The sequence below is a fragment of the Diospyros lotus genome, chromosome 11, assembly GCF_014633365.1.
Source record: "Diospyros lotus cultivar Yz01 chromosome 11, ASM1463336v1, whole genome shotgun sequence".
Classification (NCBI taxonomy): Eukaryota; Viridiplantae; Streptophyta; class Magnoliopsida; order Ericales; family Ebenaceae; genus Diospyros; species Diospyros lotus.
In genome coordinates this window covers 8799649-8871737 of record NC_068348.1, presented here as the reverse complement: position 1 = coordinate 8871737, position 72089 = coordinate 8799649, and the positions used below count along the sequence as shown (strand labels likewise).

Sequence of the window (72089 nt, the reverse complement as noted above, 5' to 3'; positions counted from 1 at the left end):
GATTAACACCATCACCAAGAGAACATTTCTCGCTAATGGTGGCTATAACGATTACATTTCTAATTCGCATACAGTCATGTAATTTCATAAGATAAAGACTATTCACAAGTACACCTATGCCAATACATTCATTATAATAATGAATATTACACATATTTCTGCAAAAGAAAATTCAAAATTATCATTTACAATGCTTGACTTGGACACTACATTCTGAATGGCATTTGGTACACATAAATACTCCCTAAGATTCATTACATGCTTAGATGAGAATAGTATAGAAGTAATTCCTATAGCGAATGGATCAACTCTTGCTCCATTACCCATTATAAAGACAACTTCCTGCTAAGCGACCTACTGTTCTCATTATTGATCATCTCAATAATGAACATGGAAGAATTACCTTAGTTTTGACTCTAAAGCTTTAAAGATATTCATGACAACCTCTTCTTCTAATGTTCATCCCCTCTGGCAATGAAAACATTTTCCTATGACTACTCCTTTCCTAAAGTTAGTTTTGAGAATGTTCCTCCTAAACCCCAATATCTTCTAATAAGATTTAGATGGAGAAGGAATGGTTAGAACTCCTTCTTTTCCTTTACCTTCCCATTGAGTCTATACAATTGTTAACAAACTTAACAATTTGGGTAGCATGCTTTAAATAAACATAGTTTTATTTTATTGTTACGTGTTGTTTTGATGAATCGAATGGGAGATCATGGACTAGATTCAGTGTGATTGAATGGATGGTTGAATGAATGAATATTATAGGTATTTAATGAGATTAAATTCTAACCTACTCTTCCATTCGATGTGTAAGAGATAGAAGTCTCCATTTTCATTTTCATTTAGTATATTTTAATGTATTGTACATTAGTCTATGTAAAATAAAGAAGAAGCATCAAGAGTGATGCAAGTCACGTAGCTAAAACCCCACAAGACCCGTTAAGCATCCATGAAGGTCTAATGACAAGGGCAAGAACCAAGAAAATTACGGGAGCATTAAATGGGCTAATTGAACACATCTCAAATTCAGGCATTGTTCAAGATTCGAATATGCTCGAATTAAGTATTCAAGATAGTCAATGCTTTGTCAATGTTATCCAAGTCTCTAAAAGTAATCTAGGCTGATTGATTGAGAAGATTTGGGATTGACTGATTGACAAGATTGCAAGATTTGGGAATGGTTGATTGATTGAGAAGATATGCAAGGTTGCAAGATTTTGGGTTGATTGATTGACAAGATTTGCAAGATTTGGGGATGATTGATTGATTGACAAGATTTGCAAGATTTGGGAATGATTGATTGATAAGATCCAGGCAAAAAGGAATGGTTGAATATTTGACCACTTCCCTTATTTCCTACTTTGTTCAACTTTTCTATTTTAGATAATTCTTGTTTCTTTATTATTAGATTATGCTATTTCCTTCTTGTAATCAATTCCTACTATGCCTAGGATTTGATTTATTTCCTTCTAGTTTAGGATTTGTGTTTGGCTATATAAGCCAATGTAACTCGAGAGGAATTTAGTTTTTGGACAATATTATTAGTGAGAGTTTTCTCTTTGGTTCTTCAACGAACTACTTTGAACTTATCAAGATTTTATCTTGTGGCGTTCATTCTTGACTTATCACTCACAACTCTTCTCATCTATTTTGAGTGTGGCGTCAAACCTATCTTCTTATACCTTTGGTTCTTATCTCTTTATAGATAACGGGTCAAGGTCCTTTATTTTCTTTATTATGAATCTGTTTTAGAACGATCCTTGGCAAAGGAACCATTTTTGATCGTCGGGTCTCACCTTCCTTCGTGGGGTTCACATCAAAGAGTTGATGTGATGGAGTAAGGAGACATCAAGAGTTGGTAACTCGAAGGCCGAGGGAGATCAAGCATATATGATGTGTTTTTATGTGTCTCTTAATGATTCATTAATTAAATCGAGAGGCTTGGATTTAATTAATAGCAAAAGTCCATGATCATCCATTTATTTATTTATATGCATTTTGTTTTGTGATGTATGTGATACATAATGAAAACTTACTGCATGTGTAAAGTGAGACCTAAATAAAGTCTGAAAATCTTCCCCTAACTATGCAAAATAAATATTATATTAGAGCGGTAAATTTCATTTATCGTGGCCCTCCACTATCGTAGGAAGTCATCACTCAATTGGGTGTACTCTGGTTGCCCAAAGGTTGGAAGGTGCATTTCATGACAGTTGATTGATGTTCCTGTTAGAATGGGAGGTGCTATGGCACACACCAAGAGGGGGGGTGAATTGGTTATTTTAAAAACTTAATTGAACTTGAAAAGCTTTTTAACACAAATTGAGATTTTATGAAATAAAACGTGAAGTATATAAAAGTGACGGATGAAAGTTTACAAAAAATAAATATGTGAACCAAGTAAGGAAAAACGAAATGCTTGGAAAGATAAATAGATCAAAGAGCACAAGCACAAGAAATACAAGGATTTATAGTGGTTCGGCTTAACCCAAGCCTAATCCACTACCTTAGCTCCTCACTAAGGATTTTGCAAACAATCCACTAAAATCCCCTACTTAAACCAAGTAGGTCCTCTAGTCCAAAAGTAGGAATTACAACATATTGCTTATACAAGCAAGCCCTCTAGCACCTGATAGAATTGAACTGATATGACACACACCAAGAGGGGGGGTGAATTGGTATAATTAAAAAAAATATTCTTTTGAGAAGTAAAGATACTTTCAAATGGTGAAGAGTAAATATGGAATCTTATCAATGAACAATCAAAGTCAGTAGAAACAGAAATGCAAACGTAAGTAAGAAAAGTATGGAAAGCAGTGAAGACACGAATTTATAGTGGTTTAGCTTTCCAAGCTTAGTCCACTACCTTAACTATCAACTAAGGATTTTAAAACCAATCTTTACTCTCAAACCCCCTACTAAATACGAGCAGGTCCTCTAGTCCTTGACTAGGGAGCTTATAATCTCCCAACTTAATGGGCCCTCTAGCTACCGCTAGGAAAAAATACAGAGAATGAAATAGAGATTCTAAGAGTATAACTCTTAGTTACAAGCTCTCTCTTTAAATGAAAGATCGAGGCACGATCATTCAAGATATTCAATGTGTTTTCAGCAGCCTTCAATGCGTCTTCAACCACCTATTTATAGTTGATGGTGGGCAAGTTCAAAATTTGGACCGTTGTGGGTGGTTGGGCGAGCATTTAATGAGCTAAAAACTAGTCGTTATAAGTTTCTGTGAAACACATAGTCGACAGAGAAAATAGGTTAGTCGACTATTTTATCAAATAAAGCTAAGCATAGTCGACAGACAGAAAGTGATAGTCGACTATCTTTTAATACAAAAATCCCATAGTCGACAGATACAAGTGTATAGTCGACAAATGTGAAAATGTGAAGAAAAATTTGAATTTACAGAACAAAAATAGTCGACAGATGAAAAGCCATAGTCGACTATCCTTACTTGATAGTCGACAGATTAAGAAATAGTCTACAGATCAAACTAGCATAGTCGACTATCCTTAACAGCATAGTCGACTATTCTAAGGCATAGTCAACAGAATGAAACACATAGTCGACTACCCTTTTGAAAACATAGAAAACTTAAACACATCCTCATTTTGATCTTTTTGAAAGCAAGTTGAGATTATCAAAAGTATATTTTTAACATAAATATCACTCAACCAAACTCAATATTTCTTCTATAGGATTTCATATCTTGCTTCAAAATTCATGTATTACAAATTTGTTTTCTCATTCACAATTCACATATTAAAAGCTATTTTCTCATTTATATAATCCAAGCCTTGCTTCATATTATAAAATTTATTTTCTCATTTATGTAATCCATATTGTAGAGATTGATTTTCATATAGTCATTATCAAAACCATTTTATTACTAAGAGTAAAATATCAGCACCTAGCTAGAAAATACAAAACCTCCCACTCAAAATGGGCTCTCTAGCTACACAAGCTAGGAAGCATAGGAAATATAGAATGTGAGAGAATCTAAGAGATGAATCTCTTAGAATGTGTTTGATTGCACACATTTTCTATGGAAAACAATCAAACACTCTTAACTTTTCTATGGAAAAATATGTATGGTACAAGTATTTAAAGCTTATTTCCATGGAATTCATTTTCCAAGGAAGTGATGTGGTTTTTATTTTCTAGGCAATATTACCTAGAATTTAATTCTAGGTAATGCAATCAAACACACCCTTAGTTACAATGTCTCTCAAGATTAAATAAGGCTTAAATGAATGTATTAACAATAATAGAATGAAGCCTTGGAGAGAAAAGTATAACAATGAAAGCACAAAACACTGTAAATACAAACGACTATAAAATGTAAGCTCAAATCAATTCGTTCCCGTCCATTAGCCTTCTCTTGATCATCCATGACTTGTATTTATAAGCTTCCCACAAGATTGAAGAGAAATGAAGCCGTTTGTGACCGTTGGAGAATGAGAAACTAGCCGTTGGAGATTGAAAAACTAGCCGTTATAAGTTTCTGTGAAACACATAGTCGACAGAGAAAATAGGTTAGTCGACTATTTTATCAAATAAAACTAGCCATAGTCGACAGACAGAAAAGCATAGTCGACTATTGCTCAACCAAAACTTCTCATAGTCGATAGATCAAAAATTACAAAGAAAATTTTGAAATTCATGAACAAACATAGTCGACAGATGAAATAGCATAGTCGACTATCCTTACACAATAGTCGACAGAATGAAATATAGTCGACAGAGGCCATATATAGTCGACAGATTAAACAAGCATAGTCGACTATCCTTATGCATAGTCGACAGCACTAAACAACATAGTCGACTATCTTCTTGGAAAATCTGAAAACTTAATAGATAACATGTAGAAGCACACTTGATTAATACAAAACATCACCAAAATGTCCTCATTTTGTTTAATTTATATTTTACCTTCCATTTACTTTAATACATAAATGTAAATAAGAAAGTACCCCCCATTTGGATTCAATAAAAATATCTAAAAAATCAAAATCCATAAGAATAAAAAAGTAGAATTTGGGTTTTAGTAGGAACTTAGGATTTTGCAATTTTACCACCTCTAAGATATAGACTTTCTATTTCTTGAAAAATTCGTTAAAAATCATTTTATCACTAATGAATGTTAACTATTGAATTACCGGGAGTTAGTTTTCTAAAACTAAAACATTTTCATATATGTCTCCTTATAAGGTGCTCTAACCTTCCAGACTTAGAAAAATATGACTTTGAATTCTCGATACTTGAAATTCATTTGGTTTTCATTCTCACAAAATAATACTTGATATTGAAATTGATTTATGTTGAAAACCACAACCTTGATTCATAACTTAAGAATTAAATAAAATATTATTTTTCATCATCAAAACTAAGTATATAAAAGTAAAACAACAGTTCCTATCTAAAGCATATGATATTGTCGATGTACCCACACGAATATGGCCCAAAAACTACTAAAGTGTTGTTGTCATAGACATTCAAGTGGATCATTGGATGAGGCAATGGGTTAAATCTAATTGTATCACTGTCTAAGAAACCACCAAAGCATTGCAGATTAGGTGGCATAGGGGCTGAAGATTGAGCTCCACATGAGATGTGGAAAAGGGCAAGGAGTTGTCTCTTCGATCACTTACTAGGAGTCCTTCTCGGGATTTGCATTTACCACCCAAGAAGTGCGGGATTCGAAAAGTTTAGTGCAAGCACCATTTAGTTTGAAATTGAAACCGAGTGGTTAATTATGAGAAATGTTCTTAGTGTAATTAATTCAAGTATAATATTTGTGTATAATGTTATACATGTATTATAAAGAATTAATTAACTAAAGCAAAAAAAGGCAAGTAAAAATTAGCAATCTCATTTGAAATTAAAAAGGAAGAGACAAATGAAAAGGGGTAGCATGTGTCAATGATGTGCCCTAATATTAGATTTAGATAACGTCTAGCATGTGTGTAAAATAATACATATGATGTACCTTTATATATCTTTATAAAAGGGTAAGTTTTTCATCATTAATTGCTCTCCACTGTTGTTAATTAAATGAGTCCATGGATTTCTTGTTTGAGTCTTATTCTTAAGATGTTAAGATTATGTGACAAGATTCTCTGATAATGGGATTTCTTAAATATTCCTTGTCTTTAGGTTAATTAGATGGGGACTCTGATTAATCGATTATAGACTGGCACAAGGTTTACTACATTTATTAGTATGAGATACTAATAGGTATATAGGCACCCGTACAAACCTCCCAATCTAATGGGCCCTTTAGCTTACACTAAGTCAAATACAAGATAACAAGAATGAGAGTCTAAGAGTATAACTCTTAGTTACAGGATCTCTCCAACAAAATTAAGAGGCTTAAGATGGATACAACAATGTAGATACACAGCCTCAAAAAGGAAATTTTCAGAGAGAGTAAAAATTTAAAACTCAGTGAAATTTGAATGCTCACTAGTTGAAATATTCAAACTACAACAAAATAATCTTTTGGCTACGATTTTTTTTTCTACATAGAAATTTTCATAGCAAAATGTTAATAAACGAAACTATTAAATTATAGGAGTTAAAATTTTTCCCACCAAATATAGCTTTTAGCTACGAAAATTTTAACTACGCTACAAATTTCGTAGGTAAAAGTTCATATTTTGCTACGTAATTATTAAATTGTAGCCAATTTAAATGAGCTAATTTTTTTATCACCAAATATAATTTTTTAATACCAAAGTTTTATCTACAATCCTAAATTACGTAGCTAAAAAATAAAATTTTGCTATAAAATTATTAAGCTGTAGTTAAATGATAAGTTTAATTTTTTTAAATTAAAAATAATGAAAAATGAAAAATATAAAAAAATGAGCAAGGAACATTTGGTGGGAAAAATTTCATTGAAATTTTGTTTTTACTGAAAAAATATAAAAACATAAGTTTAATTTTTACTGAAAAACATCAGTTTACTGAAATTTAAATGAGATGGAGGGTTTAAAAAATTTGTTTTCACTTAAATTTAAAAATTTTAACTTTCACTCAACATTAATTTGGTGGCAAATCTTCCCTCTCCCTCTCGTGCAAACCTTCTTCCCTCTCTCTTGTGCAAACCATCCCTCCATCCCGCACAAAATTGGGTTCTCTCTCGTGCAAAACCTACTCTAGAAGGCAAAGCAACCCAGTTTCATGCTCCCAATTCTCGTCAAATCCAAATACAAAGCAACCCAGAACAACCTAGAAGGCGATTCTGTAGGTAAACCACTCTAGAGCTTCAATCCCAGAAGGCAAAGCAAAGCAAAGCAACCTTCATCCCCAGAAGGCAATTCTGTCGGTAAACCACTCTAGAGCTTCAATCCCAGTGAAGAACAGCCTTCATCCCCACCAAATCCAAAGCGTTCAATCAATCCCAGCGAATCTGTTTATTCCCAAAGACAAACCCACGACGCGATAATCTGGTAGTTCGAAGACCTCTGGTACGCCAATCTATTCAATGAGCCAAATCCAAAACCTCATTGCAGGGACGTCAATCTGTTTTGTTCCCTATAAATTGGTTTGCCTTAATTGCTTGGATTCATTGGTTATGTTTTAACTATACAAGCACACCATATGTTTGATAAAATGCCTAATAAGTGATCTGACTACTCTTATACATTTTGTATGTTTAAGAGTTTAGTTAATTTGATACTCTATGTGTGTAACATACATATTCCATCAAATAAGTGTTCGTATAACATTTTACCGGCGATTGATTTTTATATGCTATTTATTGGGAAATCTGAACACTTTATTGTTATTTGTTTGACTTAAGATGTTTGATTCTTAACTGCTACACAAAGAAAATTAACAAATTAATGAATTCTGTTGTTCCAGCTGTATATTATCGAAAGGCTAATGTACGTGGAAACTAGGATGATTTAATCAATGTAGACATGTTAAGTTAGAATTGAGGATGAGTTTTGAGAGAAATCTTGTTATCCATTTTGTCAAAGTCAAAAGAAGTGTTTTTTGGCAAAAGAAAGAGAACCTCATTTAACAACAGACCCGAATATCACACCAACTTACATTATAAAGATCACGAGAAAGTGTGCAATTGGAGGTCACAGTTGGTGAGGCCAGACAGGAGTGGTTTCGTTCGATTCATGGGTTAGCAAGGACCAGATAGAGTAACTAGAAGTGAAAGCCAGAAAAGTGAATTGAATGTCCAGCAAGTGAGAATGTTAAAGGGAAAAGATGCAGCAGCATGTACAGGTAACTGGAAGCAGGAAAAACAGTAGACAGTAAGGGAAGAAGGTGGTAATTAGACAATAAAACATCGGAGGGGCATAACTTTGCGCTGGGTGCACTGTTTTGGGCGATCTCGATGCCTATTTCACGTATTTTTTCAAGATTTATGCGTGGAAAATAGTCATAGGCGGTTTAGTCCAGCACTTTTGCAAAAAAATGCTTCTTTTTTCCTTAAGTCTCATTTTTCCTCAGATTTGGTGAAAACTGTGAAGAAAAAAATCCAGCTAACGTTCTTCCAATAATGAGCTACAACAATCAATTAAGGCCTGATCATCATAGTTGGGGATGTACCCCAGGCACACGAGCAACTAGGAGCAAATAACAAATAGTGTTCTTGGTTTACTTTTTGAATAAATAAGTTGTTACATGACATAATTCACACGTGATCAAGTTCGGTTCATCTGGTCTCTGTTTCTCATATCCATCCACAAGGTCTAAGGTTCAATTCTGATACACTTTGAGTTATTTTTCCATTTTCCTTCAAAGAATTTGATTCATATATATATATATAATTTATATTCATGCAATTGGTCTGTCCGTCTTTGTCTCATAATTCCATGTGCAAGGTCTATGGTTCAATTCTCACAGGAATTGATTTTTCCATTTTCCTTTAAATAATCTGATTCATGTATAAAAGCTTATTCATGTTCCAAACCTTTTTACTTGCTTAATGGTTCGTCTGTCTGTCTCTCGTTCACAATTGGACGTGCCATGTATACGGTTCTATTCGTGCACACACCTCTCTTGGAATTTATTTTGCTTTTCCCTTCATCACATTGTTAATAAAGCATGTATGAAAATAATTATAAAATAAAAAATAATTATATATTGATTACATAAATACTTTATGTTTGATGATGTATGAAAATTGAAATGGCATAAATAGACTAAAATAAATTGAAACAATAAATCCCATCTGTATTTATTTACACTAGTTAACATAAAAAATACCATTAGATTTATCTAGCACAACAAAATATTCTAAATAAGTGGAATACCATAATTTAAGTTTGATGATATTGTTTTATTCTTAATTTTTCTTTTATTTTTTATGTGATTTAGAAAGTGTCCAAAGTCATGGATAAAAGTTGGATGTCTACCGAAAAATGGTCTAAGGTCTATGTGCATGGAGTTCAGTCTTTCATGAAATTTGTTAGAGATAATATGGGTCAAGAATGTGAAATCTGATGTCCTTGTGAAAATTGTTTAAACTTAGACAAAAGAAACCAAAAAGAAGTACTTAGACATCTCCTAGAGCGAGGTATAGACAAAGATTATATTCGGTGGATCTATCATGGGGACTGCTCTGAGTATAAAATTCTTGACAGTGTTCATGATGATGATAGGGATATATACGAAAATGACGAAATGACATGGGGAAGATGATGGAGTGGAAGATATGCTCGTCAACTTAGAAAATTTTATGGAAAACAATCTTAGAAGTGACGTTGATGGTAATTTTATTAATAGAGGCCTTGAAAACTTTGACCAATTATTAAATGAATCTCAGCAAGAATTATATCCAAGTTACTCTAAAGCATCAAAACTCTCTTTCATCATTATGATTCTCCATGTGAAGGTATTCAATAAATGGAGCAAGGAAATCAGTAGACATGTTGTTAGCATATTTGAAAAGCATATTTCCTGACGGTGAGGTGCTTACAAATTCTGAATATGAAGCAAAAAAAGTCTTACAACACTTAGGATTGGGATATGTTTCTATTCATGCATGTAAGTATGATTGTGCACTATTTTGGAAAGAGTTTGAAAATCGACAAGAATGCCCAGTTTGTGGTACCTCTAGATGGAAGCTTAATGATGCTAAAGGAAAAAAGATAACTCATAAGATATTGCGATACTTTCCATTGAAACCAAGGCTCCAACGATTATTTTTGTCAACCAAGACAACTACAGATATGAGGTGGCATAAGAATAATTGGATTGATGATAAGAATTTGTTGAGACATGCATCTAACTCAAAAGCTTGGAAAGAATTAGATAAGGAGTATCCATGGTTTGCTAAGGATCCTCGCAATGTTAGGCTAGGCTGAGCAACTGATGGTTTCAATCCTTTTGGTAATATGAGCAACTCTTATAGCATGTGGCCAATAATCCTTATTCCATATAACTTACCTCCTTGGAAATGCATAAATGAGTCGTTTTTTATGATGTCCTTACTTATTCTTGGACCTCACGCCCCTGGAAAGGACATTGATGTCTACATGTAACCATTGATAGATGAATTAAAAGAGTTGTGGGCCAATGGTGTATTAACGTATGATGCTGCTTCTAAGAAAATTTTTCAAGTGCATGCTGTTGTGTTATGGACCATTAATGACTTCCCTGCATATGGGAATTTGTCAGGATAGAGCACCAAGGGTTACTTAGCATGCCCTGTTTATAACAAGCATACATATTCTCAGAAATTGAGAAGCAAAATATGTTATATGGGTCATTGCTTTGGGATCTTAATTCTATTAGAATTACTAGAGTAATCCTCTTAGTATGTATGCACGACCCTTTCTTTTTCCATCGAAGAGTTGAGTTCAAAAAATATTTTATTTATTTCTTCCTTTGATTTGTGTTGACTTTTGTTTTCCAGGTTCTTGTCGTGAGTAGAGGAAGAAAGTGTACGCAGCAAAGGAAGAAAACAAGAAAGAAGACACTTCGAGATAAATTTTCATAGTGTTAAATTTTTAACTATTTTCATTTTAGAATTTAATTTTGCTATCAATATTACATGTATTGGTTTTATGTACTAGCCACATTCAAAACAGTTGAAGATTGTGCTTGACATTAATTTTATTTTATGTGATTAATTAAAAGATTTTGAAATTATGCATTGTGCTTTAAATTTCATCCAAATTGTAAGGGTTGGTGTAGGTTTAGAGAAAAATATTATTTCCAAGAAACGGGATTTTATTTTTTATTTTTGGCTACGAAATTGAATTTAGTGATATCGTAGTAGTTTGTTAGTTGTATAAAGAATTAACCATGAAAATTTATCTTTTGATTACAAAAATATTGGTAGAGAAAATTAATTTGCTGCGAAAATTGGTATGTGAAAATTAATTTGCTATGAAAATTGGTATATGAAAATCAATTTGCGATGAAAATTGGTATGATTAGCTATGATTTATTGTAGTTAAAAATAAATGTTTTCTCTACAATTTGACATTCGTAGTAAAAGCTATGTTATTTGCTACGAAAATTAACATCATCAACTACGAAAATCAGCATCATCACCTACAAAAATCGGTATAATTAACTACGATATATGTCGTAGTATAAAACCAATGCTTTCTCTACGTTTATCGGACTGTAGCGAAAAGTGTATTATTCTCTACGAAACCTTAAATCGTAGCTAAATACTATTAGCTACGAGCCTTTGGCTACAATTCACGCTACGAATAAAATTTCGTAATTGATTGGTTTTTGCTACGAAAAATGGATTTTAACTACGAAAAATTTCGTAGAGAAAACCAAAATTTGTTGTAGTGTGTTTAGCAACCTTCAATTAAATCTCCCAACCCATATTTATAGTTGATGGTAGATAAATAAAAAAGTCCAACCGTTGTGATTGTTAGACGAGTATTAAATGCGCCAAAAACTAGCTGTTAGAAGTTTCTGAGAAACAAACGGTCGCCAAACAAAATAGGTTAGTCGACTATATTTTCAAACAAAACTAAGGCATAGTCGACAGACAAGGAGGCATATATTCGACAGATGTACAACCAAATCTACTAATAGTTGACAAACACTTTCATATAGTCGACATATCACATCCAAAAATACAAATGAAATTTATAATATTGTACACATACATAGTCGACAGAGCGTGCACAATAGTCAATAGAGCAAAACATAGTCGACAAAAGCTTGGGCATAGTCGACAGATCATGACCCATAGTCGACTATCCACAAACATAGTCGACAGAACATAGGCACATAATCGACTATTTACGAGCATAGTCGACAGAGCATATACACATAGTTGACTATTCATTTGGAAAATCTAAACACTTAACATTTCCTAACTTTGTTTCTTTTGAAAGCAAGTTGAGATTATCAAAAAAATATTCATTTTGAATTTAAACACACTCAACCTTACTCCTATATAGATTTTCATAACTTTACTTCAAACTCATTTATATAGATTTAGAAATTGATTTTCATATAGTCATTATCAAAACTATTTTATTTTTCAAGAGTAAAATATCACGACTATGCAAGGTATGTGTGTAGAATATTATATGAGAAATGGAAATTTTAAGGATTATTTAAATTGTTAAGGGATAAGATGGAGATTAAAAGAAAGGAAGATGGGCAAAATGGGAAATGTGGCATGGTATATAAAGAGATAAATCTCTCCTTCTTCTCTCCCATTCTCGTTCTTCTTTTTCTTCAAACCCTTTTTCTTTTCTTCTTCCATCCAATTCTTCTCTTCTCCCACTTTCTTTTATTTTCTCTTTGAAATTAAAGTTGGAGATTTAAATTCGTGAGATTAGTAATTGGAATCTTTGATGGATTCATCCAAATAAAGGCAAGTTCTTACTTGCACTTATTTTTCATCTTTGACTTGAAAGTTCTTGTTATTTTCTTCCCTCATGAGTCTCTAGGTCTTGTTGGAATGAGGATTTAGCCAAGAAAATTCTTTATATTTGCAAGATAGTTTATGGGTGCAAGCTATGTAGAAAAGCATGTAAATATTCTACCATTTCGGTTTATCCTCATTGATTTCATTTGGGTATTGAAATAGAGGTTGTTGCACCCTTTGAGATGAGGAAAAATGATGTGACTTGAGTTTGATGGAGTATTGGAAGAGTTGGGATGGTTTTAGGGTATTCTCAATCATTTCTGTGCGTTTCTAGATTTATTAGTCGACTATTTTGGTCATTAGTTGACTATTTAGTGGCTTAGTCGACCTTCGGAAGATTAGTTTTTGACCCAATCGACTAAACCTTTCAAGATTCGACTAATCCTCTCATTAGTCGACTAAAGTTTTCATTAGTCGACTAAAGGTTCTAGACAACTTTGCGCAGTCATATGGTTTTGGCCATAACTTTTTGTAGAAATATCAAAATTGAGATTCGTTTTCTTTGTTGTAAACTAGACTCGATAAGATTCGATTTGGTATATAATTTGGGGTTATTTGGACAATAATTGGACTAGTTAGAGCCTTATGAATTAGCAGCTAGAAATCTAAATCTTCAGTTCCAATCCAACAATGTTTGGTGCTTGGGACATAACTACTTGTGGTGATATCCAAATTGAAATCCATCTTTTGTGCCATAGTCTAGATTTCGTAGGCTTGGTTTTGATAAGCTAATTGAGTAATTTGGGTATGAGTTGAGTCCATAACAGCTATCAAATTCTATCTAGATACTAGAATTCTTCTACCGTGGGAGATTTGCCTTACACCAATTTTATGGAATAAATATATTTCTTTAGGGCATGATGAGAGCCATTGAGGGGCTAAGTGGTGATGCTTTTAGTTGTGATTCCCTAGGGGTCTTATTTGGCATTTCTTGACATGTCTTATTTTCCATGGGCTAGTGGGGCTTGATCTCCCTACGTTTCTTTGCGGAATGATGTTGAACCTTAGCGGGATAGGTTCAAAATGGTTTCTAATTGGGGTGGTGTTGTATTTCAATTTATTTACTATTACACATTGCATGGTGATGCATTGGGACACTAGGCTCTGGCTTTGCATACATCTGGGATCATACTTTGTATTCAGTGGAGGAGTGAACATTGGTATGACATGATTGGCTTGTGAGTGCCAACCTGTGTATTGTAGCTGAGCATAGACACATGGAGCATGTGTATGTGTGAGTTCTTATGTAGGCTTAGTATGGCCTGATGCTTGGCTTATGGGGGCCTTGACATCACTCTTATACTGCATAAGCCATTGCATTTCTTTATATATTGCATTGCATGGTTCCTTGCGTATGCTGGTTTTATCTGCGAGATGTACATTTATTCCGAAGACGGGAGGACCATCCTGAGGGAGCTTTGGCTCATGAGTTTTACTATCTCGGGTGTCAGGAGTACCGCCCCGATGAGGCTTGGCTTGTGATTGTGATGCGTAAGACTAGGGCTTCGACTCCCACAGCAGCCTGAGATCTTGGATGTAGTGGTGTTCATAGTTCCTTTATGGTAGCCTATTATGGCTACTAGAAGGTTTGTATATGAGGCCTTGGGAGCCATTGGTTGTGATCTCTTATGTGGGCCCTAAAGACCATATGTGTGCATTTATGCATTTTTTATTATGACCTGGCATTATGGTACATGGCATGGCTTAATATGCGATACATATCATATGTGGTGATGTTTATGGGTGAGTTAGCTAACAGCCTTGTTATCTTTTTTCTGATATATATACTTGTTGAGTTTTATGACTCACTCTTCACTACAAAAAAAGAGAGTTACTAACGACAAAAAGTTAACGACGGGATTAATTTTGGTGGTTAATATAGTATTATTAATGACTAAATATAAATCCCCTCACTATAAGAAAAGTTTTAACGACGGGCTAAATAAATCGTAGTTAATAAATCATTTTCCTGTCGTTATTGAATAAAATTTTTAATTTTAACCATAAAATAATAAAAAAAATTATTAAGATTTAACTAATACTTATATAAGTAATTTTAATATAATTATATTTTCTATAAATGTACAAATATAATTATTAAGCTATTATAATTGGATATTAATTATTTATTGATAATACAATATATTAAAAAATTATGAACATATTAAAAAAATACAATATATAAAACTAATTTATTATATATCAAACTAATTAACAAGTAAATGTTTTAGAAAAAATAAAAAAACCAAAAGTATTGCGGGAGTTATCCTTCCTTTTTCCCCTTGTAATCCCCAAATCATCCTCTTCCTAATCCCTAATTCCTCAAATTTGCTGAAAGACCCTCTATGATTGAGACTCCTGGTCGTCTCCTGTCCATCGCCTCAGCAGCCTCAACGCTGCCTTAACGGGCCACCTCCTCCAACTCCATTGCGGCCTCCTCGCCGCCGCCTCCAACTCCATCGCTGTTGTGCTACATAAAACTCGGTATTTTGATAATGTTTTGTATTTATTTTTTTTCATATTTGTTTCTTTGTTTGGTTCTTTTGTTGTGAGGTTTGCGATATGCCCTAATTTTAAATTGTAGATGCTATGTGTTTTTGTTTCAATGAAATTCTTATTTTTTCACAGAAGGTATCAAGACTGATGCAAAGGACAAAAAGTATTTTAAAAAAGGCTATCAGGGGATGTTCTTGCAACAAAATTTTGATGGTTGTCAATTTTTTTATCAGAATAGTAGTATGTTTTATACATTTAATATGATCTTCTTTCATTATCATGGTGTAACCAACATCTAACAGTGCAATCCTTCACGAAACATCATCCCCTTTTTTGATATATGATTTTTTTTTTTTTTGGTTAAGTTTATATATGTATATTACTCGTCTACATTTTTAATTTTATTTTTTAAATAGCTCTCCAGAAGATTTTGTTGTTGGGTGTAAGGCTCAAAATATTAGTCTAATGCCAATATTGTAACAATATTCTATTTTAGCTCTTTAATTTTATTTTGTGTTCTTAATTTTAGCCGTGTATTAGATAGATTATCATGCATAATGTAGTAGATGCGTCAATCTTAGTTTCAATTCAACCACATTACTTATTGAGCTTAACAGGTCTCGTCCCTTTAAAGCGTATACAATTGATAATCATTGAATCTTCTGATGTTTACTGCTTATATTTTTACTCACTCAAACCAAAATAATAGTCCAAGTTTTTATTTTTTTCAATTAGACGTTCCGAAATAGTGTCCAATTTATCAATTCAAAGAATATTCAATTTTATAATTTTCATTCGACCCTTAGTTAATTGTTTACACATTTAAATGTTCTAAACTCATTAAATAATCAATTTACTCTTATCCCAAAAGGTGAATCGCTCACCCCAGGCACCCCCACACCCGGCCCGACAGAATGTGAGGGGGTTAATCGTAGTGACTCAGCCGGGCACAGTGGCTAGACCAGTGCTCACTGCGCACAAGGAGCCCCCCTCATTTTTTAAATCAATTTACTCTTCTTTTTATGTATATGGGTTGTAAAGTAATTGTGTGTACTTGAGGGAATTTGGTATACCAGAAAGGGTAGTTAGCCCTAGTATTAATTATGTTTCATTAATTTGTGTGTTTTGTCTAACTAAAATATATTTTTGGATGGACAGAGTATTTATTTTTTATCTATATCTTGAACTTGCTGCACGGGGTCTTTCTTTAATTCTCAATTTATGGTGGGTATTCACAATCTACTTCTATTCCCTATTATATTCAACGTTTAGTTTTCTTTTTTCTAAAAGCACATCTTGGCATCCAAAAGCCATCAATTTCTAAGTTGCAGTCTTCTTTATGCATGTGTAGGGGAATCAACAATGCAGAAATAATACATTTGAGACAAAAAAATTTGTCATACTTGAGAGAGGAGAACTATCAGGTGTGCCTAATTAAATTTTGTTGAAAGTTCAATTGTTCTTATTCATGTTGACACCTTGACAGAGTAGGAAAGAGATAACTATTGTCTAATGGAATTGGTGGGAATGGTTTAATTTTCATTATATTCTACCTAAAAGGAGGGCATTAATCGACCTACTTAAGCCTGGAAGTTAAATTAACTAATTTCTTGTATCTTGCACTTTTCACTGAAAATACAGATTGCACTTACATTGGTTGTGCTCATCTCAAAAATTGCTCGGATTGATTATCCTAGAGAATGGTATGCTTTCACTTTCTTTGACATTGCTGTTAATTTACAAATAGAAAGGCTATGAAGTGTATATGCTTCCATACTCAGTCAATATGGTAAACTTCCACTTTTTGGTTTGCATATGATCAGAACACCTTTATAGCTTAAATTGAGATTAATTTTATTTGTTAGGGAAACTGATCTTTCCGTTGCATTTTAGGCTTGTGAGCAAACATTCTAGTGATCTATCAATCTTTCTTAATTCTGTCAACATTTCATCTTTCTCAAATTGGGGTACCATTAATGTCAGTCTCTTGTTTGTAAAGGTTGGCATGGCAACCTTTTAGTTTATATACTTTGATTGCTTGAAACAATGAAAATGATTAAGGCATTGATATGATTGGCAACAGATGGAGTGGATGAGATTGTGCATCTGTTTATAAAATATGATTTTTTGGAGCTGCTAATCTTAAAAGATGGATTTTCCTTTTCCTATACGTTTAGAAAGTGTTAAACTTGATGAACAAGTTTGATGCAGATTTTCATTTTTGGGAGTTGAATGTTCTCCTTTATTCTTAAATTTCTGTTGGCATGGGCCTTTGCCACATTTCTGTTAAGTTTAATTCTATATTTTCCCTTTTCATATATTTGTGCAGCTTCTCATAGAATTTACCATCAAGTTGTGATGTAGGCAGGTATTCTATGGTGTGGCAAATTTTCATCTTGTTATAATTATTAATAATTCCAACATTCTAACTATTAATGTCTTAGTTCAAAATTTGTACGCTTATCTTTGATGCATGTGCAATGAATATAATGAATCTCAAAATTTAGGACATAATATTCTCATGATTGTTATAGTGTTAATTTCAAAATATTTGGGCATAATATTCCTATACATATTAGCCTATGGAGTTTCTGGCACCATGCATGTGTTCGGACCTGAATTATCCAACAAGATATATATGCTAGAGATACAAGTTTATTATGTAGTTCATCTTTAATCATTATCATTTGCACTACAAGTTTTAAATTTATGTTCTTTTGGTATATATCATCTCAGTTCTTTGATTATAGTTGGCGCCTCTAGCAGATTGCTCTCAAAACCATTAGGATAGTTTATTATACAGATGCAAAGAGTTCTTTGATTATAGTTGAAGTGCAATAAGTACACATGTTAATTAGGATAGTATATTTTTTGTTAAATATTCATGAAATTATGCAATAGTTTTATTATGGACCAATTCTTGGAAAATTTGTACAGCAACATCATTTTACATAAACTTTCAACAAGATATTAATGTGAAAGTTATTGATATATATTGTTTCAAATATGACAAATTTATATAACAAAGGACTTATGAACACAGTGGGAATGTTGTAGATTTTGCTTTTTTAGAAATTATATTACAATAATTGTTATCCTTGTAAGTGTAATTTTTTTTACTTAGAAGTTTGTGAGTATTTAAGTCTTGTACATAGAGCATCAATTACAAAATTTAGAGTGTGTTTGTCAAATTTTGTTATGTTTTGGTGCATTTTAGTGGTTGTATGTTATGTAGTTTGTGATGGAGACATTACGGGCTTTGTTAATTCTATTTCTAACCTTTTATAAAGAAAACATGAACACTTCTTTGACTCAAATTTCATGTTTTATTTTTATTTTTTTTTAGGCCAATGAGACAACAGGACTCTAAAGGAAGCAACTTCTGTCTTGGACTACATGAACAGTTTTATGACTATATATATTGTTTTGTTGTACATTTTTAATAGTATATATGATTGTTAAAGTGTTATTTTTAGTTGAATATCTTTTTTGGTGTACATTTTTTAATAGTATATATAATTGTCAAAGTGTTATTTTTAGTTGAACATATTTTTTGGTGTAATTTGTTGGAAATTAACACTTATATATATATATATATACTACTTTTGGTGTGTAAATATTAACGGATAATGATTACTTTGGTGTTATTTAAATGACATATTTAATTTTATGAGTTTTATTCCAATTTGATATGGATAATGATATATAGGTTTGGTGGTTTATATCAAAACATGATGTTTTTGTCATTGATAACTAGCAATTGTTTTCATACTATTAAAAAAAAGAAAAAAAATATATTTTTTTAACGATAAGAATCATACCGTCACTAATTGTTCACATTATTAACGAGAGGAAATATTGTCGTTATTGGTTTGTGTTTTGATAACTAAAAAGTTATTTTTAACAACAGGAATCATACGGTCGCTAATTGTTTAGACTATTAACGACGGGAAATATTGTCATTATTAGATTATAATTTGGTAGTTAATAATTATTTTTAACGATGGGAATCATACGATCGTTAATACAATTAATGACGGGTTTATTATTCCCGTCATTAAAGACTTTTATCCTCGGAGGCAATAACGACGATCGACGACAGGAATTTTCCTGTCGTTACAACTTTTTAACGACTGAAAATCAACTTTCAACGACTGATTTTCCCGTCGTTAAAACCCATTTTTCTTGTAGTGCTTGCTTTACATCATTCTAGGTAAGAGTGGAAAGGCAGTCGAGGGTGGGTTCAGCCAAGCTTAGCTTTTCCTATGATAGATGTTGTGTACAAAGGCACCCTAACTAGAAGATTCTTAGGCGTTTTGTCTTGTTTTGAATTCAGGAAGAATATTGTCTTGTTATGCTAGACATGGTGTTTTTGTGGGATATGCAGGCATGTGAGCCCTAACGTTGTCATTAAAGATTGTGCACTATATGACTTCGGCTTCTATTGTGTATATAAATGAAAAGCTCTTTAGAGATGTTTTTTAAGTCTGCATTTGTATCTATTTCCGTGAGACCTTTCTCTCGAAACTTCTGTGTTTAAGGGACTTCCAGGAGCGGGTTCTTACAGTTAAACCCAACCCAAATTGAACTACAAGATTGTTTAGAGTTATATATTATACCATCACTTTGTCTTTGTAGAAAAATGATATTATTACTTCATATTCAAATATTAAATTCTTAAAAAAAAAAAAATCAATCTAGAACCTCAGCCAATTTGGTAAAAGATGGCATGTGTTGAAAATATTTGACATTCCCTTGGCAACGAGAGTTGAAGGTTTGGGCCCATATGTATGTTACAATATTGTAAGTGGTCATTCACAAAATATATCATTAACAAGTTTTCAAGGAAAAAACAAAAATACATTTCTAATAAATATTTATCTAAATAACATAACTTTCCTTAATTTCTTCTCACCTCACCAACTACGATTTCTAGATGTGATTTCTGGATCTCACTCTTCGACATTCCTCTCCTCTTTCTCTTTTGATCGGTCGTCATCCTATGTATGTAAAACCTAAATAAAAGAAAGAAACAAACAAATTATGCATTATATGTCTGATTTCAATTAAACTTATATCGTTGTAGGTGTCTACGATGTTTGTGATGGGTAGAGGTTGTCAATTGGACTATACTTGGGAATCGTAATGACCTGTTTGGCATCATCGTTGGTGTTTGCGTCGTTGAAAGTTGTTTCGTTTGTGGTTAGTAGTAGATTTCCAATTCCAACCATGGAAGTGACTTTGTTTGCATGCTCACTAGCGCTAACGTTGGGCATCGTCGAAAACGCATTTCCTACAATTTTTGTATTTTTCGAAACACCCTCCAAAACGTTTCACAAATTATAGAAACAACCCGAAAAATTTTTGGGTCATCTTTGGCATTTTCGAATTGGAAAACGATTCGAAAACACAGAAACAACGTCTTCAAGCCGTTTCCATGCATCAAATCATCCTGAAGAACTCCATTTTTTCTGATGTTGAGGCTTATGTTGATGTGCTATTATCAAAGGTGAGTTTGTAAAAATTTTTAGGATAAATTAACCATCCACCCCTGAACTTTAACTTTTGCAAAATAGGTTCTTAAGGCTGCGTTCTCTTTGCTTTTCAATTTTTAGTTTTGAGTTTTGAATTCATTTTCAGTTTTCTGTTTTGGTAATCAGTTTTTAGAAAATTGAAAACACGTTCTCTTTGTCATTTTGAAAAACTATTTTTCACAATAGAAAATTAGAAAACGCGTTCTCTTTGAAATTTTGAAAATATTTTTTTAATGATATTTTATTCAATAAATTTGATTATTAAGTAAATTATAAATATTTAATATTAATATATTATTAAAAAATATATACATTTTAAAGTTAATGAATTTTATAATATTTTTCCATTACAATAATAAAATATGAATAAATAAATATGTTTTGAGTTTTGAGTTTTGAGTTTGTTTTGGATGAAAATACTCAAAATAACTTTTTGTTGTTTTTAGTTTTCTTTACAATTTTTTTTTTGTTTTCAAAAATGCATTTTTAGAAATAGTAAAGAGAATGCGTTTTCAATATTTTAGAAAACTGAAGACTAAAAATGACTTGAAAACAGTAAAGAGAACGCAATCTAAAATTTTTCAAATTATCTATGACAATCATTTCGCTAGTAATGGAGTTAAATAAATTGACTATACACATCTTGAACTTTTTGAAAGTAGATAACTCATTGTCTTCTATGAAAAATTACATTAATTAAACTATTTTAAGTTAATTCCTAATCTCTGTTTAATTTAGCATAATTGGTGTTGGTTCTTATGGGTGGATTGTTTTAACCAATTTTAGAAAGTTAAAAGAATAATTTAGTAAAAAAATAAAAAAGTTCAGAGAATATATAATCAATTTACTTAACATTGTTAGTAGTAGTGGTAGTGTCATAACAATTCGAGATAGTTCAAGAGTCTATTTAATAAAATAGAAAGTTTAGGTGGTGTCTGGATTATAAATGCTAAATTCATAGAGCATGCAGTCAATTTACCCAATTTTTTAAATTAAAGCAAAAAAAAAAAAATCTTTGTTTTGAGAGACCAACTGAAAATAACTCACTAAATTTTTTTTACCTAAGTCATTCTTTTACATTTTTATGTAAAATATTTTTTCTTAGAAATTATTTTCCTCCCTTTTTGTTATCCAAGCACTAGAAAATATTTTTAAAGAGGACAAAAGTTTAGATCTTGTTAACATAATTATTTTTTATTTTTTAAATAAGATATTAGAGTGGATTTTAGCGACAAGTAAAGTTTAACGGGACTTCACACATTAAATCTAGTTTTTATATATTTAATGTAATAATAATAGATTTAAAGTAGAAAAGTTCATAAATTCTATATAATCATTGCATATTGAAGAAGAAAAAGAGCAATTTAGAGTAACTTTATTTATATATGGTAACTTAAATTATTCTCAATCTTCAAAATATTTAATAGTTTATAAAAATTTTAAAATGTTGAGTTTGTTCTTTGAGTGTTTTGACTATGATTATTTTATTCAAAACTTAAAGTAAAGTATGTTCTTACATTTCTTGAGAATATGTTAATATGCTGAGGATACCTTGTGAATAAACTCAAGAAACCTTGATATGATTTATCTATTATTATGTCTCTCTTTAGAGATATTCTAAGTGCATAAAGTATGTGGCAACATTATTCTATAGTGTTACTTTGTGTATGATTCCTTTTGGAGATCAAATATATTCTATTTCAATTGAATGATAGGTAAGCCATTTGACTTATTTGTGTATTTATTTTGGTAAATATGAATGAATATGGTGTTGCTCAAGTTATTGCATTTTTGTTTTATATGTTGTGATTTGATGTATGTGCTAAATAGAATATTTTTTATTTGAATCTATAAAAAGAAATCTTCTAATTGAATAATAAGTGTTGTACTCAACTTATTATCATTAAGAAAAATTCTATGAATATCTTATATTTCTACTCTAATGGAGCCTTTTAAGTATTCAAGTGAAAGTGATTGGAAAGATGGTTTTAATTTTTTTTTCCGCAATAACACTTGAGTAATCATATGTCAATATTTGAATGGACAGGTGTTTGAGCCTAAATTGAACATCTCATTTAGCCTTTCTGTTGAGTTGAATGATATATATTATCTAGGCTTTGGTTTTTAGTTGTTATCGATTAAGTCTTGAGTTTCAATCGAATGTATTATACCTAATATATGAGTAAAAGCTATCATTAATATGCCTTTATTTGTTATTGATCATGACTTGGTTCAAGCATTGGATATGTTTAGACTTAGTATCAAAATTAGAATAAGACATTAACCATGTATTTGAGCGTTTAATGTCTAACTTGAATGAAAATCCTTAAAGATAATATTGTAATCTATATTTGATTTATCTTTTAAGAGTTGAGCTAATCAATCAAATAATGAAAAATATCAATTGACTGATAAAACTTATCAATAGCTTATTCTACTATCCAATTGAATAGGGAATGTACCAATTGAATGATAAATTGGTCAAGATGCATCAAAGTCTTAGTTTTTTGATAGTTATCAACTAATACTTGTGCTCATTCAAGTATCCTTATTTCAATTGAATAGGTGTTACCATCAATTGAATACTTTGAAAGAAATAGATAACAGGTTTTTGTGTCTCAATCTTAAGTTGACTAGTTGGTATTGAGTATTCGAGTGGCGAAATGCTCAATAGACTTATTGGAAATTCTTGTTCAAATATTTCTTATGGTGCTTATTTGTCTAGTTGAATGATAGTTGTTCCATATTTGACTAGTGTCATTACATTCAAGTATATTTTTGGTCTCGATTGAATACATTTGAATTGACAAAGAATGGCTTTTTGTATTTCATGAAGTAATCAACTGAGAGATTTGTCCATTCAAGTGGACTTAAGTTCAATCAAACTCGAGCAGACCTTCATTCCCATATTAGGCTAATTCACTCAAATACTTCTTTTTATCAATTGAGTGGCGGCAAGTTGAAATTGAATTTTATAGCCGTTAACTAACCGTTACTCAAAGATGACAGTTTCGACCGTTTGATCTTTATTTGTTTATTTTAAGTGGTTTGATTACGTTCTCATATAATAGAATGATAAATATGCTTATATATATTGTGCAAAAATATTTTTTATCTTCAACATATACTTAAATGTGTATCTAATGTGAGTGTTAAGTAGTCAATATCAAGTGCTATTAAGTGTCCAGATTATCAATGCTCAAATTCAAAGACTCACAGTCATCTATGAAAGGCCATGAGCTACACAAGTTCGAGCTACTATTGTCCTAGCTACATAAAATAATGTTGAACTAAATTGAGCTATGGTCTAGCAAAGCTCAATTTATTTTCAAGCCAAATGTTGCTTGAGTGTTTTGTTTTGACGATCACATGTTTACTTCTCCTTAATCAAGGTCTGGTTGAGCCTTATATCTACCTTATTCAAACTAGCAAAGATCAAGAAGAGTGGAGTGCTTAAATTTCTATCCCTTTCACTCATTCTTGTATTAACCCTCGTGAGCTTTGATTCTTATTCCTTGAGCGAATTCCTTATTGTGAACTTCCTTTGTATTTTTTCTTCCAACAAGTAATTGTAAAGGTTTTACCTTAGCTCTTAAAAGACATGTATTGTTGTTGTTTTGTCCTTAAAAGCAAATGTTATTACTTAACGTGTTAAAAACATAAGTTTCAGTTGAGTTTTGAAAAATTGATGTTATTAATTAGCTTATTAAAAGTGGAAGTTATCGTTGCACTTGTAAAAGTGGAGATTTCATCTGTTCCTATAAAAATTGGGATTTTTACTTAACCTGTGAAAAATGAAATTTTCAGTAAAATTTGTAAAAACTATGTATGAGAGTAGTTTATCCCTTAAAAGCTAATTTCTTAACGAATGTTTTAAATCTCTAGTTATGAGATAAAGTAGTGGACTAAACTGGTTGGTCGAACCACAAAAATTGTTGCGTCCTGTGAATTGCTTCATGTGTTTTGATGATGATATTTTTCACCTACTATACAATGTTTATATATTTGAATTCAGCTTATTCGGTTCAAGCATGACAATTTAATTTTTCATTGCAAGTATAAAAGTTCGTTTTCAACATCACAATTTTCATATTTACTTTTTGAATGCATACATTTTTTGTGAGATTTGAAGATTAAAATTTAAAAAAAAAACTTAATTTTCTTGCTACCAGCAAACAGTTTCTTTTATTCATCTTTTCAAATGCAGTCACATTTTTATATATTTTGTAATTTAAAATTGTCAAAATTAATTTTTATAAAAAAATATTAATGCATATGAATTTATATTGAACTACTGCATTTTGTTTTATGTTATGAAATATATATTTTCAAATCAAACCCTTTCATAAAATATTCATAAGTTTATTTTTTACCTTTCAATTTCCATTACAATTGCTTATGCAATGGAATAAGCCCAAAATTCCCATTCAACCCTCCCATTGCTTAAAATATTAAAAATTGTTCTTACAATCGGGTCGGGTATCGATTCGGCAACCCTTTCCCGGCCCCACAGTAGAGCCCACAGGCCCATTTACAGGTCCGGCCCACACGAGGCGTTGATCCCGTTCATCTCTATAGACCGTAGAGACTCCTTACGCACCGACCTTGATCATCTCCATTTCTCTAAAAGCTTCTCTCATCTCTCACCTGCGTTGGTGGTAGTGGAAGAGGCGGAGAAAGACGCGCAGCAACGGCCGAACCCTTTTCCGGTGGAAGGACAGATCGAGAGGAACGCGGTATCGAATCTGTTTGTCTCTCCCAGCCAGCCAGTTGCCGTCAAAATTGGTAACCCTAACCCTAATCTCCAGTTCTCTTCCGTTTCTTGATTTTCTCATTCATGTCGCTCTATCCATCTCTCTCGTTTTCTGCAGATTTATTTACATCCAGTTGGTTTGGAAACCCTAGCCCATTCTTTCTTCGCGCTGTTACTGTGTAGGTTCTGTAAATTGCTCTTGGGATACCTAAGGTTTACCCTCCCATAGTTTTGAAGACCTCAACGGAATCTTGCCGAAGGACCCTGTGCTCATTCTGGTAGGTGATAATTTATGGAACAAACTGTTAAAGAGTTAAAGAAGGAATCGTTTCTTTTTTCACCTTGATTTCCTTGGATGTCTTTTAATTTGATTTTCCTATTCAAGAATCTTATATATAGATATGTACGGCATCATTTATTATTTATTTTGGATTTTCTACTTGTTTGTTGTTCTAATGTCTATTCGATTTCAGACCGAGAGCCTGTTTCCCGTAGAGAACTTGCAGGGAACAATGTTTGGGTCAACTAACCGTAAGTTTTTCCCATTCTCTCTCTCTCCCGCACACGCACGCACAGCGCGCGGATGAATTACTTTTTATTTTTTATTTATCTAGTTATTTATCAAAGATTTGTGTTTTTTTTTTTCCAATTACTATCAGCATGTTGTATGGATATCCTACTTTCACTTATTCATTACTATTCTCTTTGGTTTAGACGCTTTTGGTTTTTCTTGGTTATGAGGAGAGGTTTGTTCATGCAAATGATGCTCAAAGGCTGCACTCACTTATACTTGAGTAGGTGCTCAGTGTGCTGGTGTCACATTGATACTTGATTCAACCCATTGAACTATAGGACGCTTATTTCTAACTATAAGCTTGTTCATTGGGATTTCAGTCGAGTTTGGTAGATTTTCAAGCATCAAAATGCTCAATTAGTTTTCCTTGGGAGGGGGAAGGTTGAGGAGTACCTCAATTCCCAGTATCTAAGTGGTGTTGGAATGACTTACATTCACTTATGTTTTACTAGATCTTCTATTACAAATAAATAATGAAGTTAAAAATAAACTGGCAGTGAATGCCCATGCATATTGATGTTTATCCATGTATTGTCCATTCCATGGCTTTTTCTCTACTGTCTCTTTATTTCCTTAAACATATAGGAAGGTTTACCAATAGATAATTGCTTCCTCTTATTTGTTTTTTCTTTGTACTAATATATCTGGTCCACTTAACAGCTTTTGGGCAATCATCTAACAGCCCATTTGGGTCTCAACCAGTTTTTGGGCAAGCTAATAATGCAAGCAACAACCCTTTTGCTCCCAAACCCTTTGGTGCTACAACACCTTTTGGTTCACAGACAGGAGGTTCCATTTTTGGTGGCACTTCAACTGGTGTATTTGGTGCAGCCCAATCTTCTTCACCTTTGACCTCCACACCAACTTTTGGCACTTCATCATCTCCTGCTTTTGGAAGTACTACACCTGGGTTCGGAGCTTCATCAACTCCTGCTTTTGGTAGTTCCTCATCATCATTTGGCGGTAAGTACATTATAAGAATGTTAGCAATTCTTGTAATCTACAAGTTGATTAGTTACCCCATGCCCCTTGTCAGTTTACTTAATTTAATGTATGATTAATCAGTATTTGCAATGTTTGGTCTATATTTGCTTTTGAAATATGTCAACAATGTAATCTTTCTGCAATATACCAGTTATAACTCCTAACAGAAATAATAACACTTCGTCAACAAAGTATATGCTAGGTTTGGTCCATATCTTCCTGCCTAATATCTTTTGGCAATGAAATGCCAGTTATAACTACTACAACAACAATAACAACACAATATCAACAATCATGAGCCTAAAACCCACTATCTGAAATCAGCTGCTTGAATTGTAGCTTTTCACTAATCTCTATTCATGGCCATATCTTCTATAAAACCATGCCTAAGGTTAAGGGTTTTTCTGCAAGTTATTTTTTTCCTTTTTTTATTTTTATTTTCATCTACCTTTTTGCTACGAACTTCTTCCATCAAGACATCCTTTAGTCTTTTGCTCATACATCCAACTATTTTAATTGTATCTCACACTTTTTGTCTTGAACAGATAACTTTAACCGTTAGATAAATTTTCCTTTCTGGTCTGAAGGGATTTTACGATCACATAAAAAAATTAGATGCATCTTCACTTTAATCATCCTGCTTCTATACTATGAGTAACATTCTTAATAATCTCTCTTGTTTTGAGCAATTGATCCTAGACATGTAAACTGACCTTTCTAACTAGAAATTCAGATTATAACTGTGTATGCTAAATCACAGATGTTTCTTTGTTCTTTTGGACATTAAGTTCTATAGCTCCTTCGATACTAGAGCATGATAACCATTTTTTTGAATCTAGGATTACAATCAATGTTCTCTAGGATTCCAAACTTAAGCTGGCATGGAGAAATAAAAGTAGTCATTTTGCACAACATTCTTTTAGTATGATTACTTGGGCCATTGATCTGGAAGCTTGATTTAAAATATGCTGCTAGGACCTATTGCCACATTAATTTATTTCTACTTCAAATTGCCAATTTTTTGGAGAGATGTTAATCATGTGAGACTAACTAAGAAGCTTAGTGTTGCTACAACACAAAAACAAATAACAAATAACCAAGCATTATTATCAGTAGGTGGGTTTGACTACATGGATTCTAGCTTGCCATTCATTTACATCCATATCCATGACAATAGCTGTGAATACAGTACTAGACAAGCTACTGGATTTGTCATTGTACAGTACGACACTAGACAATATTGGGTACAATTTTGGATATGTTGCTATATATAAATTAATACGTATGAAAATAATAATTTTTTTAATAAAAATTGATATTCTAGAAACATAAGATTATTAAATTTTATGAGATATTTTGTTTTACCTCTTAAACTATTAGAGTCTCATCTTTCAAAAAAATTCCATAATACATTAGAATTCACAGAAATTATTTGTAAGATTAATTTTTACCATTAGTGGTAGAATCAAGAATCAAATCTAAAGGGAACAATTAAAAACTTTTTCCTATAAAAAATAAAATAAGTAGTGGGATGGTACCAGCTGGTATGCCAATATGGGAGGATACTGGCTGTTGCCTCTAATATCATCTAGTAAGTTAACCAGAGCAGTATTTGGGTGTTGAAGTACCGAAATTTGGCCGATTCCAGCCACCATGGAATGGTATTCATAACTATGTCTATGACCGTAACAAGTAGCATAGTGTCACTAAGTTCCAAGAAGAGGGCAAAAAACTTGATAAAAAATATATTTCTTTTGACTTCTCACCTTATTTTTATTTTATTTGGAGATAGTGTGAAAATTTGTTTGCATGGTTTATGGCATCCTTTTTGTTTCTTAATGAACTCATTGTACTCCTTGTGATTTTGGAGGTAAAAGCAGCTGGTTTTACTCGTACATAAGTTATTTAATCATAATGTCAATTGAATACCTTGAGCTTCTTAAAAAGTTATTTAGGAACCTTTCCATTTTGTAGAACCTCTTGTGCCTCAAGGCTTGCCTTTTGAACTGGAAGATTGATTTCACTGCTTTCGTGAGAGTTTTGTTGTTAAGTAGTCTCACAACTGTTTGATCTAGACAAGTGGGATCCAGGACTTAGGAAATGCACAGATTTAACTAGTTCTCCGTCTAAGTGTTCCTTTCTTGTCTTTTCTGACCTATGTATAGCACCTTCTTTCAGAGGATATAATGTGGGGCAAACAGTTTATTTCTCCCAGAGTCAAGGAACCTATGTATTGACATTCTCCATACTAACCTGCATTCTGCAATTCCCTGTGGGTCTTGTGCTATGGCTCATAGAGCTGCTCCTGACCTAGGTTTTGGCAGCGGAGTTACCCAATGCTTGGGGATTCCAGACTGCAGAAGAGTAGTAGCTCAGGGAGTGGGATGCTCAATCAGAGATGTTGAGTTCAAGTTGCGAGTGACTTGATTGTTGGCTGGTGGCATCCATGTCGTTGGCAGCAGGAGTCTTCTTTGGGGTCCATGTCTGACCTGAATCTTCAGTGGGAGTTGCAAGGGGCCATCCTGACCCTTCTTGAGGCTGAGGTGTGGCAGCCACTAAGAGGTCCAAAATTGCAGGAAGTCATGGAGTGTATTAAGAAGTAATGATGTATGTAAGATAATTCAAAATCATGCCCAGTAAGTACCTTTTCTTTCAAGACCTGTTCAAAGCCCTATTGCATTTACCTTTATTGGATGATAAACCTACAAAGACAACCTTTTGTTTGTGTCCTTGTGAACCATGGTAATAATAGAAATAAGAACTGGTATTGTACAAATAGCTTTCATTGTTGAAGCTATTTAAAACAAACATGAACTTTTTTCTCAATCTTTTTCTCAAGTGTGTGCATGTGTATAAGTACATGAATTCTCAATAATGGGTGTGGTCTGAATCATGAAGATTGTGCATCCAGTAATGTTGTATTGAACATGGTGCAGCTTGAGTTGTTAGTTTTGGCACCACATGGTTCAAATTGCTTCAAGTATAGTTGGGATACAAATGGTAGTGTAATGAATAATTGTGGATGAGTGTTTGAATATAAATTTGGTAGGCAAGGCCGCAAGGGGAATGAGATTGAGTTGATACATGCCACTTCTAATATAGGTAAATAGATTAATTCTGACTGGTTGGTTTTTAATTTAAATTTTAATTCCAATAGTTATATTTAGTGATGTTAGCATGCCCCTTTTTCACCATATTAGTCCATGACATTTATTTTAGATTGATTACATGTTTTTTGCTATGATAATATAGGTTCTTCTCTCTTTGGGCAAAAGTCTGTTTTTGGCGGTTTTGGGTCTAATGCCACCCCCACCCAAACAAGTCCATTTGGAAGCACATTCCAGCAATCACAGCCAGCATTTGGGAGCAGTCTGTTTGGTTCTTCCTCACCTTTTGGTGCATCAAGCCAACCAACATTTGGTGCTTCTAGCACCCCAGCTTTTGGTGCTGCAAGCACTCCAGCTTTTGGTTCAACAACAACGCCAACATTTGGTAGCACGGGCTCTGCATTTGGTGTCTCAAGTGCCCCTTTATTTGGATCTGGGGGTTCATTTGGGGCTTCAAGCACTCCAGCATTTGGTGCACCAAGCACCCCTGCCTTTGGTGCATCAAGCACCCCTGCCTTCGGTGCTTCAAGTACTCCTGCCTTTGGTGCTTCTAGTACTCCTGCCTTAGGTGCTTCTAGTGCTCCATCCTTTAGTTTTGGTTCCAGTCCTGCATTTGGACAATCTACTTCAGCATTTGGAAGCAGCCCATTTGGTGCCGCTTCATCCCCCTTTGGAGCACAGAGTTCTCCATTTGGTGAGTTATTTCTTGTTGCACTTTATGGACTTTTGAAAGAGCTTGACATGTTAGAATAAAGGGTACTTCTGTAGAAATCACTGACTTTTAAATTATGATCTTGTGTTGAAACATTTTTTCATCATGAATTCCATGCAGGAGCCCAGACTCCAACTCCAACATTTGGTAGCTCTGGTTTTGGGCAATCTGCTTTTGGGGGTCAACGGGGGGGAAGTAGGGTGGCTGCTTATACACCAACGGCCGAAGTTGATAGTGGCAGTGGTACACAGCCTGCTGGAAAGCTGGAGTCTATATCAGCCATGCCAGTATACAAAGATAAAAGCCACGAAGAACTGAGATGGGAAGACTACCAGTTGGGTGATAAAGGTATTATCTCCCTTCCTCTTCTTTCCTGAGTTTTTTAGAAGAAAAACTTGTGTTTGTTAAAACCCAAACTTTCCTTATGCCTGTTGTTTCTGCAGTTGTGTGATTGATTATATGTAATTTAATTTCAGGTGGACCAGCTCCTGCTGGTCAGGTTGCTAGTGCAATTGGATTTGGTGCTTCTAGTACACCGTCAAATCCATTTGCTTCATCATCGGCATTTGGCCAGTCATCAGCCAACCTATTTTCATCCTCAACATCTTCCAACCCATTTGCCCCCAAAACTCCAACTTTTGGCAACACGGCCTTTGGACCTTCGTCCACTCCTGCCTTCGCGTCTTCACCTTTTGGTACTTCATCTACATCCAACCCTTTTGGGTCAACTTCATCTGCAACAACTTCTATATTTGGTGCATCAACCCCTGGTTTTGGAGCCAATACCTCGCCTTCACTTTTTGGTTCATCAAGCTCATCTGCTTTTGGGTCTTCAACATCAGTTTTTGGTTCTACTTCAGCTCCAGGAACAGCTCCAGCATTTGGTTCTGGCTTAAGTTTTGCTAACACTCAATCGTCTCCACTGTTCCAGTCAACTACACCTTCACTTGGACAGACAAGTTCAGTTTTTGGACAGACTGGATCCACTTTTGGACAGAGTGCCCCAGGTTTTGGTCAATCAAGCTTATTTAGTACACCGACTACTGGGTTTGGGGGCAACTTGTTCTCAAGCACACCATCACTGCTATCTACAAGCAATCCTATGGGATTTGGTCAAACAACTGTAAGTAACACTTTTTATTCTCTTAGTTTGTGAAAGCATCCTGATTGAGTTTGAGATCTGGGCCTGCTGAGTTGTGAAATATTGATTGGATGCTACATCATTTGCTCTTACTGATTCTTGCCATGTTCCTCTGAATTCTTACTAAGAAAAAATAAACATTGATGGAGCATGTAACAAATCTCATTGCCAAGTCAGTTGAAACTCATTTGCTAGGTGAACAATAAAGCCAGTTGAATTACTTACAAAATTCTCTATGAACATCAATTGTACAGATGAAGGCTACAGAAGGTAGAAAACTAAGCCTAGAATGTTTTCAAGACTGAAAAACCTCTGGTTATTCCTTAAAAAAGTACACCCATCTAGTTTTGGAACAACCATAAACAAAAAGGGCAGTGTATCAATTATGGATAAGTGAAGAAGTCACACCAATTTTGTCAGAGCCTGTGCCCTCATTGAGCTACTTTTGAATATAGTTTTCAATCATCCTTTCCCTTGATACATTGGAATCTTCCACGGGGATGTTGTGTTTGGATTTGAAAAGTTGTGTCTTTCTTCTTGGGGAGATTTTATATCTTCAAGTGATTAGATCTTAACTGCAGTATCTATTACATGTTTCAGGAAAAAACTATAATGCTTTGCTTGTGCATGTGCTAGTAAATGTTCACATCCTTGATGCTTGTGTTTTAAAAATTTCTTAAACATCAAAACTAGAAGGAAAATTTTATAGTACAAGTATAAGACTGGTTTTGTTGTATGACAAAAAATGCTGGGTAGAAAAAACACCAAGATATGCAAAATATGAGTAACCAAGATGAGGATGCTAAGCTGGATGTGTGGTTATACAAGAAAAGATAAATTTACAAATGAGATTATTTGTTTTAAGGCTGGGGTGACTCCTGTTGAAGATAAGATGCATGAGATGGTGTTAAGATGGTTTGGTCATTTGAAAACAAGACTAATACTCATAGAGGCTCTTGTGAGGAGAGTACATGAAATGGAACAAATATTTAGCAAAAGAGGTGGAAGAAGACCAATAAAAACTTGGTGGTGACACTTAGGTTTGATATTAAGTATATGGGTCTTATAGAAGATCAGCCCGTAATATAAAAATTAATGGAAAGTTATAGTTCATCTAGCTGACTCCACATGGTGGGATAAAGGGTTGGCATGTTGTTGCTGTTGTCATGGTCCATTGTGTAACCTATGTTCAATGAAAATGGTTAAAATGTCCTTGGGAATGAAATTTCTAACACTAGCTTGAACTTTTAGGATGTGGACATTTCATTCTCATTTCTGTTAAGAATTTTATTTCCTCGTGTGCTAATCTTTATGATTTCTATAAAGTTTGCAGTTGTTAGTTCACTATAATTTCTTTTTCTTTTCCAGCCATCACTTTCCACACCTTTTCAGTCTGCTCAACCTGCTCAGACAACAGGTTCTTTTGGGTTTGGCAGCTTTGGCCAGGCACAAGCTGGTCCGTGGTGTATTTGGTCTTTTACTTCCATTTTGCAAATCATGACATTTTTCACAGCTGACCTTTTCTGATCTTCCTCCTTTGGACTTTAATCTAGCTGGCGCAAGTGGTTTTGGAGGCACACCAGGCATCTTTGGTCAGGCTGCATTTGGACAATCGTAAGTTCCATTCCTTTCCTGCATGCGCATAAGCTCATTTGGGAGACACAGGAAACCTTGTTTATTTCATGCATTATGCAAATAAGATTGTTATGTGCATTAGGCATGCAGTGTGTGAGTGGGCAACATTACCCGTTATTTTTGTCATTAACTTTTTAGTCTGGCCTTGTCTTGGTGCTTATGTGACCACCTCGAAAATATCTGCTTAATTTGTCTGTCAGTCTATTCTGAGCCCCCTTTGCCCTTGTAATTAAATTGGCTTCTGATACTTGTAACAGGCCTGCTACTCAGAGCTCTATGGTTGCGCAGCCACTACCTGTAACAAATCCTTTTGGAACTCTACCCACAATGCCTCAGATGTCAATTGGTCGTCTGGGAACTGCACCTTCTGTACAATATGGAATTTCTAGCATGCCTGTAAGCATGATATGTGCTGTCTAGTGAAAAAAAATGAAACTACAGCAGCAAATAGGAATCAGTTGTTTGATTTTGTATAATATTTTTAGTCATACTAACAATTTTATTAACTAATGCTATTATAAGATTCTTTTCTATAGAACAAGAATACTAGATCTATAAAGAAAGGATAGTGGATATAACATGTGATTTATCATTTGCATGTCATGTTGTTGTTTCTTAATCAGGTTGTGGACAAGCCTGCTCCTGTAAGAATATCATCTTTGTTGACTTCTCGACATCTTTCTCAAAGAAGGATTAGGTTGCCTGCAAGGAAATATCATCCCAAAAATGATGGTCCAAAGGTGTTGATTAATTCTCATGATGAAGCTTAGTATCTGAATTCTCACTTGGATATTTTATGTTGATTTCTCTGTTGGTTCTTTGTTGGATATTGACTTCTTGTCTAGGTCTATATTTCCTATTCCTCCTTCCCCAAATCAAAATAAAAATAAAAAATCAACTCTACAAATCTCAAAGTAGAAGCTTGTTCCCACAATTCATTGCTTAATTTTGATGTGCAGGTGGCTTTTTTTACGGATGATGAAGAGACACCCAGCACGCCTAAGGCAGATGCTCTTTTCATTCCCAGGGAGAACCCCCGAGCTCTTGTTATTCGCCCCTTAGAACAATGGCCTCCAAGAACAAGTGCCGATAAATTACTTCATTTGAAGGAGACATCTGCCCCAACATATGAAAATGGTAATATGTTATATTTACAGTTGGCATGCTTGAATGCTCTATGAGTAGGTATTAGTGGAATGAAAAATGAACAGAGTTTGGATTAGGGTGGGTGGTTAGTAATTCAGCTTTGTTAGTTATTATCTTGTAGTTGGTATCTGTATTGGCTTGATATTTGTTTTGACTATCTTGTTACTTGATTGAGTTACTAGGTGGATTTGAATTAGCAGTGTGGTTGGCTTTTGGATTTTTTATTTTTTTAACTTAAGAGTGTCACTTTGTCCATTCCATATTTTCCTAGGTCCTGGAGCCAATCTTAAAGAAATAGGTGGTTGGTATCTGAGTTTGCATTTATATTTTTCAAAAGATCAATAATTGATTTATCTAAACTTTGTCTTTTATGGCTTTGCCCAGCCTCACCAAAAACAAACAAAATGCTCATTACACTCCTCTTACAGGAATAGAAGAGTACCAATTTCATTTCACATTGAAAGTCATCTGTTTCCCTGTCCAATTTAGCCATAAAATATTTATGCACTGCTCTCATTCAGGTAAATTTCATGAAGCTGGTTCTCCCTCCTTTAATGGCTCCAATACAGCGGATAAAGATAGTAAGTTATCCATTGTTCATAATCTAAAGTAATATATTAATTTTCTAGTCATAGCTGACTTTCTTTTTCTTTTTTTCTTTGCTCTTCCTTTCTGGAAATGGTTTGAGTCTTATCCTTATGGGCCTAATGGGTCATTTTCTAAGTAGCACAGAGGCTTCTATGAACATGGTCTATCTTGTCAGACACTGGCACTGTTGGGCACTTATAAATGTGTGTTCTATGCCCATCAAAAAGTGTCCTGCTCATTTCTGGGCTTTTCTAGAACACACCTTTCTGTCACAGGATCATGTAGCCATCACTTAAATAAATTAAACCACACAATGGGGTAAAAAATAAATAAAGTGAATATCAATTATGAATTAAAAAAACAATTTGAATAATTGCATAGCAGTCCTTTCTCCTTTAGGGTTAACAGAGACCAGCATGCACGTGTAGATTATCTGGATACCAAATTGATTGGCTTTTTGTGAATTGGAATGAGTTAAACTGCAGGAAACTTGGTTTGGTCAAATCACTTGAGGACTTGTGCTGTCATTTAAATGCAAAATGTAGAAAACCAAGAAGCACTGGTGGGACATAAGGCATGGGTACTGGCGTGTTATCTATTCTACTATAAGAAATATATATGAAAAAAAGAAATATATATTTTTTTGCATGGATGGAAAACAATAGCTATTTCTTAATGAAAAATTTCAAAAAGAATTATTTGTTTTTCTTGTCATATCAAACTAGTAACAAATTGTTTTACATTCTATATAATAAATGAAAGAGATGTGAATAAAGAATCAGCAAGATCTATTTTTAGAACCTTTATCTAGGAATTGCTTGGAAGTGTGTGGGCTTAACAAATCTAAATTAGGGATGGTCCATTGGCATAATCTGTTTTGTTATTATATTTTTGCACTTTTCAAATATGCAACATGGTTCTTGTTTATTGAATTTTTGGACCTAGGAATACCCTAGGTGTCTAGACCATATCTGAGTATCTAAAAGAAAGGGCAGACAGAATTCATTATTGAAAGCATGGTGGATGCATGTCGATAACATACGTTGGTATAATGCTTAGATTCACCATTATTTTAGAAACATTCTTACATCTTCAATGAGGCTAAGCAGTCTAAGGCCTGTTAATGGGTTTGATCCATCTCTTGCACCTATTGGAGTGATAGGAGCTATTCACTTGCATGTAGTAGGGTCAGAAGCATAGTTACTTGGTCTGTGGAACATGGTATGAAGATATCATACACTATTTTGGCCAGAGCATAGTACAGGGGGAGTGGGCTTCTTTGGTTTGCCACTTCAGGTTCTACTATGTTTAGTACACATGAAACAAGACTAGTGAGATTCATAAACATATGTTCTCATAGTTTAAATCCATAATTCATACTCTTAGTTTATACAAAAGTAATATATGTTCACATCTAAAAGTTATCAAATTTTAATGACTGTTCACTTTGTATTTGAAATTTAAATTGTATTGAATTTACATTTTTTTAGAATTAAAAAGTTTTATATATTCTCATTTGAATCATAGAAAGAAAAACATACTAGCCGGTTTTGAAATCTAATTGAAAGTTCACTCTTTCAGTTAAAAAGATTTCCAACCCATTTACCAAAATAGAAAGCCAACCCACTTAGTGTAAAAGAAAGCCCACTCTCTCTTCTTTACATGTAGTGACGTTAAATATTTAGGGTTTTGAGAGAATAAGAGTCTTGAGATGTTCATGAAGTCGATATGTATCCAATGTAAGGGTAGTCATTGGTTTGAAGAGTTATAGAGACAACCAAAGAATAGGACGATTGAGATAGCATAGCATTTTTCTCATGTGTTCTTGTGGTGCTAAAGTTTGTGATTTGGTTGTTGCTAGAGGGATGATGGAGTAGGTCATTTTAAATGATACAATAACTAATGTTACCCCCTGAAACACATTCCCACCTTTACAAAATTTAGTGGCTTAAAAAGAGAAAGATACTAGTGACAACTCAATGCCCAGTCAAATTTATCGTGGGTGGTAGCTTAATTATAAAGCTTTTGCAATTACATGATTCTGGATATTGGACGATCCTCTTTGGCAAACATTGGATATATTGACATCGTATGCATCATGACATCAAACCCAATACTTATTTTGTTTATAAAGGCAATGGTTATTTGCCCCCCTACTTGTGGTTAGACTCGAGAGGGGGGGGGGGGGGGGGGGGGTTGTGAGTCGAGTCTATTTAATTTTAATGGAGTTTTTCCTGCCAATAATTTTCTTCAACTTATTTGCAATTTGGATGCTACTATGAAGTTTTCAAGATCATTAGATATTTGAGAACCAAAAATAACAAAAATAAGCACAAAAAATTTATAGTGGTCCAGCAACCTATGTTGTTAACCCATGGCCCTTTTCCAAGATGTTATTTATTGCCTAATTTCTGGTTTTATGAATATTTGAAATTTAATACATTATTCTTTTTTTCTTACCTCCTTGATAGCTGACTTTTAAGTACCTAATGTCTTGGCAATGAATTTCCTTCTCACTACCCTAGAGATTCCCTACATTCTTGTTTTTCGGTTAGCCTATTCCTCCCAATTCTTGTGGGCGAAATTCAATCCATTCTTGCCAAGCATTGGATCGAACCTTGAATATTTGCTCAAGGGTAAGAGTTCCACTCAATGTTATTAAAGGCCCAAGGCGCACTAAGGTACAAAGAGTGTTGGAGCTTGAGGTGCAAGGCGTAAGGTGAGGTGCATGCCTGGTGAATACTAGGCGCATGTTGACTAAAAAAAAGAAAAAGAAAATATGTCCTAGTTGAAGAATAAGGTATAAAATAGGTCCTAACTGCTAATAACATATTCACAAGCATGTTATTAGGAAAATTAAAAAATTCAACATATACTAACTAAAAAAAATATTAAAACAAGTTAAATACCTATAAATTTTACCAAAGCATATCCCATCATATTTGAGTAACCTGCATGTAAGCATAAAAACAATTAAAAACTTTGTAAGAAATTTTAAATTCTATTGATGGCATATATAATGAAAAGAAAAGAACAATAAAAAATGCCAAGAGATGCAATTTATATGTCTTTAAGTCAACTTAAATTAAATCTTAAATAATTTATAGATCTTAAATCCTAATTAAGATTAACTAATTATGCATTTTAAATAATCTAAAAATCATCCTTATCATAAAGATCAAACATTTCCATATTTTCATCATTAGAAGCATTATCTCCAATATCCTCTTCTTCCACATCATCTCCCTCCCCATTTTCATCAAGTTCAGTTTTCCTTTTTTTTTTTTTTTAATGGCTGTCGGCTCTTATGTTGTTTTCTTTTCTTTTGATTTATTGTTTGTTTAGTATTTAGTAATAATTGGAAAAGTTTCCTTTTTCCATTAGGATTCTATTATACATAGTTAATTTTCAAAAAATTTACAACAATAAATATAAATCCTAAATAGTAAAAAAAGAAATAAAGTAATAAATGGTAAATATAAACCCGAAAAATAGTTTTTTAAAAAAAAGCTAGGCGTGCCTAAGCCCAATTCTACTCTTGAGGGCCAGGTGGGCTTAGGCGCTCGTGGCTGGTTTGTGCTCGCTTGGGAGCATTTCAAGTGCTAAAGGTGCGCCTTTAATAACTCTAGTCCCACTTACTCGCAACCCAAGCTCCTTCAATATTGGGGGTGAAGCTTTCCATCTTCCTTCGAAGGTCACTGGGGTTGGAGTCTCAAGGTCACTTTGAACCTTCCTTTCAGCCTTGAAAGTTCTATTAGAAATGTTGTAGAGCCCCAACTTTATAGTGAATATTGGCTCTTACTTTTAAAATCTTTGTGGCATGGGACCTCGCTCTTCGGTTAAACTTGAACTTTGGTTCCTACTAAGTTTAGACTATAGTTTCTTGCTAAGCTCGATCCTCAACCTTTTGTTGAACTTGGATTTTGGCCTAGTGTTGAGCTCGATCTTTGGCTCTTTGTTGAGCTTTCGGTTCTTTGTTGAGCTCAAACTTTGATCTTTTGTCGAGTTTGATCTTCAACTCTTTGTTGAGCTTAGGCTTCAACCTTTCCTCGAGCTTGATCTTTGGCTCTTTGCTAAGTGCGTACCTATGTTTTCCTCCCTTAAACTTTCTTGACCTAGGCCCGGTTCGATGCACTTCAAATGTTAGCCAAACTATTTAACTATCTCGCTTCGAGTGCCATTCACAATTATGCTACTATACAATATATTAGTAACCTTTAATACAAATTTCAACAAGGAACTTAAAAACAAATTTAATAGTATTGTTTCCATTAAAGCACAAAAGTTTTGTATCATCCCTGATGGGTTTAGTTCTTTATTTACAAGGTCTCGGGGGTTTATGTTGAACACTTGAATAGAGTTTGAGCACACAAAAATAATTATAAACACTAAATCATTATACTCCAAAGTTTCACTCAGAGAGCTTTTCCTTGCTCTTGGACAACCCAACTTCACCTGAGTACGTTTGAATGTGCGAGGATTAGGAAACATTTTTCGTGCATGATTTATGCGATGACATAACATGAATGACAACACTTTGACACTCCTAATGATTAGAGATTGGTAACGAAGTTTTAAACTTTCACTATGTTTCTCACTTGCAAGACGAGTCTGGATGTATTTGGTGTTATCCCATGAAAAAAGGTGTACTTGACCCTTGTGTCCAAATCTTTGGCCATTAGTTTCATGAAAATGTAAATAAACTATCTTTGTTTGATGCAACGACAAATAAACAAATTTCATGCTTAGCAGAATAGCACAGTATAGCAATATTCGTATGTTATGCATCTTAGAACATAACAATGATCCCTTACCTCAAGCTTGAGCTCTTTCTCTAGTCTTTCCCTCTTCTTCCTTTCTCCTCTGCATTGGTTCTCTTTCATTACTCCTTTCCTTGAGAGTGCCAAAGAATGAGTGAAAAGAAAAGGCCATCTCTTCTTTTATACTAATTTTTTCCTTTGCTATCTGCTCACCGTCCTTACCTCTTCCGTTACCTAGCCCCCTACCTTCCTTGTCATTCCCTAATTTCTCGTTGTCTGAAATTTAGGATTTTAGTTAGGATTCCTTACATTCATTTAATGCATTACCCTTACATTAAATGCACCCTCTATCTTTCTTTCATGAAAAAGGGATATGTGGCACTCCCATTTCCACACACATGTATCTGTGTATACACATTTCCATTTTCAAGAGAAGAATTGTCATTTTTTAGAATTTTGGGTAAATATCTTCTTTAAATGAATTCCTTCTGGAATTCTAGAAAAATTTGGGGTGTCACATTGTCACGATCTGCTAGTTAATTAGGGGCAGTTGTAGTATTTTTATTCAGTTGCAATATTTTTACAGTTATGTTTTTGGAGTAATTGGATATTATTTACAATATGGAAAGTGAGGAGGTAGTGGAGTGATTTATGAGCAGTTATTGGTAGTGGAGGATATTGTAATTGCCACAAATAATTGTTAGTTAGCTTTCTATATAAACCTGTAACCCCATAGTGCAGATCATGTTATGAGTTACCAAGAATTTATTGAAGTCTCTCTGTTCTCCCTCAATTATGTCTATTTTTCCCCTATTATTCTCTCTAATTTTCCCCTCATTTTTGTTAGTTCTCCCTAATTTCGGCCTGTTCTCCCTAATACTCTATCTGTTTCCCTCTCAATTCTTACTATTTCTCCCTCAATTTCCAGTTCTATCTTCTAAGGAAGCATCATTTAGGACTAGGGTCCTGACCTTTGGTATTAGAGCAATGGTTTCTCAGCTGTGATTAAAGGTTCCTATCAGTTGAATTTCGATCAGAACAAGGTAGTTATTGCAGCAGTGATACACAGTAGATTTTGAAGAATTTGGACTGTACAGATGGCTGAAGAAATTCTTGAGAGAATTCGATCGCTGGAGAAAGTATTCAAGGAAGAGTTAAATAAAAAGTTGGACAACTTAATGATTATGATTTCAAAGAGGTTTTAGGTCAGTCTACCAATAGAATTTCTTTCAAGTTCTACTGTAGAATCGATTCAAGCAGGCGCTGGGGTCCTTCCTCGGATTTCTAACTTACAAGAAGTTGAGGAACATCCTGAATTGGATGCCAAGAAAGGAATGGCAGTTGAGGGAAAAATCATTGCAACACCATTGGAAGAGATATCGGTTGAAGATGGACCCTTGGGGTACGCCAGCAAGCAGACAACAAAAGATGTTGTGCTACTGGAGAAGGTTACGATTACATCAACTTTGAATCTTGAAGATTTCAAGCCTGCTATTCTTGACAGAATGGGTACCCCTCTATTACACGAGGTCAATGCAAAGATAGTGTTACGACCTTGTGGATAAACTTGTAATTACTTACCTTTTATAGACTGTTGGGGAGGTTAGGAGGTTTGAAGGTGGGAAGGAAAGTTGTAACAGCTAAATCAGACTGTTAAGCGGTTAGAGGAAATCGTTGTATGGCTAGAGGTCCTCTTAATAATAGACCTACGACACTTAGGAGGATTTTATTGATTGATTGAATAAATAAACTTCCTCCCTCTTTATCTCTTTGATTTTCTCTCTCATTCTACAATCAGAATTATCGAATTGCCAGCCCTAATTCAAGAGCTTGGCAGATAGTAATGGAGGATTTACTAGATAGAGTTAGCAAGGTGGAGGAAAAAGAAGTTAACATTCGTCCTCGATTGGTATCAGATTTGGCCGATTGTTTAGGCACCATTAAGGATCCTGCACCTTGCAGTCTAAGAAGGATGAATTAGATAGTAAAAGTAGGGATTGGGTGAAGTAGTGAGGCCAGAAGCTAAGATTTCTTGGGGACAATAAATCTTTTAAGGGGGGAGGGAATGTCATGACCCGCTAGTTAATTAGGGGTAGTTGTAGTATTTTTATTCAGTTGTAGTATTTTTATAGTTATGTTCTAGGAGTAATGGGGTATTATTTATAATTAATTTATAGTTATGGAAAGTGAGGAGGTAGTGGAGTGATTTATGAGCAGTTATTGGTAGTGGAGGGTATTGTAACTGCCACAAATAATTGTTAGTTAGCTTTCTATATAAACATGTAGCCCCACAGTGCATATCATGTTATGAGTTATGAAGAATTTATTGAAGTTTCTCTGTCCTCCCTCAATTCTGTTTATTTTTCCCCTATTATTCTCTTTAACCTCTCATTTCTGTCAGTTCTCTTTAATTTCAGTCTATTCTCGCTAATACTCTGTCTGTTTCCCCCTTAATTCTTGTTATTTCTCCCTCAATTTCCAGTTTTATCTTCTAAGGAAGCATCAGTTAGGACTAGGGTCCTGACACACATATGTCCATTCTACAAGGCAAACCTGCATTATGTTCCAGTATGACTAATCCATTGAATTTTCTAATAAATTCATCTTAGAAACTTGCTTACAATCTCCTAGATTTGTTCAAGCCTTAGAAAGCTAATAACACAAATGATGGTTTATATAAGGATATACAGCTACTTGGACCAAATATGAAAACTAAAGCACAATAAATCTCAAAGACCAAATTTGAAAACTAAAGCACCATAAATCGCGAAGCAACAACTCAAATGGAATATATACTTACAATTGCAAATCACTTAAGGTTTTAGTTGGTGAATCTTGAAGAGCTTTCAAGGCTTTGATCAATGTTATTAAGGCCCAAGGCACAATATGATGCAAAGGGTGTTGGAGCCCGAGGCATAAGGTGAGCTGCGCGCTTGGTGGATGCTAGGCGCATGATGACTAAAACAAAAAAAAGAAAAGAAAAATATGTACTAGTTAAAGAATATGGTATAAAGTAAATCCCAACTCTTAATAACATATTCATAAGCATGTTATCAAGAAAATTAAAAAATTTAACATATACTAACTAAAAAAATATTAAAACAAGTTACATATTTGTAAATTTTAGCAAAGCACATCCCATCATATTTTAACAACCTCCATATAAACATCACAAAAGTTAAAAGCTTTGTATGAAAAAATACTAAAAGATGCAATTTAAAAGTCTTTAAATCAATTTAAATTAAATTTTAAATAATTTATAGGTTTTAAATCCTAATTAAGATTAACTAATTCTGCGTTTTAAATAATCTCAAAATCGTCCTTGTCATGTACTAACGAAGTAGGGGGAAGATACTGTAATTAGAGTGTAATAGAGGGGGAAAGTAGTATATGAGCAAAGTATGCTATATGGGGTTGTACTAAGTTTGTTGTTGTACCTGGTAGCTTGTACACTCCCAGCACATGTAAGCGGTTACCCGCACATGGGGGAGGTTAGGATCAACTATAAATACAGCTGATCCCTTCCTACGGAGGATATATGAAAATATACAGAAATTCTGAATTCTCTCTCTCTTCTCTCTTCCTCCTTCGTTTCTATCTTCTTCTCTCCCTAAATTCTATCTCGTTTCTCCCTTTCTCTCTCTCGTTCCTTCTATTGATTAAGAATTACTAGTCAGATCCTTAGGGAGCTCAAAATCCTCATCGTCAAGATCAAATATTTTCATATTTTCATTATTAGAAACATCATATCGAATATTCTCTTCTTGCACATCATCTGCCTCCCCATCTTCATGAAGTTCAATTGGAGCATTTGAAATAATAGCCTTTTTGCTCATTATCAAATTTGGAGTTGAAGCAATTGTTGTTTTTGATCTAGTTATATGGTAAGGTTCTTCAACGCTAGAAGCTCTAGAAACATTTGCCCATGTCAAATCACTACCCTCGTGCAAGTTCATCATTTGAGTCACCAAGCTTGTCAATTGCCCCAATCAACCACTTGTTACTTTCATCAATTTCATCTAAGGAAATGGGATCAAGTAACTTAGGTAAATTGAAGCAATGTCTCAAAGCTCTATTATACTTTAACAAATACTAATTCATTGAGACGACGATGCTCCAATCGGTTTCTCTTTTTGTTATGAAGCTGTTATAATAATTAAATTAGAATTAGTAAGTTAAAAGATATAAAAAATCATGTAGTGAATATTAAGAATAAGATTACAATGCTTACATGCTCAAAGATACTCCAGTCTCTTCCACGGCTTGAAGAGTTACAAGTGAGGCTACAAATTTTCATGGCAAACTTGCAAATTAGGGGTTCGAGTACCAAATTGAGACCACCATTCACAGCCTTGGTTTGAAAGTCTCTTCAGTTTTCTTTCTTTTTCTCTTTTTTTTTTTACAGCTGTCGGCTCTTTTGTTGTTTTTTTTATGATTTATTGTTTATTTAATATTTAGTAATAATTGGAATTGGAATCTCAAAAGTTTCCTTTTTCCCATTAGGATTCTATTAGCTATAGTTAATTTTTAAAAAAGTTATAGCAATAAATATAAATCCTAAACAGTTAAAAAATTAAATAAAGTAATAAACAGTTAAAAAAGGCCAGACGTGCCTAAGCCCAAGGCTGCACCTGAGGTCCTGGTGGGCCTAGGGGTGCCTGGCTAGTCTGCGCCCACCCGGGAGCATTTCAGGCACTATAGGTATTCCTTGCGCCTAGGCGTACCTTTAATAACACTGGCCTTGATTGCTTTGTATTACAATGAGAGTTGAACTTGAGAACTTTAGAGTATGGAGCTTTTAATGAGTAGCCAATACAGCAAGGTAGTCAGGGGTGAAAGGTGCCCTTAATGATCCATGAACATTGTATTGCTTGAGGCACTAGGCGCTAGAAAAGCGCTCGCATGACCGAAGCAAGGCAATAAATTTAAAAAAATTAATAAAAAATATATTTAATATAAAAAGATAATCAGATAATATAATATATAACATTAACACACAACATATAAGTTATATTACAAATGTTCAATAGTTATATAATAAATAAACAATGCCAAATTCTTATAGGAAAGCAATCAAACATAAATATAATATAAATATTCACTCAAAAAATACAAGTTTCATAATTTTTATGAAGTTATGTAATATATAACATGAACATACAAACAATATTATATAGGAAGTTATAAGTTAAACTGTTACAGGCTTTCAGTTGCAGCAAACCTGTACAACTCTTTTGTTGCAAATATTAATTGAGTATTGACTAAAAAGTCTTGAACAAAATATATATATATATATATACATCATAGAACAAAACTGTGATTATCGAGCAACAATTAGCAGGCTCTGAAAAGTTAAAACACCAAGAAACAGTGCAACAGTGACTGAATAGCAACATCAACAGCATACAAATACAAGGATGAGCCAGGTGTATCTGCTCTTCTTTGTTTTTTCATTTTTCCTCTTCCTATTACACTGTGAGACCTTTTCACATTCCTTCTGCAGATGACTCCTCACTTTCCTTCAATTTTCCTTTTCCTTTTGCTTTTGATTCATTAATTAAAGCCTAGGCGAGCACTTGATGCCTCAGCAGAGGTGCTCTCCTAGGCGGTGCCTGAGGGAAGGAGCCTCGCCTAGTAGTAGGCGAGGCACTGCCCCGCCTTGCATTGCTGGAGGCCTAGGCAAGCCAGGTGCTCGCTTTTGACTACACTGATAGAGGCTCCTTGATGTTTTTGATGCTGTATTTTATACTCTGAGTCTTCATTTAAACCCATCCAACAGCTAAGATTGCATTAAATGCTTTAAGGCTACCTGCACAAAATCTGATGTTGCTGAAAACATAGCCATTACGGCATGAAAGTTGACTTCCAATCAACTTTGAATTGCGTGCCAAATAATACAATGGACCTTGAATTGTCTCTGTATCACAATTTGAAATTGGTGAAAAAATAGTGCTCTCAGTCTCGTCATGCAACAGTGACTTTCACATCCTGTTTCTGTGTATTTTGGCTTTTTTTGGCTGCCTCTAGTTTTTTTTTTTTGGTGGGCTTTTCGTGTTTGCAAGAAGCTATATATATATGATTTTATAAGTGATAGAAACATAGTAGAACTTATCTCAAGTGTTGTTAATCTTCAAAATATTAATTGAGCGGACTTTAATCAACAAATTTAGGCAAGTTGGCTCAACAATAACAAGTATACATTGCATCCTTTGTATGTAGTAGTTAAGGGATAGCCTACTTCATCTTCTAAGGGCAGTAAAATCAACGTTTTTTTGTTCAAAAGTTTGAAGTTGAGAGTAGAGAAGTTGGACCTATTTATGCTTTGGTTGGCAAGATGACCATGTTGAATATTCACCTCAATATTCTTATGACATTTAGCATATGGAGTTCGCAGGATGTTAATGATGATATATCATGAGGTTTGCCTACTATGGGGAGCATCAAACAATGCCATTGTCTCAAGAACACCATTACCAAATTGACGAGCTTGTAGAATGAATTTTAGAATATTTTTTAATCTTTGCAATTCACTCACCAAGCTTCCAAGTTTGTTACGATCATGGAAACGTCATTAGTAATTGACAGGCTTTAGTGTTAAATGATGACTTGGTAGATGAGCTGGACAGAGAAAATGTGATGCGAATTGCATTGTGGCTTTTAATTGCCACATCATTTCTGCAATATAATTTTAATTTTTGAGGGGAAAAAAGAAGAGCTAAAGAAATAACAAATAAAATTAAAGAAAGTATAACTTGATGTTGTGACCCTAGGGATAAATCAGTAAATTGGGTGTAATGCATAAACTAACTGTGACTGTTAGTTACAGCTATACATGATTGTACCCTTTCAGTTATGCTTCACAACTGAAAGGAAGAGCCTATAAAAGGCTATCATGTAAGAGGATGGGAATTATGTTGTGATAATACAGAAATTCTTTCCCTCTAAAATCTCCCTTTCCCTTTCTTTTCTCCTTTTCAATTTCTCCCTCCCTCTCTCTTGGATTGGAGGCTTAACACTCAATTGTGTTGAGGAGAAAGAAAGTGAGGGAATGCTAACGTTTGCAATAAATTGGGAAAATGGTTGATTTGAATAACCAACAATTGTTGCCTACTCTGATCCAAAGTTGTGGATCTTCTGCCCAATGCCTTTCAACCTCTTCAAGAGCCCATTTTCCAAAGCCTTTTCAACTTCTGAACACACAGACAAACACTCCCCCCCCCCCCCCCCCCCCCCCCCCCCCCCGTGGCGGCCGCCCAAAAAAAAAAAAAATCCTTATTATATATATTATACATATATGTGTATGGACATGAAAACATTATTTTCTCCAAAAATCACCATAGTCAAGCAAAAGATATAATTAGCACCAAGAACTGTGCATCTAGATTGGGGCAACTTACTACCAAAATCACCTTTTGATGATATCAATTTTGCTGCACTCATCATGTTCACAGTTGCTCTGTGCTTCCAGTCAAATTGGAACAGGAAGCTTTTAGGAAAGAAGCAAAACAAGGTATTTGGGCTTAGACATCACTTAGTAGCCACCTCTGATCCACAATCCACTTTTTCCCGCTTTGTTGCAAACCCTAGCTTAACCTTGCTCTCTCTCCGCCCCCGACAAAATTGAGTTATACTTTCTTAATTTTGTGTATTTTTTTCTTGTTTTCCATAAATTAGAATTATGATTCAGAAATGATTTGGCAGTTAAAAAGCCAAATCGCTTTTCACATCATGTTTCTCCATCAAATTCATTTGCCATGTAATCATTAGGTTACTTTTGGTTCACGGGAATGCAGAGGGAATGGGAATGGAATGATTACTCCGTCCATTGTCATGTTTGGTATGGTCAACAGTGGAATGACCATTCCATTATATTGCCATGTTTGGTATGCAAGAAATTTGGCATGAAAAAAGTAACTCTATAATGAAAATGCCTTAGTAAAGAACAAAAAAATCTTTTTTTTTTTCAATTTTTTTTAATAAAATATTCATTTTTATTTTCCTATCAATTTTTTTTTAATTTTTTTTATTCTTATCCAATTTCTAGAACTTAATTTTAACATATAAATTTATAATAAATTCTAGTTAAGCTATTGGGCTAAAAAATACATATGATTAATTAAATTATATTTGTTAATTGGACGTTGGAGGTGATGGACGACAGTGGTGGATGGTGGCGGTGGTGGGGTCGATGGATGGTGGCAGTGGTGATGGATGATGCTAGTGGTGGACACTGGTGGTTTTGTTAAGGGTATGTTGTAATTTTCCATGGAGTTTGTGAGGGAATGGGGGATTCCGTTCCAACTTAGCAACCAAATGTATTTTTGCCCGGTTCTTATTTTCATTCCCATTTCATTAGCCCCCATTCCATCCAACAAAAGTTGACCTTAACGGTAAAGGATAATGGTTCGTGTTGGTGCTCTATGATTGTAACAAAATTACAAGTTCAGTGAGTGAGTTTCAAGAATGAGAAGTTCGTTCTAAAAGTGTTACCTATAAGTTTAGAATTTTTTTTTTTTTGGTTTTGGTTTTTTTCTTTGGTGTAGTTTATCCTTGGTGGGCCTTTTGGGTTGTCTAATACACTGAGCTCATTCACGCAGGTTATGAATGAAGTACTAAAAATTTTATGAAATCATTTGTTTCACTTTATGTAGCAGAACCCACCAAGTAGAGTTAAGGCTGCTTCTTGTTATTTTTATTGTTGTTTTTTGATCTATAGTCAATGCTACGAAGTAAAATTAAGGCTTGTGAGCATTTAAATTATTTGTTTCAAGTTTTGGTGGCACTCTGCAAGGAGTATCTCTATGTTAACTTGAATATGTACCTTTCGTTGACCTGAAGTGTTTCTTTGCCTTATTGTTTCTGCTGATGGATTAAAACCAGATCTGGACAAGCCTAAAGGGTATGTGCCATTAAAGACTGTCCAACACCTCAATCCATGATAGAGGTGCAGAGTTTTATTGGGCTAGCCTCATTATATAGGAGGTTTATCAAGAATTTTAGCTTTCTCAGGAGTCTTAATCAGTCTTAGTGATATAATCAGAAGGGCAAATTATTGAATTGAAATACAATTGTTGATATCTTTTGCTGCTGTAACTTCTTTTTCCTTGAGTCTCCTTCTCTAATTCTTCCTTTTCTTTCCTTTGCCCCATTTCTTCTCTCTCTCTCTCTCTGATTCTCTTTTCTTCTTCCCAAACTCTCTGCAAATCCTTGCTGTACCACATCTTTAGTTCTTTGAATCTAGCTTCATAAACGATGTTTGGTCTTTTTGAGTTTCTCCTTCATCTTAAACTGTTAACAGGTCCTACAGGCTCTTCTAAAGGTTAGACAATTTCAATAATATCTGCTACTAGTTCAAAAGGGGGATTCCTTTACCTTCTTTAAAAACCTAAACTATTGTTTCTTTACTTGGGAAAAAAAACCTAAACTACTACTATTTTTTGCATTGCTGAAGGTTTTGGAGAGTGCATAAAGATTACATCTTGAAGCTGTTGTCTTTTTCAAGGAGTTTTCTACTTCCTCAAGAGACTCTTTAATTATTTATTTATTTTAATAATTCATTTTGTCTTGCCGCTGCTTTATGTTTCCGCTGACTATAGCCATTTGACTTGAGATCTCTGGTCTATCTAGTAGTGTGAGTTAATACTGAATAAGAACTATGTACTGGATCAAGGATTTAACATGGGTTGGTTCAAGGAATCTGACGCAGATTAAAGGTCAAATATAACCACTTGTCAGGAACCCTAATGTTCTATAAAGAAATTCCTCCTCCTTTTTCTTATTTTTTTATATGGCAGTAGTTGGTGATTGTAGTTTCAGGTAGCTGTTTGGGTTGTATCCTGTAAATTGGCTTGGCGCCAACCAAACATTGCCTTAGGACTGATATATAAGCAACTAACAACCTAATGAGAATTATCGAGAAATTCTATCAAATTTCAGATCTCTCCCTCAATGTCTCTCCCTCCCTAATCTTCTTTCTCTCTTGCTCTCTCCCTTTTTCTTCTTTTCTCCCTCCATTCTTCTCTCATTTCTCACCCTAAATTCTGTTCCGATTCTCATCAATATAAGAGAATTGGTTTGTCAGGTTTAAGACCCTGACAAAGTGGTATCAGAGCAATCGTTCCTTAGTTGTGAGTCAGGCGATTGTTGGGGTGATCGATTGAAGCGAGGTGACTAGTGGTGAATAGCGGGTTTAGTTTCAGCAATACAGGGTTGTTCCTAGTTCCTTTGTTCGAGAGGTCTAGCCATGGCTGATGGTACACACATGAATTTTGATACACAAACGAAAAATTTTGAGTCGCAACTGTAGCAAATGAACACGACAGTGACCGACCTTCAATCGTGCGTGAACTCACTGGAAGCTGGGTCTAGCAGGAATCATGAAGCAATCCTTGTGGACCAGAAAATCGAAAGGGTGGATCGAAGGGTTGAATCGATTGAGGCAACAGTGGAGGGCTTGTCACAGAAGTTCGATGGCTTCATGATGATGTTTGCGAGGCAGCCTCAGGTAAGTATCTCTCTTGATTTTCCTCCTAGAGAGCGGCCTGATCTGTTTCTTCCAGGATTCTGACCAGCTCCTCCTAGGACAACTGGTTGCGTAGAATTGGAGGTGGCACCAGCTACAATCGAAGAAAATTTGGAGGAGAGGACTATAGGAAGGTGACCAGAAGTACTGACCACGCAAAACTTGTGATACTTCCCAATGCCAAAGTCTGATACTTTGATGTTCGAAGGGAAGAATCCAAGATGGTGGATAAGGCGTTGTGAGAAGCTATTTTCGTTGTATTGTATGCTTGAGTAGCAAAGGATCACCCTAATCTCTGTGTATTTCAATGATGTAGCAGACTCATGGTTTCAAAGTTGGATACGGGTGCAAGGTAATTACAATTGGCCAGACTTTGTCGAAGATTTCTGTGGCAAATTCAAAGATAGAAACATGATGGATATAGTCAAAGAATTTAACAAACTGAAACAAGAGGGTTCTGTCCAACAATATTAGGTGAAGTTTGAGGAATTGAAGTCCTTATTGCTTAGCCTCAACCCGTATTTAATTGTGGCGTACTTTGTCTCAAGTTTCATCAGTAGCTTGAGTGAAGAACTACGGCCTACAATCAAGTTGTTGCAACCAAGGACTGTTAAATAGGCTGCGGACAGTGCTAGGTTGCCGGAGTTATCGATGGAAGCAATCATGAAAAATTAGAAAAATTCTTGGAGAGGGGTACGCATGAATTTGAATCAACAAGGAGCTCAAACGGGGATGGTTAATTGGGGAGCTAATAAGGAAATTGTAAGAAATAATCGGGGTTACAAAAACACAACAATTCAACCAATGGCTATGTTGAATCAACCTGCATCTGGTAAATCGGCAATAGTGGAATAGAGGAGAGAGACAAGCTAGCCTATCTTACAAGTGTGGGGACAAATATGTTCTAAGCCATCAATCTAAAAAGCACCTGCTAATGCTGGAAGGTGATGAGGAAATAGAGGAGGTAGAGGAAACTCTTGCAGTAGAGAATGAATTGGAAGACATTGGTGATGTTGAGATATCCTTGCATTCCTTGAGGGGCTTAACTAATAGTAAAATCATTAAGGTGGAAGCAAAGGCTCAAAATCACAAGCTGATGGTGTTAATTGATATCGGGAGTACACAATTTCTTGGATGAAAACGCAGCCAAGAAACTAGGATGCTTGTCTCCCTAGCACTAGGGGAGAGCAAAAGTTCGGTTTACTCAAACTAACTGAACCGAACCGAACCAAACCGATTGAACTTGTTGGCTCGGTTAAGTTTTTTTCTTGCATCGGTTTGGTTTGGTTAATTTTTCTCAAAAGTTCGGTTTTCGATTTTCGATTCGATTTTTTCGTTGGAAGAACTAACTAGTCCAATCGAATTTTAAAATGATGTTTTGATATTTATGAAACTACGTTGTTTTCTTTGGTTTTGTGTGTTTTCTATTGATTATTTCGATTTTTTTGCGTTTCTTCAATTTAATCGGTTTGGTTCTGTTTATATGGTTTGTGTTGGTTTTTTCTGTTATCGGTTAGTTCAGTTTTTTGGATTAATCGGTCGGTATGATTCGATTTTGCTCCTCGGTTTAGTTTAATTGGTTAGTGGATTTCAATTGGTTTGGTAATTGAACTGATCGTTTGCACATCCCTAACTAGCACACAGCCTTTGTTAGTAACTGTAGCTAATGGGGAAAAAGTGATTAGTAAGTTCACTTGTGTTGATTTTCGATGGGATATGTAGGGGGAGCGATTTGTGACAAACTTGAGGTTGTTGAAACTGGGAGGTTGTTGGGGCTAGATTCGATGAAGACCATTAGTCCAATCAGCTTTGATTTTAATAAGCTGGAGGTCATCTTTGACAGGAACGGAAAGAAACTAACTCTTGCTGGCAGCCTCAATATGGGCCTATGTAAAATGATCACGAGAAAGAAGCTGCATAAGTAATTAAAGAATAAGATGGTGTAGGTGGCATTGCTATTCTCAATACATGCCATAGAGGAAATGGAAGGATTTCAAGGGAGTGCAGGAGAGCTAAGGGTGATTGTCAGCAGCCAACCCCAAAACAACTTGGCAAGTACATGAACTCTATTCTCTACATATGCTTTTGAATGTGTTTTGAGGACCTCTTTGCAGAACCTACTGCCCTACTGGCCTACAGAATTTTTGACCATTCCATTCCCCTCAAACCAACTATTGAACCCATCAATGTTCAATCATATAGATATCCTCCAAGACAAAAGTTCAAAATTGAAAGATTAGTAAAAGATATGCTACAACAGTCTATCATTCAACCTATCCATAGCTTGTTTGCTTCTCTTGTATTACTTGTCAAAAAAAAAAAAAGATGGTTCTTGGCATTTCTACATTGACTATCGTCAATTGAATGCCATAACCATCAAGGACAAGTTCCCTATTCCCATGGTCTTTTGGATGAACTCAAGCATGCCTCTATTTTTTCTAAACTTGACCTTAGATCCGATTATCATCAAATACAAATGAATTCAGAAGACATATCAAAGACAACGTTTTGTACCCATCATGGGCACTTTTTAATCCCTTATGAACCATATATTTGAGCCATATTTACGAGAGTTTATCCTAGTATTCTTTGATGACATTCTTGTGTACAACCCTACTTTTGCTAACATATTGGCCACCTAAGGACTACATTTGAGGTTCTCCGACTTAAACAATTGTGTGTTAAGAAATTGAAATGTGCCTTCATCAATTGTGTATTAAGAAATCGAAATGTGCCTTCACCCAAAGGTAGGTGGAGTATTTGGGGCACATCATTTCTAATCTTGGGGTAAGCACTGACCCCAATGTGGTTGCCATGCTTAATTGGCCTAAACCCACTTTTGTCAAGGTTGTGAGAGGGTTTTTGGGGCTCACTAGTTACTACCGAAGGTTTGTGAAACACTATGGAATCATTAGTAAACCCTTAAAAGATTTATTGAAGAAGGATAACTTCTGTTGGAATGTATAGGTGGAGAATGCTTTTGTTAAACTACTTGTGGGCATTTTCTGAACCGCCTTGGGCTATTGTACGGATTGCTTTGGGCTGGGAATAGTCCTATGATCGAGTCCCAGCCACTCGAAGCCCAATGGGCTTAAGGCCGAAGAGGATCTCAGCGAGGTCACACAATGCTAAAGCATGAGCTTAGATCGTAATAGCAAGTGAGCTCCTAGCAATGCCTCTAGCTCGCTGGCTGACCCGGCCAGCTTGCAAAGAAGACCACGGAGCAGAATAACTGGAGATGATGTCTACCTGTCTCTATCAGTGGTAAACTAATCCCCAGATCGTGCAGAGCCTTTACTCTCGGTTTTATGGAGATAATAAGGACACATTGTCCCCCAGGATGTGGCCCACCATTTTGAATTTCTTGTAAATTGTAAATACCCGACTATAAATAGGGGGTCAAAAAACCATTGCAAGAGAACCAACAAGAAAAATACATATTCTTACTCTGTCAAAATGATCAGAGAGTAGTCGTGGACTAGGCATCATTATGGCCGAACCATGTAAAAATTCTTGTATATTGTCTGATTGATTGTGCCATTATTCTCCTCCCTGTCATTCAATCAGCACGGGTCGGCAAATCACAGTCGACCAATTCCGAACGTCGACAAAACTCAAACAAGCCATATGTGAAGCCTTGGTGTTGGCTCTACTGGATTTTAGCAAACCGTTCGTGTTAGAAACTGATGCCAGTAATTATGGAGTAGGGGTTGTTCTGATGCAGGAAGGACGTCCTGTTGCCTTTCTAAGCCAAGCCTTTAATTCTAAAACACCTTGGGTTAATGTCTATGACTAGGAGTTGCTGGCTGTACTCATAGCGATTGACAAGTGGAGGGATTTTTTCGAAGGGAATTTGTTATCCAGACTAATCATGAGAGTTTGAAGTGCTTGTTGCGACAAAAATTACAAACTCAGCTCCAAAAGAAGGGGATGACCAGGCTGTTGGGTTTAGACTACACCATTCCAGTGTTCTAAAATGCGTTAGGCGCTAGTCGGGCGCTAGATTGGGGCCTAGGCGGATTGCTCTTTTTTTTTTTTTTAGTTTTTAATGTAATTTCATGTTATTTTCAGATAAATCAAAGTTAAAAAAGACAACAAAAAACAAATAACACACATATATATATACCAGGCGATTCATGTGGCATGTACCAGGCTAGGGTGGAGGAAGAACAAGGAGAGACATGTACTAGGCAGCCGCCTTGGCCGACTAGGCATCGCTCGGTACCGATTAGTTGGGCTGGTGCCTAAAGGGGTCGATTAGGCCATAATAGCGATGGTAGGGAGAAGGTTTTTACGAGTTTGTTGTGGTAGGAACTGTTTAGAGCTTTGGGTGTAAGGCTGCATATGTCTACTGCATGCAACCCTGAGTTTGATGGCCAAACGTAGCGAGTGAATTAGTGTTTGGAGACTTACCTATGCTGTTTCTGTTTTGTGCAACCTAAAGGCTAGCATAAGTGGCTTCCTTTGGCTTAGTGGTGGTATAATTTGTGTCACCACAGCTCCACCAAGATGTCTCCATTTGAGGCCTATACAGTTATAAACCTCCTTTCCTACCTGCCACTCTGGAATCTACTTCAGTAGCTGTATTTGACTCCCATTTACAGCAATAACAACATATCCAGCCTTTATCCCACTATGTGGGGTCTACTACATGAATTCTAGACTTCCATATATTTATATCTTTTATCATAACTTCATTTAGGTTCATACACTTCATATCAAATTTTAATGTCTCTCCCAAAGTCTTCTTGGGTATACCTCTACCTCTTTGTTTTGACTAATTGTTCCATTTCATCAACTCTCCTCACAAGAGCGTCTCTTGGTCTTCTCACATGACTAAACCATCTTAGTCTAGTCTCTCTCATATTCTCCTCGATTGTCACTACTCCTACCTTGTTATGAATAAGCTCATTTCTAATTTTATCTTTTCTTGTATGACCGCACATCCATTTTAGCATCCTTATCTCCGCTACACTCATCTTTTGCTCATGCTGGTATTTGACTACTCAACATTCTGAGCTATACAACAAAACTGGTCTTATAGTTGTCTTATAGAATTTTTCATTCAGTTTTAATGGGATTTTATCATCACATAACACCTCCGATGCATTTCTCCATTTTAGCCAACTTGTCTTAATTCTATGCGCGATATCCTTGTGAATTTTTTCATCTTTTTGAATCACTGATCCCAAATATTGAAAATGGTTTTTTCTTTGTATGATTTGGTCTTCCAATTTTATTATAACATCCTCCACTCTTGCATTCTTACTAAATTTACATTCCATATATTCTGTTTTCCTTCTACTTAATTTAAATTCCTTAAATTCTAAATTGTTTCTTCACAACTCAAGCTTAGTGTTCACTCTTTTTGTTTCATCCACCAAGACTATGTCATCTGCAAATAGTATACACCATGGCACCTCTATTTGAATGTGTTTAGTGAGCTCATCAATTATTAAAACAGATAAGTATGGACTTAGTGCAAAATCTTGATGCAGTATTCCATTCGCATGTTTTGACTCTTGTTTCTGCATCATGATACATGTCCTGAAGGGCTTGTATATAGGATATTCAGACTCCTTTCTTCTCTAAAATTCTCCATAATACTTCTCTAGGGACTCTATCATAGACATTTTCTAGATCTATAAACACCATATGTAGGTCCTTCTGACAATCCCGATACCTTTGCATTAGACACCTTAGTAGGTATATTGCTTCCATTGTTAACCTACCAAGCATGGAACTAAATTGATTTTTCGAGACAATTTGTTTTTTTTCTGAGCCTCTGCTTTGTTACTCTCCTTTAGAGTTTCATGGTATGGCTCATTAACTTAATTCCTCTATAATTTTCACAGTTTTGAATATCTCATTTGTTCTTGTATATAGGAACCAAAGTACTTTTTTTTCACTCATCTGGCATCTTTTTTTATTTAAGGATCGCGTTAAATAATTTCATTAGCCAGGAAATACCCTCTTCTCCCATGCATTTTCATGCTTCTATTGATATATTATTCAGTCCCACCACCTTATGATTTTTCATCTTTTTTAATACTTGCCTTATTTCTTTTGAACTTATGCATTGATAAAATGTATAACTCACGTTCCCTTCGGAGTTACTAAGATGTCCCAACCTAACCCTTGTGCCCCCACCATTATTGAATAATTTTGTGAAATACTCCTTCCATCTCTCCATCGCTCCCTCATTCACTAATACATTTTGTTTTTCATCTTTTATGCATTTCATTTTTTTCTCTTGCTTTAGCTAATTTATATATATCCCTTTCTCTATCTTTTGTATTAAGTTGTTTATATAGATTTTCATATGCTTTTGACCTTGTTTCACTAACAGCTCTTTTTGCTTCATTTTTCGCTTCTTTATAATTTTTTAGGTTTTCTTCATTACTACCCTGATAATAGTCTTATAGCAAGTTTTATTATTTTTAATTTTCAATTGTACCTCTTCATTCCACCACCAAGACTTCTTAAGGTTTGGGGTTCTACCATTTGTCTCTCCAAGGACTACCTTTGCCGTGCTTCTCAGCGCAGTAACCATTTCCCTCCACATTTAGTTTGCCTGCCCTTTTCCATTCCATTCCCTTCTACCCCTTAATTTTTCTTTGAAGATTAATTGTTTCTTCCCTTTTAAATCCCACCACTTAATTCTTGAATTTTGTTTTATGTGATTTGTTCTCTTATAATTTCTTACTTGGACATCAAGTACCAAAAGTCTATGTTGAGTAGTCAAACACTCCTCCGGTATCACCTTACAATCCCTACAATATAATCGATTCTCTTGTCTCATGAGGAAGTAATCTATTTGGGTGCTTGATGTGACATTTTTATATGTGATTAAGTGTTCGTCTCGTTTTTTGAACCTAGTATTGGTTATGATGATCACATATGTCATAACAAAATCTAGAATAGACTTACCCTCATTATTAATTTCCCCGAATCCATATCCTCCATATACCTCTCTATAGCTGTTTCTGTCTCTACCTACACAACCATTTAAGTCACATCCTATAATCACTTTCTCTCCTCTCGGTATCATTTGTATGAGTCCCTCTAGGTCCTCCTAGAATTTTGTTTTTATCTTTTCACCTAACCCCGTTTGTGGTGCATATGTACTAAAAATATTTATAGTCATTCTTCCTAGACCAACCTTCACTATAATAATCTTATCTCCTATTCTCTTTACATTCAGTACCTCATCTACTAAGCTTTTATCCATAATAATCCCCATTCCATTTTTCGCTCGATCATTTCTTGTGTACCATATTTTATATCCAGTTTATGATAAAGTTTTTATTTTTTTCCCTATCCATCTCGTTTCTTGAAGGCACATAATATTAATATTTCTCCTAATCATTACATCTACCACTTCCATAGCTTTGCCTGTTAATGTTTCTCTGTTCCATGACCCAATTCTTAATCTATGATTTTGGCTTTGGCTTTGGCTTTGAAATTGATTTTGTTTTTGATTTTGGACTAGCTTCTTTATCCGTATCTGTCTTAAGCAAATGCGAGGACCCTTGCTCACTTGTCACTACATCCGGGTACCAATGCAGCAACCCTAGCTCACTTGACACTACATGTGGGCAGTGTAGCGTGCCGTTATGAAGGGTTACACCCTAACAGTTTTTCATAGTTTGTCTAGAGTTCATATTTTGGGTTCAACTAGGTTTTATGTTGGTTGTCAGTTACTTAACACAATCCTGCTCCTTTATTCGGGCTTGGGACCGGTAGTGGATAACATCCCCAAGCGGAGTTTCCCATTTACAGCAACGACAAGAAATTTTACAGGTGCTGTGCAAGAAATTAGCAACTGCTCAAAATAGAATGAAGCAGTTTGTTGATAGAAAAAGAAGTGAACAGGAGTTTGCGGTGGGGGATATGGTCTATCTCAACCTGAAACACACTCACCAAAGAGCTCTTTCTCAGAGACAGATTTCCAAACTCAGTCCTAAATTCTACGGGCCATTTGCGATCGTGGCTAAGTTTGGGATTATAGCTTATAAGCTCCAGCTGCCTCCTTCTACTCAGATTCACCTAGTGTTCCACATTTCAATGCTTAAGAAATCAGTGGGAGTCCAGTCGGTTAGTTCTTCTCTGCCTACTTTTAATTGTGATACTTCACCTCTAGTGGAACGGGCTCTTATTTTGGATAGGAGGGTCGTCTACAAGCATGGAGCCCCTTTGACACAAGTGTTGATACAGTGGACTCGCCTCCATCTGGATAACAATACGTGGGAATACTTACCTAACTTGCTGAATAAATTCCCATTGGCTGCTGTCCATTTCTTGAGGAAAAGAAATTCTTTTTTTTTTTTTTGGGGGGGGGGGGGGACCATAATTTTCTATAAAGGGATTCCTCCTTTTTCTTATTTTTTTGTATTGCAGTAGTGGGTGATTGTACTTTCAGGTAGCTGTTTGGGTTGTACTGTAAATTGGCTTGGCACCAATCAAACATCGCCTTAGGACTGATATATAAGCAACTAACAGCCTAATGATAAAAATTCTATCCAATTTCAGATCTCTCTCTCAATTTCTCTCCCTCCCAAATCTTCTTTCTCTCTCGCTCTCCCTCCTGTTCTTTTCTCCCTCCATTCTTCTCTCATTTCTCACCCCAAATTCTGTTCTGATTCTCAACAATAGAAGAGAATTGATACGTCAGGTTCAAGACCCTGACACCACTTTTCTTAAGACTCTCTTCCATGATACAACAATAGAAGATGCCCTAGGTCTTCTACAACATATACGCAAAAACGTTCATGTGAGTTTAACTCTCTTTCTGGCAAAGTTACCATTCATTTTCTAGAAGCCCGCAAGGCAGACACTGAAATCTCTTTGGGCAGATAGAACCCTATGTTCCAAATAATACCATCATTTTAGGAGCACAATTGAGGGCCTTTGGCTTATGAGATTTCATCTATGGATTGTGCAATTCTAGTCTAATGTTGTGCTAGGCTGAAGTTGCTCATGGTGAAAAGGCCCACTCTCCTTGCAAACACTGTTAGAGATTTTACACCTTATGAGTGATCCTTGTGGCTATTGGTTGGAGCTTCAGATGTGATTGCACATGGGTTATGATCTTTATAATGTTTGACTTGTTTTGTTTGTGGCTAGTCATGATTGCTGATCTGAGTAGACTAAAGGTAACTAGGCCATGAAATGTACAAGATAGTGGGGGCGAACAGATTGAGTCGCGTCCCTGATTTGATGATGCATGAGAGAAGAGAAATCTAGCAAGAGGAAAGAAGCTAAGAACGTAGTAGTAGGACAAACTGAATGGGGTTTTCATGGAGTGGAGAGTCCATCATGTAGAGAAAAGCTGATCTATGGGAAGAGAAAGGGAATTTTTCATTTTCAATTGCCATGCATCCAATTCATTCAATCAAAATTGAATCATTCTTTGCATCAATACATATCTAAAATAAGCCTAATCAAATTTAAATAAGAATAACAAACAAAAGGCATCACGAAATTTAAATACCTAATTCTTGTAAAAAATAAATTTCCACCACTATTAAATTTGCTGAAAGTATGACCACTGTTTAGGTGTTTGTTAATTCAAACATCCTTTACTGTTATATTAATTTACGTTTGTACACTTGGCCAAGCAGACATGTTTCTGTTGCTTACGAAACTTGAGTGGAACTGCAAGTTTAAAGAATAACGTGGAGTCAACCCTCAGCTATGCTTATTAGCCTTGGGCATTTGGGGACGTGAAGCTTTCATTGTTTTCATGAATACGGCCTTTTCTTTGTTAGATTATGGATTTTATTTTTTCAATCTTACTCTTTTTAATTAATAGAAAGTAATTTTTTGGTATTCTGATGCAATAACTTTTATTGAACATTTTATCAAACGCGGCTGTTATTTTGATGCATATGTATAAACCGTATATTTATGTCATAACACATCTTTATTGTATAGTGTTGCAATTTATTTTGAAAGTTGTGCTGTATACAAGTCCTGTGTCTTTGCGTGCTGTTTAGATATAATTTTTCCTATACTTGTTCCAAAGAATTGTTGGAAAACTACTACAAAATTCTAGGAAATGTTTATTCAGATGGTAAATCATATGAAGGCTGCTAATGGACTAATTTAGATATAATACATGGATTATTAGGGCGGTCAAGAAACTTGGTTGTGTAACAAAATGATCAAAGCGGTTTGTCAAACTTGAGGAATGAATTCTTTCGGCAAGGTCATTGTAATATGTGACACTTCTGTGAAATCGGTCCTGTTCACAGTGTTTGTTTCATAACCAATCTGTCCTTGCAGAAAATCCAGTTGAAAATGGACTCGGGAAGGAACAAGCTCCTCCTGCCAAACCAAACCAGAAGCCTAATGGAGTCCATGATGATGATAGCAACCAGAAAGGGGACTCTTACATTACTCTAACCGGGCACAGAGCTGGTGAGGCAGCAATTGTGTATGAACATGGGGCTGACATCGAGGCTCTGATGCCGAAGCTCCGTCATTCTGACTACTACACAGAGCCTCGAATTCAAGAACTAGCTGCCAAAGAAAGGGCAGACCCAGGGTTTTGCCGTCGTGTCAAGGACTTTGTGGTAGGACGGCATGGATATGGTAGCATCAGGTTCTTTGGGGAGACGGATGTAAGGCGTCTTGATCTTGAGTCGCTCGTGCAGTTTAACAACCGAGAGGTGATAGTTTACATGGACGAGAGCAAGAAACCTCCCATTGGACAGGGTCTCAACAAGGCAGCCGAGGTAACGCTCCTCAACATAAAATGTTTCGACAAAAAGACCGGGCATCAATATACAGACGGGGCAAAAGTTGATAGGTACAAGGAGATGCTAAAGAGAAAAGCGGAGGACCAGGGTGCTGAGTTCGTGTCGTATGACCCAATCAATGGAGAATGGAAGTTCAGGGTCAGACATTTCAGCAGGTACAGGTTTGAAGAGGAAGAGGAAGATGAATGTAACTGGGATATGTGTGTTTCTCCTGCTTGCTGACACTAGTAGTAAGCAATGTGAATGTGCTTTGTTTGTTTGTGCTATGATCTGTTTGTATAGAATAGAATTTACCTGGAATTCGTCTGTCATACTAGCTAGTTGCCGTATGGTGGATGATGGAGCAATCCGGAGCAGTGGGACTAAGCTGTTGATGATGATGGTGCGCTAAGCCTAAGCTTCTGCCTTTTGATGTGGTATCTGTTACTGGGTTTGAACTGTGTTTGTCTGTCTGTGTCTGTCTTGTCATTTAAGTGGTCGATTCGGGAGGTTGGTTTGGTTGGACAGTGCCCAAGACCAAGATTGCAAATTTTGATATTGATCCATAAACAATGTTGTTATTATTGTCGTGCATATTTCAAGTTTTTCTATATAAAAGGCGAGCTCTTGTAAGATGTGATCTGTAGTATTTGCTTATATAGGGGGGTTTCTTTAACATGAAGCACTTGTGCGGGAGACAAGAATAAAGACGTGAGTACAGGAATGGGTTCTCTATTCACATTCTGCTTTTCCATTGCTAATTTAAAAAAAAAAATTTAAAGTTCTAAAAAAATTGAAAATCTGAACCTCGTATTAAAAACATTTGAAGTTTGTACATAATTGAAATTACAATAAAAATTGGGTCAATTAAAGTTCTGCTTATTTTTTTTTTTATTTAATTTCTAGATGTCACTGTGGTTTACTTTTGTTTCTTAGACATTATATTCGATAATTTTAAATTATAATGTTCACTGTGTGACATTGTTATAAAGAAATGGCAAGATGAGAGAGAGAGAGAGAGAGAGAGAGAGAGAGAGACGTCCAATAACCATGAAAGACACAAGCATATCTTTGAGTCTCTGCCAAATCAAAATAGGGAAAATGGGTGGTCACCAACCCAAACTCCTCAATCGACACCATTTTGAGCTTTTTTCTTCGTCTTTTACCACTCACTAAAAATCCTATATGGCAACATCTTCCAAATTTGTGAGTTTACTTTCGTCAATGTCATGATTGAGATAACCCCTAGCCAATGATTAATGCTTCGCTATGGCGGAAAGCTAGAAGCCTCTAAGTAAGGCGAAATTGGCTTCAATTAGGGAAATAATAAGTTAGGATTATAGTTTGGTGAAGAATTGATGAGTGTGAGATTAGCTAATAATGGAACAATAGGACAATTAGCTTCAATAGTGAGTTGTTGAGTTTGACGACCATGGCAAGGTCTTTACAATCAATGTTCGTCATTTTGTCGTGTATAATCCTAGATAAGCCTTCTTATGCCATTATCAATCTATGCCCCTCTCTCTCTTGCCAATGGGCTCTCGATCTAGAGCACATCAACCTTGACCAGCAATGGTTCTAATTGTTATAAAGAAGGTGCATTTAATGGTTCGAAGGCTAAGGTAAGGAGCTCGAGCTAACCTTTTTCAATTAGTTTCATCAACTCCTAAGTCAAATCAAGTTTTGACATGTGTGGACTCCATGACCTTGATAAGTTGGCCAAGTCATCTACTACAGTTGACTCCAAAAGCTCCTCAGGAGCATGATAATCCGAATAATACCTTTTTCAGTTTGGAAGCTCTATCGCTGAAACCTCATTAGTAAAGACCAACTCAAGGAATGTTTCTTTGGGATGTCGCGACTCCGATAGGCTATGGGCTATGTAGAACCCATACTTTAAGTACTAGTAGGAATACGCCTCATTCCATTCATGATAGTCCTTTGAAAGCCAGTATTCTTTTTTGGCCTTTGAACGGACATCTACCACATCCATAAAGATATGAGTTTTTGCCTTGTGCTTACTCTAGAGCCTCCATAAATTGATTACAATCTTTGGCAAGGGTAATATAAAATTCATGCACATCATCCAACACCCTTTGTTGCTCTTCCTCTATGTATGCCTCTTATTCGTTGGAGTTTGTTCCCCATTTAGGAAATCCTTGCTCTTAGGACCTCATTCTCTATTTTGAGGCTACGATTTCCCTCTTGGACTCCTTCCAAGTCGTAGAGATGCGCTTTGAACCGGCGACAACCATGGCTTGTATGCGTTGACAACACAAAGTGGAGTGTTAAGGGGAAAATCCTACATAACTGCACTTAATCAATAGTTAAAGCTTATAGCCCTTAGCTCAACAATCAACTGCTTGGCTCTTTTCATATCTTTGGGCACTTGCCTAAAGAGTCTTCTCTCATCACAGGACAAGACTGTTGCGTAAATTAGCCTTGCCCTGACCTCGGGTTTAGTTATTGTGTTTGTATCCAATATTCTTGGGCTAGTTCAAAAATTCTCACCATGAAGCTAGCAACCATCCTCCCAAATCATCTCCCCTTGCATAGGGGGCAATCTTAAAAGAATTGGATGCATGAATAGCTGCTCTGAGTCTAGCATCTTCATCTCACTACGTTCTAGTTAGTGTGGCTCACTTGCAACCTAGTGCGATCACTTGTTCGTGGCAATCGTGTCTGGTTGTGTCGACGTAATTCTTCCATTAATGTCACCTGCAATTTTTCTTTAAAAGCAACATCCAGGGAAAAAGTAGAAGGTGCATCCCCTGTCGACCCATAAGACCAATCTAATGGTTAAAGGGACGGAGACAGAGGAGGAAGCTGAATTGGTGAAAGCTGGCTTGAAGGAATGACCTCATCCCTCAATCTCTTATTTCTCTTTAAGGGGATTTCGACATCTCTATGATCTTTAGCAATATTATTGTTGTAGTTGTTGTTGCTCGCGTTCTTTGGCTTCATTAACCCGATTCTCAACAACCTTTTCTCTAATAATCGCCCTTATGTGATCCATCCCTAAATTAGAGCTCAGTGTTGTCCAGGAAAACGACAACTTCTCTGGGGAATTTCTTTCGAACAACTATGCCATGTCTCCAGTACTAGTTCAATGTGCGAGAGTTTTGGCAAAATGTAAGTGGAAAGTGTGGACTAGTGAAAGGACCACTTACTATTTATAAGCCCTGGTGCCAAAAAGTGAACCGTCACCTTTCCCAGATTAATTGCTTCTTTCTCAACTAAGGCCCATATCCAAAGTAAGCCTCTCCTTCTCCATAATAACTTCATACACACTAATTAATTGCTTCTTTCTCAACTAAGGCCCATATCCAAAGTAAGCCTCTCCTTCTCCATAATAACTTCATACACACTATTTATAATTAAAGAGGGGCATCCCCTGCCTCTTTAGTTATTTTTTAATTAATTTATAAATTATTTATAGTATCAAATTATTGTATTTATAAAATATTTTTCATAGCATATTTATTACCAAAAATATATTAATTATAGTATTGAATTATTTTTCAATTAATTTATAAAATATTTTTCATAGCATATTTATTACCAAAAATATTATTTTATATTAAAAATATTTTTTTAAAAATTAATTTATTAAATATTTTTTTATAGTGTATTTATTTTTAATAATATTATTTTTCATTAAGATAATTTAAATAATTTTCTACAAATCTTTATTCAAGGTGATCGATGTTTAGTCTTATGGGTGTAGAATTCGCATATGGTATTCGTTTTCAGCCCATAATATATGCTCTTGGGGTAGCTCGACGAGCTGAATAAAGAAGTCGCTTTGTTGCTACTATTATCGTGTTTTAGCCATTTGAAATTGCCTTTTATAATTTTTTACGATTTCTTTATTTTACGTTTGGGTTATGTTTTTGTTTTGGGCTTATTTTGTAAGGACCGGTCTGTTTAGAGTCTGTAGCCCGTTATCGCATCGTATTTAAACACTTTTCATTCATTGTTTACCCCTAACATTGGTGATTATGTTATTTCTTTGTTATCTCTTTGTTAGAAAGAGGATAGATGAATGTTGCTGATAGAAGGTATTCTAAATTTGGTATCTCTTTCTTACGTCATTTATTGTTATAGATAGGTACTGTTTTCCTTCACTATAGTGCTCTTGGTTCTTTTCATTGAAAGTTTTTTACTTTCAATTACCTACAATTTTTTAAACGTTACCTTATCATTTAGGTATTGTCGACGTTTTAAAATGTAGCTAATAAAAACTTTTCATCACATAAAGTTTTGCCTTTAATATTTGAAAGATTTAGCTACGTTAACTTAAAAACGTAGCAAAATATGAACTATTAGTTATAAAAATATAGGCTACATTTCAAGAATTGCATCTAATAGAACTATTCACTACATTACGCAAAAAACGTAACTACATGTAGACTGTTAGCCACCTTTTAAAAAAAATAACTAAAAAAAGGAGCAAAGTTTGCATCTATTTTCAATGCCCCAAACTCCTCTAAAAAAAAATAAATAAATAAATTGACTATTAGCTACGTTTTCGTAAATGTAGCCAAAAAAAAGAGAATCAATCGACGTGACTATAACTACGTTTTCTAAAATGTAGCTAAAAGAAAAATCAAATTGCAGATAATTCATATGAAAGTATATGTTACGTTTCAAGAATCGTAGCTAATACTAATGATAGAATTAGCTACGTTTTTGTTGGTCGCTCTAGAATTACTTATGATTTTTCAAACGTTGCCTTATCATTTAGGTATTGGTGACATTTTAAAACGTTGCTAATAAAAACTTTTCATCATATAAAGTTTTGAATCCAATATTTGAAAAATTTAGCTACATTAACTTAAAAATGTAACAAAATGTGGACTATTAGCTACGTTTTTATAAACGTAGCTAAAAAAAACATAGCCAAATATCATATTTCTTGTAGTGACTATTCTTTTTGATTGAAAGAGTGGGGAGACATTGTTGTAACCTTTCTCTGGGGGAAGTTCTCCAAAAGAAGGCAACATTTTCGGGAAAAACAATTCTCCCATAAGGGTCCTTCCTAAGGACCTCGCAACATCTCTCTCGGGACGAAGCTTCCTGAAACTACATTATAGGATATCATCCCTTTTGTGAGCCCAACTCATAGAGAAAGCCTAAGGAGACCTGTTTCCCAAATGCTTTTACCCCACGTTGTCCAACATAACATGGCTCGCTTGCTTTAGACTCTTCTTCCCTTGGACCTTTCCTCCAAGGAGGGTTTCTCATGAAGGTTCTTTTTTGAGCTTAACCTTAGGACAACACAACGTGCACAAAAAACGCCTTGTATTCTTGCACATGTGTGTTACGTGTCCCAATCATGGTCTATAGCTATAAATAGCCCTCGAGCCCCCCGTTTTAGGGACTTTGGACTTAGATTGGACTTTTTGGACAATCTTTTTTCGAACATTTTTTTTTTTTTTTTTTTTTTCATTATGAGCAAACTTTTACATCCTAGACATATAGCAGCACTGTTTCTTCCAAAGAAACATTTTCTCCCAGATACTCTGCACTATATCTCATAACATGTTGCATCTAAGAATTCACCATAACACTATCTGACTTATATCGAAGAGCCTACATGAGAGAAATTTCTACGTGCCTTTTTACCTGTTCTTGCCTTACAAAGCATCCCCAGGACTTTCCCAAATAACAGAGATTCTCCCAAGACCACCATGACTTCCACTCCTCTAGACAGTTAATCGAGCTCTCTTTAGGGTCTATCCCAACTCTCTCTCGTTGCAGTGAACCCGACATAGGTTCATGTTTTCTCTGAAACCCTATCAACTGTTTGCTAAATTTTTTGAAAATAAATAAATTTTAATTGTTGTATTCCAACAAAATGAGATATTTTAATTTTAATCAATGCTATTTGTGGCAAAAGAAGTGTTACAAAAATATTAAATCACAGAACCATCTAAACCATTTTTGACCATAACAAATTTATGTGTAAATGTTCCAAACTACATGAGGTGTGGATGCATATATCGTTTCATAATTTTTGTTTAAAATTAGATTTATGAGATATCGACAGAAAGTTGACTTTTTTAATGAATAAGTGTTGTATCTTAGTCTTTCTATATACATGCACATCATATTAGTTAACATAAAATTAACATTTTAAATTTAATTTTGTTCCTGGAAAGGAACCAAGACTTTCAAAGATTTTATATGTTCGATGTGTGTATTTGATAGCATTATTATATATATTTGATACCAAAGATAAAATTTGCGACGGGTGAATGGATTATGCAGCCAACCAAGGGAACACTGGCCTTTCTCCAACCGCTCCAGCACTTAGTGATGGAGCGGTTGGAGACTTTCAAATATGGCTGCAGAAGAAGCAATTAGTGATGGAAAAGCAGAATGTGTGAATAGAGAACCCATTCCTGTACTCACGTCTTTATTCTTGTCTCCCGCACGAGAGCTTCACGTTAAAGAAACCCCCCTATATAAGCAAATACTGCAGATCACATCTTACAAGAGCTCGCCTGTTATATAGAAAAACTTGAAATATGCACGACAATAATAAGGACATTGTTTATGGATCAATATCAAAATTTACAATCTTGCTTTGGGCACTGTCCAACCAAACCAACCTCCCTAATCGACCACTCAAATGACAGACAGACAGACAGATAGACAAACACAGTTCAAACCCAGTAACAGATAGAAGCCACATCAAAAGGCAGAAGCTTAGGCTTAGCGCACCATCATCATCAACAGCTTAGTCCCACTGCTCCGGATTGCTCCATCATCCACCATACGGCAACTAGCTAGTATGACAGACGAATTCCAGGTAAATTCTATTCTATACAAACAGATCATAGCACAAACAAACAAAGCACATTCACATTGCTTACTACTAGTGTCAGCAAGCAGGAGAAACACACATATCCCAGTTACATTCATCTTCCTCTTCCTCTTCAAACCTGTACCTGCTGAAATGGCTGACCCTGAACTTCCATTCTCCATTGATTGGGTCATACGACACGAACTCAGCACCCTGGTCCTCCGCTTTTCTCTTTAGCATCTCCTTGTACCTATCAACTTTTGCCCCGTCTGTATATTGATGCCCGGTCTTTTTGTCGAAACATTTTATGTTGAGGAGCGTTACCTCGGCTGCCTTGTTGAGACCCTGTCCAATGGGAGGTTTCTTGCTCTCGTCCATGTAAACTATCACCTCTCGGTTGTTAAACTGCACGAGCGACTCAAGATCAAGACGCCTTACATCCGTCTCCCCAAAGAACCTGATGCTACCATATCCATGCCGTCCTACCACAAAGTCCTTGACACGACGGCAAAACCCTGGGTCTGCCCTTTCTTTGGCAGCTAGTTCTTGAATTCGAGGCTCTGTGTAGTAGTCAGAATGACGGAGCTTCGGCATCAGAGCCTCGATGTCAGCCCCATGTTCATACACAATTGCTGCCTCACCAGCTCTGTGCCCGGTTAGAGTAATGTAAGAGTCCCCTTTCTGGTTGCTATCATCATCATGGACTCCATTAGGCTTCTGGTTTGGTTTGGCAGGAGGAGCTTGTTCCTTCCCGAGTCCATTTTCAACTGGATTTTCTGCAAGGACAGATTGGTTATGAAACAAACACTGTGAACAGGACCGATTTCACAGAAGTGTCACATATTACAATGACCTTGCCGAAAGAATTCATTCCTCAAGTTTGACAAACCGCTTTGATCATTTTGTTACACAACCAAGTTTCTTGACCGCCCTAATAATCCATGTATTATATCTAAATTAGTCCATTAGCAGCCTTCATATGATTTACCATCTGAATAAACATTTCCTAGAATTTTGTAGTAGTTTTCCAACAATTCTTTGGAACAAGTATAGGAAAAATTATATCTAAACAGCACGCAAAGACACAGGATTTGTATACACGGAGCCGGTCCAACGAATTTGGGGATCTTAGACGAAAAAATGTGTTGGCCTCCTTCTCAAGAGTATTAATTTTTTTTATAAAAACTAAATAATACATATTTTTATACAAATATTTAATCATTTTATTAAAAAAAAAATTAAAATTCAATCAACTACAAAATATAATAATCTCTTAACGATAATAAATTTTCGAGTAAAATATAATGTTTTAGAGATAAAAAAATAAAATAAAAGAGGCCAAACAACCTATTACAATAAATAAAAAAAAATTAATTTTTCTTGAAACTCTAAGACGGTCAGTGAGAGAAAAAAATTATATATTCCTAATTTTTCTATAAAAGGAAACAGAACAAAACATTAAACTAATAGCATTAAAAAAATAAAATTCATCAATAATAAACAACTTTTTATTTTGTAGACATGTGCTGAACTATGTTTGTTTAACTTTATGTAAAATCAATTTTTCTTATCTTTTGAAATATAAAATTATTGATTAAATCTCCATAATTAAATTTATTTAATAAATCATGTTCAATAGATAATATAACTAATTCATTCAATTTTTCGCGCAACATAGTTGATCTCAAATATGATTTTATCAATTTTAATTTTAAATAATTTCTTTCTATAAAAACTATTAAAACTAGAATTGTGAATAATATTCTATAAATAATACATATATTCAAAAAATAATCGAGTCTTTTGACATAATAAAGAGTTTTTATTGGAAAAGAATCGACACTTTCACTTCTCGACCATTTTGGCCTAACTTCAAGGATATGAGAATAATTTCTCTGGAGGTGCTTGAAAAGATGAAAGATGCTTGAAAAGTCATATAACCTGCCCTTGAGGAGGTAACTTCAAAAATTAATGCAGGGGGACAAGAAATTAATTACCTGAAAGCAAAGCAATGATTTTATAGGATTATGGAAATTAGGATTTGGAATAGCACCAACAATAAAAAAAAATTGAGAAATGAAAAAGGGGGGATAAAATGGTTTATTATGTTTTGTATTTAATTTTTTAATAATATATTTATTATTAAAAAATAAAAAATATATATATATTTTTTAAATTAGGACCTTCCAATTTTGGGGTTTATTATGTTTTTTATTCTTATTTAAATTTGATTAGGCTTATTTTAGATAGGTATTGATGCAAAAATGATTCAATTTTGATTGAATGAATTGGATACGTGGCAATTGAAAATGAAAAATTCCCTTTCTCTTCCCATAGATCAGCTTTTCTCTACATGATGGACTCTCCACTCCATGAAAACCCTATTCAGTTTTTCCTACTACTCCGTTCTTAGCTTCTTTCCTCATGTTAGATTTATCTTCTCTCATGCATCATCAAATCAGGGACGCGACTTAGTCGTCTCTACAGGCATAACACGGATTCACATGGTAGAAGATTGCACCCAATGATGCAGGTTCGAGTCATGGTAGCCACAGTGTGGGAGTTTCATCCTCTTATGGAGATGACTTTTTGTGGGCATTATGCACTGTACCTCCTATCTTGGGAGTCTCCGTGTACCGTGATTAATCCCTCCCACGTGTATGGGGCAGTGTGTGAGGAGCCCTTAAGGTGAGAGATTTCACCTTTTGCACCCAAGGGACCTGACTCAATCTGTTAGCCCCCACTATCTTGTACATTTCATGGCCCAGTTACCTTTAGTCTACTCAGATAAGCAATCATGACTAGCCGCAAACAAAACTAGGGGTGTGCATTCGGTTATAACCGAACCGACCGAACCTATTCACTAACCGAAATAACTGAAACTGAACTAACCGAAGTTAAATTTTTGATAACCGAACCGAACACCGAACCGATATAATTGCCCAAAAAATCGAACCGATTAGCATAATAACCGACCATAACCAATATAGCAAACTGAAATTAAGCTACCTATCCAAATTCAAATACAATAAACTGAACGCACAACATTCAAACACACAGCATCAATCAATCTAAACACACATATATGAATATACACACACAACATCCATCCACAACATCAATCTAAACATCAACGCCTTTGCATCCAAATCTAAAATTGAAGGAAAATTGGATAAATTTCATTCATGATTAATAAAATGACATTAGTTGATTTCTACGATCATTCACTCAAAAAGTTACACAAAACCTACCTTGTAATACATATCATTCACCTATATATGCACTGTACAACTATATATATACACATATACATGTACCTGTTAACCTTCAACTCTGAATCGATCAAAGAATTGAAGCAGACGGAAGCTTGGATACTGTCTCTCTTCTCTCCCTCTATGCTTTGAATATGATTGCTCCAGAGAAAGGGATGAAGGGGAGATGACGACGGTGTCGGGTCTATGGATCTCAGCTGTTGGTGTCGGTGGGGTGGGTGACTATTCAGAAGCCAATGGCGACAGCGATTAGTTTCGAAGGCGAGGGCGAGGGTAAGGGACTTAGGGTTTTGATTCGAGGGTAAGGGACTTAGGGTTTCGATTTGGGTGCAAGGGGGTTGGGTTGGGTGGTGGGGGGCGACAGGACAACCATTGGTTTCAGTCTTCGATCGATGGCGACGACGAGGATTAGGGTTATTT

General features: G+C 35.0%; 2 protein-coding genes across 4 annotated transcripts; one reads left to right on the top strand and one right to left on the bottom strand.

The window, feature by feature from the left end:
- Nucleotides 1-25513: 25513 nt before the first annotated feature.
- LOC127813677 (nuclear pore complex protein NUP98A) lies at nt 25514-62221 on the top strand. 3 transcript variants are annotated; one of them, XM_052354778.1, is made up of 14 exons: nt 25514-25707; nt 25859-25953; nt 26149-26206; nt 26910-27212; nt 30486-31034; nt 31173-31400; nt 31529-32175; nt 33562-33649; nt 33747-33807; nt 34086-34224; nt 34452-34568; nt 34788-34965; nt 35496-35555; nt 61132-62221. In XM_052354778.1, the coding sequence occupies exons 3-14, from the start codon at nt 26188-26190 to the stop codon at nt 61827-61829; spliced, it is 3087 nt and encodes a 1028-aa protein (XP_052210738.1). In that variant the 5' UTR covers nt 25514-25707; nt 25859-25953; nt 26149-26187; the 3' UTR covers nt 61830-62221. The 3 variants fall into 3 exon arrangements, with proteins under 3 accessions (XP_052210738.1, XP_052210737.1, XP_052210740.1); XM_052354777.1 differs by having other exon boundaries at nt 25794-25953; XM_052354780.1 differs by lacking the exon at nt 35496-35555 and having other exon boundaries at nt 25794-25953.
- A 5754-nt stretch (nt 62222-67975) lies between these two features.
- On the bottom strand, nt 67976-69401 carry LOC127813676 (nuclear pore complex protein NUP98A-like). The gene has a single exon (XM_052354776.1). It carries the CDS (start codon nt 68989-68991, stop codon nt 68476-68478), a length of 516 nt encoding a protein of 171 aa, XP_052210736.1. The 5' UTR covers nt 68992-69401; the 3' UTR covers nt 67976-68475.
- Between the last annotated feature and the right edge of the window lie 2688 nt (nt 69402-72089).

Coding starts and splice junctions, on each gene's coding strand:
- LOC127813677 (XM_052354778.1), top strand. Junction 33,650..33,746: donor CTTTGGCCAGGCACAAGCTG/GTCCGTGGTGTA, acceptor ACTTTAATCTAG/CTGGCGCAAGTGGTTTTGGA. Junction 34,966..35,495: donor TGCCCCAACATATGAAAATG/GTAATATGTTAT, acceptor GCTCTCATTCAG/GTAAATTTCATGAAGCTGGT.
- LOC127813676 (XM_052354776.1), bottom strand. CDS start 68,991: ATGCCGAAGCTCCGTCATTCTGACTACTACACAGAGCCTCGAATTCAA.